General features: G+C 40.7%; 1 protein-coding gene across 2 annotated transcripts; it reads left to right on the top strand.

Moving 5' to 3' along the window:
- The first annotated feature begins 3,038 nt into the window (after positions 1 to 3,038).
- On the top strand, positions 3,039 to 54,012 carry Ido2 (indoleamine 2,3-dioxygenase 2). 2 transcript variants are annotated; one of them, XM_090353750.1, is made up of 11 exons: positions 3,039 to 3,178; positions 18,042 to 18,137; positions 24,631 to 24,750; positions 25,180 to 25,298; positions 27,499 to 27,513; positions 29,258 to 29,357; positions 30,888 to 31,005; positions 41,558 to 41,609; positions 49,263 to 49,411; positions 50,675 to 51,063; positions 53,931 to 54,012. In XM_090353750.1, exons 1-10 carry the CDS (start codon positions 3,080 to 3,082, stop codon positions 51,046 to 51,048), a joined length of 1,242 nt encoding a protein of 413 aa, XP_090209876.1. In that variant the 5' UTR covers positions 3,039 to 3,079; the 3' UTR covers positions 51,049 to 51,063; positions 53,931 to 54,012. The 2 variants fall into 2 exon arrangements, with proteins under 2 accessions (XP_090209876.1, XP_090209875.1); XM_090353749.1 differs by lacking the exon at positions 53,931 to 54,012 and having other exon boundaries at positions 50,675 to 51,081.
- Positions 54,013 to 60,029: the final 6,017 nt, after the last annotated feature.

Below are 60,029 nucleotides of genomic sequence, written 5' to 3'. Positions count from 1 at the left end.
ATAAGCAAAGCTTTCCTAAGGCTTTAGTATTTGCATTTCTCTGAAGCAGAGCCCTAGCTCACTTTGAGCCAGGGATTTTCATTTAAGGAATGGCCTTTCTCATCTCTAGGCTTTTTAGCACTGGGAGAATTCCCTCCACCAAGCAGCAGGCTGGATGGCTGCAAGAAGTTACTTAGACTCAGCCTCCTTACTACATTAATGGTTTCGTACTACAATGACATTATTTTGAATATGTTTGTAGACACAGACATTTGTTCACAATCATTTAAGGTTGTGCTTAGGTTTAGAAAATGACAAACTGGCCATGTAAGTTTTCTGGAATTCCAATGGCAAAATGATATTATTTTTCCAAATATGATAAGACCACATGGTCAATGTTGGAAAAATAGACAATACCAAATAAAATGTAAGGAAAAATTCTGACAATTTAACAGAATTCTCATCCTTAAGCAAACATTGATAACAAGAACATAAAACCTTTAAAATAATTTTGATAATGAGGCACATTAGTATATGACTTTGATCTTTTAACACCTAGAAGAGTGAAGAGGAGTAATCTTGGTGGAAGAGTGGTAAGGTTGCAGGAAATCCTGGCATATGCCCTTTGTCTTTTCCTAGATGTCAGTCCCCAAGGCCTGTAAAGATATTTGGGGAAGAGCATGGCCAAATTGGTTTCTAAAGAGAGAAAGCAATTGGATAGAGCTATCCTATAGAAAAGAGACTGGAGGGAGGGATTTTTATTCTGTAGCCTTCTAGAGGAGATTGTCCTAAGGGAGAAATTAAGAATCTATATTCTGAAATGAGTGGACTCAGGAAAGAGAAAAGGATTGGATTATGGCCTGAGTCCCAAAGATAAAAGGACTGGTTTGCTTTTAATATGGGACTTGGGGGTGAGAAAAGGAGAGAGCAGTGAAAGAGAGAAGCTGGCTCAGTGTGTTAGCCAGCAAGCCACTATCAGTGCTAGATCAATGAAAGAGCCAGAGCAGAGGACGGTTTATGTTAGAAGGGAAGATGTGGTAGCTAGAGAAGGGAGTTGAGAAATGTATATGCTTGAAGAGGCTTGTTTAAAGAGAGTTTGAGTAGGGCCATTAGCTTACTGTTTTACCTTTGAAGGTTTTCACCCACTGCCACCTTGAGCCAGTTACATAGGCAGGCTGGCAGTCACGGGGAGGAAGGTCATCAGAAGGAGTCTGCTTGGAGCAGACAGTGAGAAAAGAATTGGGCTTATGGAACCATCAACCAGGACAGCTAGCCTTTAACAGGGAACCTAGAGGGGATCCCTGAGAACCTGCCTGTGTCTCACTCTCAAAGGCACAAATGAAGTGCTGTCAGGGGGAATGGAGGCAATGTATGGTAAATGATCTCCAATATGGAGATCCATCAGAGAGAGAGAGACAGAGAGAGACAGAGACAGAGAAAGAGAGAAGGAAGGGTTGTAGCAGAGATAAGGAGGGGGAGGTGTTAAAGGGTAGGAGGGTGGGAGGCCAGGGGAAGGGGAGGAGCTGTGCCACTTTGGAGGTGAGGTTGAGGAAGCTCAGGGAGGGGCTGTAAGCTCACAGCTGTAGCTGTGTTAGGGGAGGGAAGCTAGGACAGTATGGCCTTGAAAGAGAACTCAAAGTGTAACTTTTCAAGGGTACCACGAGAGTGGAGGGGGGAGGGAGAAGGGCTGGGAGAGAGAGAGATGGAGAGGGAGAGGGGAAGGAGATGATTTTTAGTCTGGAGGTTGTTAAAGACAGAGATTGAAAATATGAGAAGTCCTGGATGTGTTCCACTCACAGTAGTTGCATACATCCCAAATAATGATGGGGTTAAAGGTGCCCTTAAGTGACCATTTAGATTGGCTCCCTAGGTTGTATACTCGCCATGTAAGGTGCATTGCTGTTAGGGGGAAGACAGTGGTGAGGTCGTCACCTGACCCCTGTGTCCAGAGCCTCAGGCTCTGGGTCCTAGGCCTGTGCCTCAGACCCTGGGCCTGTGGCTGGAGTCTCACAGCAGCCTGGTGCCAGGGCTTTTGTGTGGACTTAAAGAGAAGTTGACATTAAGAGCCTTATAGAAAAGAATATAATATAACCATAGGAATCCCAAAGCCACTTACTCCCAGGTAAGTAAGTGAAGACTGGTGAATTGGATGTGGAAAGAGCTCCGGGACAGAAGGAAGCTGCATGGTGGCTGGTTTGGTCTGGCAGAAGTCTGGGCACCTTGGGTTGAAACTCTCCTGGTGAACAGAGAGATGGATGGGAACCAGGCTATGGTGAGGAATATGAGCTGTCCCTGGAGCCTGGATTAGAGACATACACTTTGCAATAAACTTCTCTTTTGCTTAAGTTTTTTTTTAATTGCTGTTTTCGGCTTTATTTCTATACAGTCCAGAGACCAAGAGCTTATCACACTCATGCATACCTACCACCAATGTAACTTCTATATTTAAATTTTTACTTCTTTTGAGTTGTGTGTGTGTGGCACATGCATTTAATCCTAGACCTTAAGAGGCTGAAATAGGAGAGTTTCAGCCTGGATAGTTTTGTAAGTCCTGTCACTTTCATACTGCCATGTTATTTTTTCCCCATTCTCTCTGAATCCACTTAAAAATATTACTACAACACTGTCAAACCATAAAATTTAAAACTATTAAAAATAGTAAAGTATTTATGAGCAAGACTTATAGTTCCATCCCTGGTACTAAAAATATGTTTACTCTTTTGTAGTAATTTTGACCCAGTTATTAAAAGTTTATCACGGGCCAGATTTCTGCCATATGTGTTTGATTGGCTAGAAGCAAAAATCTAGTTCTCTTTTCCCTTTTCCAAAGCTGTACATGCTTGTCTCTAAGTTTAAAACCAAAGATTCAAACTAGCATGAATGAGAAAATAGAGTAGGTATTTTCTTGGAGTAGATTGTGTTTGCTTTAACCAGCTGTACTTAATTGTTTACTTGTCTCCAGCAAGTTTAGAGCAGTGTGGAATTCAACCACAGGGCAAGGGTCTCTTCTGCCTCTGAGATACCACACAGTCAAAATCAACCAAAAGGCACAGGTTTGAAGTTCCCATAACCAGGATTTCAGCTCCTGTGGAACCAAATTATGGAGCTTCAAAGACAGAATCTAAAGACCATACTACCATTGTCTTTAGGAAGATATCACATTTCTGAAGAATATGGCTTTCTTCTTCCAAATCCTCTGGTAAGGATAGAGACTTGGGCTAGATCAGAAATGGGGTGTTGAGGTTCTGGTTTGTGAGTTTGTTCTCCAGGTTTATGGGGTTAGTAAGAGAGATATAATACAAATAACCAGATGAAGGTTTTACTAAAAACAGTGAGATCACAAACAGGGAATGTTGGCTTCCTCAGAGAACGGTTCCAGGGGAAAAACCATCCTGCTGCTGTTATGCTAAGCATGTCTAAGTCTAAGAAATGCTAAGCAAGTCTGTAGTCAGCAAGAAAAAGGCCAAGGTAAGAGAACAAGAGGGACTTTAGGTGCTTTTGAGGCTGGTTAAGCGGATTCATTTGATGGCTTTGGGAATTTTTGAAAAGAGGAAGGGACTTTTGGAAACAAAGAGCATCTGTTTTGCAATTCCACTTAACAAGTAACCTACAATGCAGTTCTGTTTTTACCACTGAACTCAGCACTGTAGTTCTTATTAAATGTGGTCAGATTTAGAGAATATTAAATTTAATTCAGGGTCCTTGAAGCCACCCTACACTAAATCTAGGGATCCCTAGAAACTACCCAATTTCAACCTCTTTTTTTTCCCACTGTGCCTGGCTGAGGACTAGAGAAAGTGACAACAAAAGTCATATTAAGTGTCATACTAATGCCACTCTTGGCATTCTTTTGTTGTGACATCATAACACCAAAGCCACTCAGTTAAAGGTAGATGTCTGATATTGCAGCCATTATAATTTTTTTGTCAGTTGTTGGGGTTGAACTCAGGGCCTGGATGTTGGCTGTCTCTGAGCTATTTTTGCTGAAGGCTAGAACTCGAACTCTTTGAACCACAGTGGCACTTGTGGCTTTCTGGTGACTAATTGGAGATGACTCTCATAGACTTCCCTTCCCAGGCTGGGTTTGAACAGTGGTTCTCAGATCTCAGCCTTTTGAGTAGCTAGGATTGTAAGCATGGGCCACCATTGTCTAGCTTATTGTAATTATTGAGTAGAACAAACAGCCCACCTGAGTCTAATTTGCCATCTGTTTAAGAAATGGCCCAGACTTCATTTAATTGAATACCTGTTCTGCTTTCTATTTTGTTTTGGTTAGGTGGATCTCTTGCTATGTACCTCATGCTGACCCAGAATTCATTACTTAGCCCAGGCTAACATTGAATTCATAGTCTCCCTGCCTTAGCCTCCTTGAAAGCCAGAAGGACTTAATTGAAGATAAGAATTATCCTCTCTGTGAGAACTCAGCTGTGAGAACAGCTTACCAATCTGTCAATTGCTTTTCCATTGGCAATAGCGACGTAGGGAGGGTATAAGGTGGAGTGGGTATATGGACATGGACTGTGTCTTAGACTGTGTCTTCTGTCACTGGATGACCAATGTTGATTGTTAAGTACTGACCTGAGACCCAGCACTTTCAGTGCTGAGCCAGGAGAATCCTGGATAAATGAGAGGAGCCAGTCAGCCTCATGGCACTCACCTACTCCTATGACCTTGAGTGAGTCACCAACAGCCTTACCCTCAGTTTTCACATCAGTGGGTAAAGATTGGGTGCCTTGCCCATAGTTGCTGTGAAGACAGAGGTGAAGGCCATTTGAGAAGGCAAAACCAGTTCTCCAGACCCTTAATCTACTACCCAATTAAAAATCTATTCTGGGAAGAATAAACAATCAAGAACCCATGACTCACCCCTGTAATCCTACCTACTTAAGAGCAGAGATCTGAAGATCACTGTTTGAAGCCATTCTGGGCAGCAAAGTCCATGAGACCCTTATCGTCAGTTAATCTCCAAAAAAGCTGCAAGTGGAACTGAGGCTCAAGTGGTAGAACACCATAAAGCTCCGGGACAGAAGCCAGGCCCTGAGTTCAAGCTCCAGTACTGGCACAAAAGCAAACTATCCCCACTCCATTCTGGGTGCATAAATTGTCTCAGGAGTTTTCTATCCTCTCTAATTCACATGGAAGAAAGGATTAGGAAGCCATGTTCTTTTTGACATTTGACATGTACTCTGAGCAGAAGAAAAGCATATTATAAAGTAGAAAAATATTGGGCCGGGTTACAAGTATACCACATCCTTTGTTTCCTTTAAAAAAAAAAGGAGAAGCAGAAACAGGTGAGACATGGCAACATCAAATTCTGGTGACATTTCAGGCCAGATGGGTGGTTTGGTTGATGCATAGCCTGTAAAAAAAATTTCCAGTCCCAAGTTGATAAAAATCAAAACAAAACTCTGATTCATTTTATAGCCATATTTTCCAGACACCATAAGATGAAATTCTTTCAGTTCCTGTTTTCTTTCATGCATGTGAGGATTTTTACACATCTTTCTGGGAAATAGGAGAAAGAAAGAACCTGTCATCAGAATGGTCCTGAGGATTCAGGGAGACTTAGTTATCACTTCACAGACAACAGCACTGTAACTCATCACTGAGAGAGCTGTCAATAGCTCTGTGCATCAGTTCCCTAGGGCCACAGCCAGGCTTTACTCTCCTTCAGGTCAAATGCACATGTTAGGGGCTCTGCCCCTTACAACAGCTGGTCTCCAAGGAGGTCTGTCATCATCCCTTTCACATGGCCTTTGAGTTTCTTACTATAAACACTTCCATGTCTTCCTGAAGAAAATATGATCCAGATAATGAATAAGCAAATATTTCAGGATACAGGCTTGGATTTACACATGTTACTTGGGGTCAAAGAAAAGAACTGATATAAATAGCCATGACAGTGTTGGGGTTTTATTGTGCTTTAGCAACCGGTCAGTAAAAATAAACACGTAACGTATTCTCATGCAGAAAGGCAAGGCACTTGCTAGAAACATTGGCATCTAGTTGGCTAGACTAAATGGAAGAAAATTAATTGCCACAGTAAGCTACCATTTTTAGAAAGCAGACCCAGAGAGCAATACTTCAAGCCCTTCTGAAGTCTTCAGTGTGCTTGATGGTGTTTCTGATGGTGCTGGAACGGAAGGCAGATGATCATGGTACCACAGGAGAGGTCTGATCTGCACCGTAAGATCAAATCTCCCCGTGCCTTTGAAAAGAATGTAATGGATGAAGTGAAGTATGCCTTTGTGCCATTCTTAAGGAGCCAAAATGTGCAGAATGGGGGAAGAGGCAGAGGATAATACAGAAGTGGGATAGGGTTGGCTAATTCTCTGGAATTCTTAATGATGGAGAAACTTAAACTTTTCTTATCTAGGAAAATATCTAAGTTGGAGAGACTAGAGACCAACAAGAGGAAGGATGGGTTTGAAAGATACAAGGAATGGATGAAAATGTCAGTCATAGAACAACACAAATGCCAGACTTAGAGTGTATATTGGTTTCTAGGGCAACTGTTACCAATTATAACCACAACAACTTAAAAACACTAATTTTTTTGGTAGTCCTGGAACTTGGACTCAGGACTAAGCACTGTCCTCAAGATGAGAACTCTACCACTTGAACCACAGCACCACTTCCAGCTTTTTCTGTATATGGTATTGAGAAATCAAACCCAGGTCTTCGTGCTAGCACTCTACCACTAGGCCATGCTCCTGGCCCCAGAAACGTATTCTGGCGGAATCTGGAGATCAGATGTCACAAATTCAGCTGTCCCAGGAACATACTTCCTGCAAAGACTCTAGAGGAGGGTCTTGTCTGACCTTCTCTGAATCTAGACACTTGAGTGGCTTCTTGGTGATTGGCAGCAATTTTCTGTTCTGTCTCCACCTCTATAGGGGCTTTCTCCTCCTCTGCACTTCTTCACCATTTCCCCTAATCCATTCTGCCTCATTTACCCCTAAAATAACCTTAACCCCATTAATCTTAAGGGAAGTAGGAGGATAAACATTGCCTGTATGTCTTTGAAGCTTAAATTCATTATCTTTTACAATTCCTGGTGGCTGTTTATTGTACCTGATCTTCCCTAATCTATCCTGCTTCACATCCATTCCCTGTCACCTGGGGTGACACAGCCTGGGGACTCACACCTCTCCATGGGGTTGCTGACCGTCAAGGAGCAGGTGTTCCTTCCTTATGTGCTACTTATGATTGGTTAACGCTCAGTATTTGAGCTTACATGATTCATTAAGGCTCAGTAACTGAGCTTACATGTTAGAGTTTTTTGAACTGCAAATCCTTTCTGTTAAATAGGAATGATAATCCCTGTGCCGTGGCCCTTTCATCCATGGCGTGTGTATCCTGGGAAGTTTGTTCTCACATTCTCTTATAATCCACTGAATACTTGGCTTCAAGTGCGATTTGAACCAATGTGACCATGCTGCTGATTTCAGCATTAACGAGCTAAATATATTTTACCATACCTCCTGTACTTGTAGGAACCAAAGTGAAATTTAAAAGAATCAGGCATGATGTTTCAGAAGTGTACTCCCAGCATTTGGGGGGCTGAGGAAAGTGGATCATAAATTTGAAGCCACGTTGGGCTGCATAGTGAGTTCGAAGACCACCGGGCTACATGGTGAGTCCCTAGCTTGGAAAAAAAAAGATACGAAAACACAACTTTTCTGAAAAGATAAAATAGGAAAGTTTTTTGTTTTGTATTTTTTTATTTATAAAAAATAAAGGTGGTATTCAAAGGGGTTATAACTACATAAGTCAGGTAAAGGGTATGTTTCTTTTTAGACAATATTGCTCCTTCCCTCCTTCTTTCCCAGGTTTTCCCTTCCATCCCCACTGATGAGCTGTATAGTTCATTTTCTACACAGTTTCCACTGAGTATTGCCACTGCATTTTTTTGAAAGAAGATAAGCAACGTTAGGCTGTTGGTAGCAGCACACACTTTTAATCCTAGCAATGGGCAGGCACGACAGGAACACAAGTTCCAGACCAGCCTGGGCTACATAGAAAGATTGTTTCAGGAAATAAATGGTAGCAGGGGGTTGTTTAAAGCTTTCAGGACTTCATTCTGAACAACTGTTGTACAGGAAACTAAACAGAGTCATAAGAGGCTTGACCTGCCATGAACCAGAGTTATTTAACCTTGCTTGGCAAATTTATATATTTCAACATGAAAACAAAACAAAACAAAAACCCAGAATGCCCTAAGTTACAACATACAAAACACAAAGGCAGATGGATTAGATATTTAAACATCAACAGTAAAATGGGAAATACCTTAAAAGAAATGGTGTTGGCATGAGATGAACTTTGTAAGCATGATTTCAAACCCAGAAGAATGAATGAAATACTGGTTCATTTGACTATTCTATTATGAATGGCTATTTCAAACACATACATAAAAATACAATACTCAAGCACAGGATAAGATTTTAATTACTCATTACTAATCCCAGAAATATAAATTTAAAGAAACAGAAGAAACCTGAAAAATCATCCATGCTGGAAGGGAGAATGTGAGTTAGAATATCCTTCTTTCCTTTTCCTTTTCATTCTTTCTTCTTTTTCTCTATATATCTCACTTTCTTTTTCCATTTCTTTCCTTCCTTGTCTCATTCTTTTTCTTTCCTTGTCTCTTTCTCTTTCTTTTCTTTTCTTCTCTCTTTCTTTCCCTTCCCTTCCTTTCTCTTCCCTTCCCTTCCAGGTACTGGGCTTGAACTCAGGGCCTGGGCACAGTCCCTTAGATTTTTTTTCTCAAGACTGACAATCTATCACCACTTCTGGCTTTTTGGAGGTTAATTGGAGATAAGAGTATTAGGAACTTTCCTATACAGGCTCGCTTCAAATCTCAGTCCTCAGATCTTTGGGCAGCTAGAATTATATTAGCAAAGACTGCCAGAACCCCACAGGATACTTTATAGATTTCGTAATTTTTGAATATCTTACTACCAGTTTTGACACAAAACTGAGTCTTCTTGGAATTATGAAACCCATAACAAGACCAATTGCAAATTGGTCAGTGAAAAGATTTTTATTATTTGCTTAGTAGAGATGGGAGATGGCCTGTTAGGGGTCCAGTGTTTACCAAAATGGTAAAAGAAATAAGGGGACACAGATGTTACAGGGAGTGATGTTCATGTGTTTTCTGGGAATAGAGATTGTCCATGAGTTTGGGCAACGGATCACAACTCCCATTGGGATTCCTTCTTGTGGTCCTCATGTCCTTGTACTAGTTGTCAATGGTCATGGTGCAGGTTGAGGAGTTTCTGTCCTTAGGCTAGAGGTTGTATATAATGAAGTTGAAGGTTATTTGGTGCTCACTTGAAAGTCATCCTAGACCAATCACTTTCTGCTGGCTCACCTGAACAGGATTAAGGAAGGGTAGAAATTCAACCAGGTCACCTAAGCAGTGTAAGTCTAGAGCAGGGGATACTCCTGCTGTATGTGGTATTAGAATATTTTAGTCATCAGAATTTTGTATTTCTTGGAATGTTATCTTAGCAACATTAGTAAAACAACTATAGATATTTAATGCAAGTAACTGAATGCAGGTTCTATCTTAAAAACATAAAACCAATAGATTGCTATTACTTAATTCTTCCTAGAAGTAGGGATGAATTGATATACTCATTATGTATTGTATAATGTAGATGTGATTGTCAGTTGGTGTAACTTTTTTCCCCAGTTCTGGGACTTAAATTCTTGGGCTTTTCCTCAAGGCTAGTGCTCTACCTCTTGAGCCAGAGCATCACTTCCAGCTTTCTCTATACATGTGGTACTGAGGAATCAAACCTGGGTCTTCAGACTCCCGGCCCCTGATGTAATTTTTTTGTAAGAAATTCAATGATTTTTTCAGTCTTTTAAATACATAAAATTTTACCTGTTCCACTGGGGATAGACCCAGGGTCTCAGTCTGCTAGGCAAGTTTTCTACAACTGAGCTCCTGGCACTGGCCCCTTTTCTTTCACTTTATTTTGGACAGAATCTTACTAAATTGTCCATGTTGGCTTGGAATTTAGACCCTCCTATATCTAACCTCTAGAATAGCTGAGATAGTAGGAGTTAACCACCATATCTAATTTCAAATACTATTTAACCTGGAAAATCTACTTTCAGAAATTGGTTCTGAGGAAATAATGTGAAAAATGTGATAATGGTTGTCTAAGAACAATCGTTCCATATTGATAAAAGTTCAAAATTATAATTGGTAGTATTCACCAACAGACTATTGGAGTATCATGTAGGTTTGAAAACAGGTGTGGTAGGAATGAGTGAGTTGATACCAAAGAGGACGTTATTTAGTGATGAATTCATCTGCTGGTCCTATCTCTTACCTCATAACTTAAAACTGAATGCAGTGAACATAATTCAAAACTGACTGCAGTGAACATAATTGAAAACTTTCTTCCATCTCTAGAGGACAAGTTAACAGGCAGAATTCAGTCTGACAGATGGTAAAGTATGTTTGAAGATGCTTCTCCCGTAGAGAAGACTTACTAGGTATGATTGCCACATCAGTAATCAGTAGCTGAGAATTCCCGTGATGCAGCTGCAGGGACAGCTGTCCTCATGCTGCTGTTCTCTTCTCACTTACAAAGCTCAGTGTCCTGGTCGAGACCAGGAATGTGTGTGGCTGGCACATCCTCCTGAGGCACTGACCCTGCTGGATTGGGTACCACACCTGGGGAGGCCTTCGTTGTCTTTTGTGTTGTGGGTTAACATACGAGATCCCACATTAGGCTTTGGAAAGGGAGAGGGTGAAAAGGAGGAGGAAGGCCCACATTCCTTTAGATGATCATTTCTTTTTGGGGGGAGGGCAGGGTTTTGGTTTATGGCCTAAACTGGCTTTGAACTCAGGTTTGTCCAGCTTCGATCTGCTGAGTGCTGGAATTACTCTATCTGACTGCTTCTTTTCTTTTCTTTCTTTCTTTTTTTTTTTACCAGTAGAGGTTTTTTATTTACATTATATTTTTTCTGTATATTTTTATTGTAATTAATAGAAGGGTTACATTATATTCATGAGATAGAAGGTGCATTACTTCACAAACATTGATACCCTTTCTCATGTCTTGGTTCCCACTTCCCTCCCCCCACCCCCGCCCTTCATCTTGTTTTCCCCCCTTCCCTATCCTATTTCAAATAACCAAATACGCATATATACAATAGATCAGACAACAAGGTGAAATACTGTAAAAATTGGAGATAACCAAGGGACAGAAAAAGAGATGAGAGATAACATAGTACATTAAGGACAACAATCACTCATTATATGGCTTTTGTTTCCATGTCCTGGAGGTCCTTTCATTTACCATCCTATATGGCCTTATTTAGCTGGGTTTTGCTCTATTGCAAATTTCTGCTAGGAGAGCCCAAGGTTTCTACTGATTATGACAAATGAGGGATACTATTGAGCCTATGTTCCTTTGAGTCTGGCTTACATCACTTAATATGTTTTTTTCTTTTTTATTATGTTTTTCCATATATTTTTTATTGTAATTAATAGAAGGGTTACATTTTATTCACCACATAGAAGGTGTGTTACATCACAAACATTGATACCCTTTCTCATGTCATAGTTTAATTTGATTTTTTCTAAGTCTGTTGATTTCCTTACAAATGGGGTGTTATCGTTCTTTCTGACAGCAGCATAGAATTCCATTGTGTATTAATACCACATCTTGTTGATCCACTCATCAACTGAGGGGTATCTGGGCTGGGTCCATATCTTTGCTATGGTAAATAGTGCTGCAATGAGCATCATTGTGATAGTAGATTTAGTATGTCTTTGTTTCTGGACAAAAGACATTGGGTAAATGCCAAGTAGTGGAATTGCTGGGTCATAGGGGAGCTCTATGTTTAGTCTTTTGAGGAACTGTCATACTGCTTTCCATAGTGGTTGAATGAGTTTGCACTTCCACCAACAGTGTAGTAGTGATCCCTCCTGGCCACATCCCCTCTAGCATCTGTTGTTATAAGATTTTTTGATCCTGGCCATTCTAACTGGAATGAGGTGGGAATCTCAGAGTTCTTTTGATTTGCATTTCTTTTCTGGCCAGAGATGTTGAGCATTTCTTCATGTGTCTATAGGCCATTCTTATTTCTTCAGAGAAGACTCTCTTTAAGTCTTTGGCCCATCTTTTAATGGGATGGTTATTTCTTTGAAGATTAGTTTGGGAGAGATTCAGTTTTCTGAGCTGTTGATATATTTTAGATATGAGGCATTTGTCCATTGTATGGTTAGTGAAGATCTTCTCCCACTCTGTAGGCTTTCTAGTTAATTTGCTAGCTATGTCCTTTGCCACACAGAATCTCTGCAGTTTAATGCACTCCCACTTATCCAGCCTTTCTCTGATTTGTTGTATTTCTTGGTCCTTGTTAAGAAAATTTTGACCTGTGCCAAGGAGACCTAGTATATCTCCTATTCCTTCTTGTAGTTTTCAGTCTATCTGCTTTTACCTCGAGGTGTTTGATCCATTTGGAGTTAATCCTGGTGCAGGGTGACAAAGAAGGATCCAACTTCATTGTTTTGCAGGTGCTTAACCAGTTCTGCCAGCACCACTTGTTGAAGAGGCTGTTTTTCTTGGAATGGAAAATTTTTATTGTTTCCTTAGTTATGAATGAGAGCTTAGCTGAGTACAGTACTCTTGGTTGGTAGTTATTTGACTTCAGGGCATGACATATATCCTTCCAATCTCTTCTTGCTTGCATGGTCTCTGCTGAGAAATCTGGGGTTATTCTGATTGGTTTTCCTTTGTAGGTGATTGTTCTCTTCTCCCTGGCTGCCTTTAGGATCCTTTCTTTGGTCTCTATTGATCCTGTACAGAATATAATGTGGTGGTGGGATGTCCTTTTCTGGTCAGGTCTGTTAGAGATTCTAAAGCTTCTTGTGTCTGGATGAGCCTGCCTTTCTGGATATTTAGGACATTCTCTGAGATGATTCCCTGAAGTATATTTCCAATACCCTTGACCTCTTTCTCCAGGCCCTCCTCAATACCAATTAGCCTTAAATTAGGCTTCCTAATTGTACCTTGGACCTCCTGAAGCGTTCTCTCAAGTTTCCCAGATTTGGTTTGACTCATTTTCTGTTTTTTCTCTATAACAACTAGATTATCCTCAACCTCAGAGATTCTCTCTTCTGCATTGTCTAACCTGCTATCAATACTTTCTACTTTGTTCATCTCCATTCCTTCCAATTGGTCATTTTTGATGCCTTGTATCTCTTGCTTTAGATCATGTATGGACTTCTTTAACTCCTTGATTTTCATTTGAGTGGTCTCTTTGAAGTCCTGTAGCTCAGCAGCATTACTCAACTTGGACATTTGTTGGAGTTCGGTCAGCTTTTTGTTTGTGGATTCTATGAATTTGTCCATTTTTCTTTGTCTAGATTCCTCTTATTCATATAAATCCTTTATTATGGCCTCCTTTATGGTTTCCTCATGCTCAGGTATCTCCTTCTTTAGGGTTTCCTCTCGTTTAGATGTGGCTTCCTCTCATTTATGTAGCTCTTTCCGTGTGTTTTCAAACTTCATTAATCTTGTTTACCAATTGCATTTGTGTAGCATTTAGAGGATAGAGCACTCTCCTCTAGTTTTGCCATTAACTGCTCCATTGCTTGTTTATATTGGGTGGGAGATGCTATTCCTTGATTTGCCATTTTTCTTGAGTTTCTTGTTATGCCTATTTGAAAGTGGGAGCAAGGTTACAATTTTTAAGATTACAATTTAAGGTTACAATTTTTAAGATATAACCAATGTAGTGCTCTTTAGCTGGCTGGAGAATAGAAGTTCAGAATTTTAGACTGGTATTACCCCCCGCCCCGTGCACTTACAGACAAACCAAATACCACCACCGATCACATTTTATGATAAAAAATAATCCCCACAATCCAATCTCTATGATATTTAAGTCACTCTGGACCTACAGTGTAATTGAACACCTAGATATACAGTACTGCTCAATAACCATCAACTGTAGATCCATGCATTATAAAAGTTGAAGGATGAACAGAGGACCAGAGATAGAAAAATAGTATGAGAGACAAGGCAGGGGGTAAGAAAAGACTCATGTAGGAGGGTAAGATTAATATAGTAATGAAGGAAAGGGATGGCATAAGGATAACTGACCTAAGGTGATAGAAAGGTGAAATAGTTGAGTACAAAATTTAGAAAAAATAAATAAAACTTATAAAAAATAAGAAGATTAATAAGAAGAATATATAAAGAAGAAAGGAAGGTATTTATAGGAGAGATCCATGAAAAAAATTTTAAAAAAGTAAAAAGAAAGAAAAGAATAAAGGTCGGTGAAGGACCCACACGATTGTGAGTTCTTAAACAAGAAATACTAGGGTTAAGAACAAACAGCTTATAAAGCAGGTGACTGTATCAATAAAAATATAATTTGTATCTAGTCTGTACCCAGTGTTGTCACTATGTTTCTAGGAACAACCACAATGACAGAAGGAAAGCGAAGAAAAAAAATGGAAAGAAAAAACATAACATTAAAAAGAAGAAAAAACAGGATCTTGTGCTTGCTTGGTTTGCCTGCTCTGTGGGCTCTCTGCAAGTTGAGCCATGTCTCCAGCTCTCTCCTTAATTTTTAACTTAATGCCTGCCCCTCTTCCCATTCACACAACTAGATTTTCCTTTTGATGTGCTGAAAAATTGAATGCACAGAAAGTGAACTTCAGAGTACAGATTGTGCCCTTCTACTAGTCCAAATCCAGCATCTGACACATCTGACTTATGCTGTAGTTCTCCTTCCCTTCCTCTGTGACTTTCTGCCTTTACTATGACTCTATCTACTTTTTCTTTTTTCCTGTATGACTATAAACTGCCCACCTATCTAACCTCCTTCTATGAACCTCTCCCCCTCTCCCTCCCCCTTCCTCTCTCTCCCCATCCCTGTCTGTCTCCCTCTCTCTCTCTCTCTCTCTCTCTCTCTCTCTCCTTCTCTCCCTCTCTCCTTCTCTCCCTCTCTCTCCCCTTTCCTCTTCTTTGTCAATGGTAGAATGTTTGCCTAGCTTGCACAAAGCCCTGGGTTCAATTCCCCAGTACCACACACACAGAAAAAGCCGGAAGTGGTGACTCAAGTGGTAAAGTGCTAGCCTTGAACAAAAGTGCTCAAGGACAGTTACCTAACCCTGAGTTTAAACCGCAGGACTGGCAAAAAAAAAATGACCTCTTCCTCTCTCAAACACAGATTGCCAATGTCTCTTCTGAAAAAAAAAAAAGCAAGCTGTATTTTCTCTATTTCCGCATTTCATCAACACATTCACATTTGAACCCTGCTTCCCTGAACTTGACTCTTATTCCACATAATTGGAGATGCTCACAGCTACTTTCTTATTCTGTTTTAGTTTTTATAGAGCATCAATCTTATCTAAACTTTCTAAGAACCCCCTGGATCTGTGATTATTGTGTACTTCTATAAAATCTTCTAGCCTCTTGACTTTTTTTCATGGACGTCTAGAACATTCTTTCTGAATTGAATTACTGGCTTCAATTCCTCTTCCTGCCTTGTGAATATTCCCCAGTGTGTTAACTAGACCATCTTCTCCTTTCTATTTGCAAAATCTCCAGTATAACGTCATATGCCTTTGTGGTTATAACCACAATGTGAGGGGTTTAATGCAATCCAAATATCAATTTTCCCCTGAATTTCAAGCTTCTCAGAACAGTTCTGTCTTTAGATTCCACAGATATTCTAAATTTAATCAATTTAAATTAGCCTGGTACTATTTTAAACAATCCTAGCTATTTAAGAGGCTTGAGATCTGAGAATTACTATTCAAAGCCAGCATGGGCAGAAAAGTTTGTGAGACTCTTATCTGCAATTAACTACTCAAAAAAGCTGGAAGTGGTCAAGTGGTACAGTACCAGTCTTGGACAAAATAGTTAAGGGACAGTTCCATGTCCTAAGTTTATGTACCAGGATTGGCACAAAAATAAACATAAAATAAATTCTCTATTTTTTCTGCTCACTCTTTTCTCACCTGCATTTTAATCCCAATGTGTGTCTCCCTCCCCATTCATATGGCTGCCTGATTTACAAACACATAATTCACCTCCATTTCTTTTCTTCCTAACCTAGAGATATCACATTTGAATTTATAGGCTATTGATTGATGAGGTCAGGGGTTGGACACTTGCTTAAGGGCTAAATAATCCTTAAGCTTTACAAATCAGATGATTTTTTTTCTTGTAGTTCTTTAACTCTTCTCTACTCTTCTCAAAAGCAGCCATGAATATATGAACCAACCACAATAGTTGAGTTCCAATAAATATCGACTCAAAATGGAGAACTGATTGGTGGCTCACACCTATAATCCTACCTACTCAGGAGGCTGAGGTCAGGAGATCCCAATCTGAAGCCAGCCCATGGAAGGAAAGTCTAAGAGACTATCACCAGTTAGCCAGAAAAATGCTAGAAGTAGAGATGTAATTCAAGTGGTAGAGCCCCAGCCTTGATCAAAAAAGCTAAGGGAATGTGCCCAATCCCTGAGTTCAAGCCCTAGTACCAGAAAATGAAAAAGAAGAAAGATAAAAAGATGCAGTTAGTTTTCGGTTGGTTTAGAGTTGGAGTCATGACATCCAGGCTCTGGTCTGTTTGATTAAAGCATGGCCTAAGTGTCATGGTCATGATACATGGACATGGTTCCCTTGGGCTTCAAACTCCCCCCCTGAAGCCTCTACTCTCCTAATGTAATCATCACATCACTTTAATTTTACTTTCCAAATATATCTTGTAGACTTGGTCTTTGCTCTCTAGACATGGTCCTTTATTTCCACATCCGCTGTTATTGTTTGCACGTATATGTGTGGTTCTTGAAGAGTATTTCAAAGGCTTTCTAATCTGACTATGTATGATAGAATCCTACAAACAAAACTGTCTTTCTAAAATTTAAATCAAATCATGATATCCACATATAGAAAAGACACACTCTTGTATGATCTACACATAGCATATTGACCTAACTTTTTAGGTCATCTTCCATTAATTCCTTCTTTTAAATTTTGTACTTTAACATTATTAATTTGTGATCCCCAGAGCACTGATAATATCTGTTAATATGCTCTTCCCCTCTGCCTTTATTATTTCCCATTATTTAAATTTCTACTTAGACCTGCCACCTATGTACAGCCTCCAAAAACAGGCTCAACACTCAACGTTATTGTAAACAATTCTCTTTCTTTTCCCCCGAACAGCTGACAGAAGTAATTACATCTACTTCCTTATAAGTTCTTAGGCAGAACTAAACACAGCATGCTTCATTTGAAACTGAGTTTATAGACTCCCAGGCCCAGAATTCAGGCAAGCCAAGTTAGATTCAACTACTTACCACTATATTCTATATAAAATGACACAGTGAAAGACAGAGAATGATTTATTACATGATAGTCATGGGAAGACAGTGGGAAGACCACAGTACATCTTCTGCCCAGCCATCTTCAGGTATTGGCTTCAAGTTAAATAGGGGACAGAGGATAGGGGATGATACAGGGAATGATAAAGGATGAGATGTAAACCATCCCAAGTCCTAGGTATGGCCTGGTTGATGTCAGCTCAGTCTTTGTCCTTGGAATTTTGGAGAATTGTTATCCCTTTATCACTAGAACAGAGCAGGAATAAGATGATTCCCTGAGTTTGCCTTCCACACAAGATGGTTGCCAGTGAATCTTGTCTGTCTTGGGTTACCAAGGTGATTGCACAGGGACTGCAGCTGAGAATAATACTACAAAGGGCACAGATACAAAGTTAGCTAATAATTCACAGGGTTCAGCAAAAGCATTTTTGAAGTGTCTCTTACACACTTGGAGCAATTTGAGCATATTGTTTTCTTCCTTACTAGATCCTATGAGTACAAGAACTACATTCCTGTCACACGTATCAGCACTAATGAAAGGTCTAATGTACTTGATTTCATTTCTCAGTGTTGGGTGAAATGAAATTAATTGAACTCACTTGAAAACTGGAAAATAAAAGAAACCACTTCCTCAAGTGCTTCCCAGAGAGATCTAAAATACTGGATGTTTCTGTATTTAATGCAGAAAGAGCTTCCAGATCATTACAGGCCTTGGATGGATATCGCCAGTAACCTCCCTCATTTGATTCAGAGTCATCAGCTTCGCACTCAGGTGAACAAGGTATATCATTTCTGCTGTTTGGGCTCTTTAACACCATCTAGTTTTCATGCGTCAGTCCCCTCATAGCCACTGAGTTTGTCAAAACGTTTTTTCATCCTCCCTAAATGGAGGATCCTGGTCCTGAACCAGAGATTTCAGCTAGGTTTTGCTGGCTCCTGCCCATAAGACTAGCTTCTTAGGAGACTGAGATCTGAGAATCTGAGTTGGAAGATACCACAGACAGGAAAGACTGTGAGACTCTTATCTCCAATTAACCACTAAAAAGCTGGAGATAGAGCTGTGGCTCAAGTAGTAGAGCACTAGCCTTTAGCACAAAAGCTCAGGGAGAGCACTCAAGCCTTAGTTTAAGCCCCAGGACTGGCATACACATGTAAAAAGGAGGGCTTGCTTGGTTGAAATTGATTGCTATACTGCCTTCATATCAATCATTTATTTTCACATCAAACTTTAAAAAGTTGAACTAGGTTCTAAAGAGTCTTCCTGGAGTCTATGTCCATGTAGAATTTGTGAAATTTACTTTATTGGGAAACCAGTTGTTCGCAGATGTAATCAAGTTAAGATATCAGTACTCTTTAAATCTGATTTGATGGGTGTATTTATAAAATGGACATGGTATCATGTGTAACTAGGAGAAATGCTGTGTGAACATGGAAGTAGACACTGGAGTGGTGCATCTCCATTCTAAGACAACCACCATCTGAAAGAGATGCCTGGGATGGGAACTCCCTCTGTGCCAGAAGAATGATAGCCTGTGTTTGGACTATTTTCTGCAACTGAGAAAGTTGCTCATTAATAATACATGGCTTTCAGCATCAATTACTTAGGAAACACCCAGATAAATAGTACCACTTACCTTTTTTTGGTGCCAATACTGGCTTTAACTCAGAGCTGCTCCTCGAATTCAGTGCTATCTCTTAGCTATTTCTTGCACAAGGCTGGTGTTCTACTCCTTGAGCTACACCTTCACTTCCAGCTTTTGCTGACTAATTGGAGAGAAGAATTCACATTTTTGCTGGACTGGCTTTGAACTCCAATCCTCAGATCTCAACCTTCTGAGTATCTAGGATTATAGGCATGAGCCACCAGCACCAAGCTTAAATAAAACCACTTTTAAGATTTAACCAAAAAAGGCTGAGATTGAATCAGTGGCAAACATTTGTGGTCAGCTACTATGAATCAGTGGCAAACATTTGTAGGGAGCTACTATAATCGCTTTTAGAACCAAACAAGTTGTTATAGAAATTAACATCTTCTCTTTGGAGAAGGAGGATGAGATCTGAGGATCATGGTTTGAAACCAGCCCAGGCAGTGCAAAAAGTCCATGAGATTCTTGTCTACAATTAACCACTCACAACGGGAAAAGCCACTTAGGAAGACAGCTTGTCAAATTCTTGTGAAGTGAAACATAGACTTGGCACAGAAACTTACCACATATCTAACATTTAGTGTAAAATTCGTCTATGTAAGTATTGCCAGGAAAATTAAAACTTTATTCTCATAGAAAATCCCAAATATGAACTTTACAGCAGTTTCATTTAAAAACACACACACGCGCACAAGAACTGAAGCAACCAAGGTTTTTCTCAACAAAAGAATGAATAAATTGAGTTCAAGTTATTTTGTATAATAGAATGTATGATGGAATATTATTTAGTGGGAAGAATAGGTAAGTTATTTACTGAGTTATGCAACAATATGAATGAACATATATTTAGGGTTTAAAATATAATTATACCAGATCCCAAAGCCACATACTATGTGGTTCTATTCATCACATTTTGGAAAAGACAAAACTTCCAAGAAGCACAGAAAATAGATTAGCAGTTGGCAAAGATTGGTCAGAACATGGAATTTGCTACAAAGGGATTTAGAAGGGATCCATCAGGGCTGAGAACTCTGTGTGTATGTGTTCTCAGAGGGTAAGTATATGTGAAACACTATTGATATATTTCATAAATGTGAATTTTCATGTACATGATTTAAAAAAGTGAGAATTTAAGGAGATCCCTGGATGGAATGTGGATTAATGAGTCTAAGAGGATGGGAGATGTGTGGTATATTCTCAGTGAACACAGTGGTAGGAAATGGGAGCTGACCTAGGTCACTTTGGAAAATAGCATTTGACTGAAGAGCCAAAGGCAAAAGGAAAAATGAACTGCATGCCACCAGTATCCTCTAGTGGACAGATATTGCCTTCTGTGAGGTAACACTGGTAAATTTGCTTTTCCTGTGTACTTTGGGTGAATAGGTAAATGGATTGTGAATGGTATTTCAACCCAAGACAAGGAATTTACAGATAAACAAGGAAGGAAGGAGCGGGGGCTTAGCCTGTGGGACTGGATTAGAGTTAGTGGCCTGGGAATGAAGAATTGCCTGATAAACATATAACTGAGGTATTTAACGTAAACATGCTGTCACTAAAATAGAATCTCTGTTCATTAAAATGAAGCAAAAGAATATGAAAAACAAGCTGGAAATCCAAGATGTTACATATGCAAATGAAACAGTATTGTATCCTAGAAATCAATAAGAAAGACAAGGCTATTTAGCTCAGTGGTAGATACATGTCCATACTATATAAAATCTTGGGTTCTAGAAACACACACACACACACACACACACACACACACACACACACACACACGCATGCCCACACACATAGGGCTTATGATTTCTCTTGGCTTTCAGGGTTATAGTACAACTTGAGTCCTACCTCAGGTTCAGCTTTTCCCTAGTAAATTGAAAATGGATCCTGGAGGACATTTTGCCCACAGGCTGACTTGGTTTTAATTGTATTTTATTTTGGGGGTAAAGTGTGGAGGGGTTACAGTTACATTCATCAGGTAGTGGGGTGCATTACTTCTCACACATTGGTTCTTCTTCTCATGTTTTTTCCCCCTCCCTCTTCCCCCACTCCCCAATCATTTTCTCCCCTTCCCTTTCCCCTTTCAGATAAACAAATAACATATAAACAATATACCAGATAACAAAGTCAGATACAGTAACAATATGAGATAAACCATAAGGGGTAAAAAAGAGGAAAAAAATAACTTCACATAGTTCATTAAGAACAATCACAAAGATAAACTTCTTGTTTCCATAACCTAGGGTTCAGGGGCCTGGAGTTTGGCCTAGTGGTAGAGTGCTTACCTAGCATGCAGGAAAACCTGGGTTCAATTCCTCAGTACTACATACATAGAAAAAAAGCTGGAAGTGGTGCTGAGGTTCATGTGATAAAGCTCTAGCCTTGAGAAAGCTGAAGGAAAGTGCTTAGACCCTGAGTTCAAGCCCAGAACTGGCAAAAACAACAACAACAAAACATATCCTACAGTTATTATGATCCTCTGCTAGGACAATCTTAGATGTGTACTAATCTTAAATGTGTACTGATTATTATAAATGAGAGAAACCATGGAGTCTATGTTCCTTTAGGTCTTCACTTAATAGGATTTTTTTCCCAAGTCTTTCCATTCCCTTAGGAATGGTGCAATGTCATTCTTTCTGGTGGCAGCATAGAATTCCATTGTGTATAACTACCACATCTTGTTGATCCAATCATCTACTGAGGGGCATCTGGGTTGGTTCCATATCTTCACTATGGTAAATAGTGCTGTGATGAACATCGTTGTGCTAGTAGCTTTAGTATGTCTTTATTTCTGGACATTTGGGTGAATGCCCAGGATTGGGATTTCTGGGTCATAGGGGAGCTCTATGTTTAGTCTTTTGAGGACCCCACAGGCTGGCTTTTAACCTCCATCTTCCACATGTTAACCTCTCGAGCAGCTAGGATTACAAGTGTGAGGCACCCAATATAAGTCATTAAATTTTTCTATTAAGAAAAAAACTATGAGATTCCTTTCAAAATGATCAGTGAGCAAGTATGGTACAGTCATGTTTCTCTGAGTTAAGCTGTGGATTCTAAAGAAATCTTTTCATTGTTTCTATAAAGCTCCTCACACTGTGTTTTTGCTCTAACTGGGAAACCTACATGCGTTTCCTTCCCGACCTTGATCACGTAGAGATGCTGTCAGTTTACCTGAGCATTAATCAAGGAAAATACTCATTTGATTGGCAGAGGACCATTCAATGTTGATGGAAACCTATCAACCAGTATTTTGGTTTCTAATAGACTCTCATTTGCACTAATTCATCATTTTTTAGTGCACTGTTGCAGGGAAGCATTCATAAGTGCTTGTGTTCCCAGAGTTCTGAGAAATTCAGGACAAACTGGCTGAAGAGTAAATAAAATGGGACCAATATGTCTATTCATTGTGGAAAAATAAGTTTTAGTAATAACGCAGTAGCCAGCTACTGGTACATCATGCCTATAATCCAGCTGATCCCAGGAGGCTGAGATTTGAGAATCACAGTTTGAAGCTAGTCTAGACAGACAAAAAAGATTGTATTTCCAATTAACCAACAAAAAGCTGGAAGTGGAGGTGTGGCTTAAGTGGTAGTGCACATTTTGATCAAAAAGGACAGGTAGAACTTGAGACTCAGAGTTCAGTCCTTACTGGCATATACACACAAAAAAATACATTTTAAAGGCACCTTTCTGCAGAAGCTCAGTGTAAATGAAGTCAGATCTGCTAATGGAAAAGGCAAATAATAACCCTCCCTAAATACACTAAGGTTGGCATCCATAACAGCGCTGGTGAGTAAGAGAAGCAGTCAGGTGCTAGTGGTTCACACCTGTAATTTTACCTGTTCAGGAGCCTGAGATCTGAGAATCAAGAAGGTACTTAGAAGGGTAGAAATGTATATGGGACTTTTATCTGTAACCACCACACAAGCAGAACAGGGGTGTGGCTCATCTGATAGACAAAAGTTAAAGGTAGTGCCCAGGCCTTGAGTTCCATACTCAGTACTGGCATGCACATGTACGCACACACACACACACACACACACACAGCTGAATAAAGAAGCAACAATCCATAAGCAAATGCTGGCAGAGAGGAGGTGAAGCCTAGTTGTGGAAATGCAGGCTCTTCATCCAGCCTGTCTTTGTATCACCATGAAGAGAACACAGCAAACAAACACAATCGAAAACACCTCAGCTCACTCTTGTGAGAAGAAAAGAGTTATATAAAGACGGAAATTAAGCTAATCCATTTCTATGAAGCACATGGTTTTCATTTATAATGAAATAAAAATACAATTTGAGAAAAAAATTGAATTCTCATTCTCCCGCCAACCATTTTGCCTTGCTTTTGTATGAGGGAACAAGTCTTTGATGCTTTGTTCCAGACATCTCACTCCTCTCTCTCTGAGCTTCACCCTTTTGCCCCACTGCCTCTCTCTCTCCCTTTCTCTCCCTCCCCCCCCCTCTCTCTCTTATTTCTTTCTTTCCTTCTTTCCTTCCTTTCCATCTCTCTTCTCTCTTTCTCCCACCCCTTCTTCTCTCCTTTGGTCCACTCTCTTCCCTTCTGACCTCTCCCATTTCACCCCCTCCCTATCGCTAGCTGTTTGTGAATAATTGCATATTTGTTGGGGGGGCAGGGCAGGGCTCTGGAATGTGCCCTATTTCCTTCTAATAGCTAGAACAGTCTCACCTGGTACTTTATCTGTCACCCCAGGTCTGCTGGGGGCAGCTAACCCTTGGCTCCCTCCTCACTGGAAACCTGGCTAGGGCAAAGTCAAGTACATTACTAAAACAAATATCATGTCTTCTTCTCTCTTACTTTCTTTTCTTCCTTCTTTCCTTTCTTTCTTTGAAAATAAGACTGATGGAAAGTTTCAAAACACAGAATTCCTGACACAGAGCCCAACAAGACTCCCTGCTTCCCCAGCCCCAAAAGAAACTCAAACCACCCCAGCCCCCATCCGTAGCCAAGGGGCTTGGGACAAGGGAGATGAGATCAGGCAGTCCTGGCTGGAGCCTGAGAAGGAAGGTGGGGGAGCCATGAGGCAGGCACAATGAGGGATGGTGACATTTGTTTTGGCAGAGCTGTCACCAATGCCTAACTTCAGGACAGGATGCTGCTTTCAAAGATGACACTCCATGTCAGTGTCACAGTGACACTATTGAGGAAATAGGGGTAGGATTCAGCTAGAGTACCTGGGAGTTTTCAAACTGGGACTGAAAACCCATTTGGCAGAGGAATGCAGCTGCGTCTCTGTGGTGAGTGCAATCAGAATTCTAACTCCACTGGAGCTCATTGCATTCAAGGCTGATTTAGGGTTGGCTGATACTAAGCAAGCAGAAGGCTTTGATAAGATAGGAAGTGACCGTGAGCCACTCTACAAAAGGAATTGTTACCCTGAGAGCTAATTGTTTCTCAACACTCTAACCCAACAGTAGCTTCCATGTTAGGGACAAGTACTTGACAGGATTGTACTATGTCACACAGTGCTCCCAGGACCTGGGGTATGTGATACACGCAGACTTCATTGAGTCATAACCAGCTTCTAACACCCCAAAGACCCTTGAAATCCCAGACCCCTGATCCCGTCGCACCCTTTGAGATGTTAATGCTGAAGTCCTCTTCCACAGATGCCCCTCCTGGATGCTCAGTTACTAAAGGGCTACAAGGAACAACGCTTGGCCCACTTGGTTCTCAGTGCCATCACCATGGGGTTTGTCTGGCAGGAAGGAGAGACACAGCCCGAAGAGGTAAGAGGCCCTCCAGACTGTCCTGTGATTTCCCCAGTTTGCTGTTTCTGCTCAGTGCTAGACTGTTAAATGGGTTCTTCCTTATTTTCCTCACCAGCTATTAGTTGAAGGGGAAGTGAAAGACTCATTTAAATGAAGGGATTTTTTTCTCTCTCACCAATTTCACCATTTCACTCCTTGATGAGTTTTGAAACTCTTATATGTGCACACATCTGTGTTCCAACTATGTAATGTTCATGTACATTGCTGTGTATGTATATGGACATGGACTGTTCACAGAAATCTGTGTGAAGTGTGTGGATGTGAGTGAGTCACACTTATTCCCCAGGTCAGGTCTCTATCACAGGAAGCTGAAGTAAGACTCTACTGTGATTTCCTGGGTCCTGCTCAATCTAGAAAATGCTAACCATCTGGATTCCTATGTTAAAGGTACTGCCAAGAAATCTTGCCCTTCCATTTGTGGAAGTCTCCAGAACCTTGGGGTTGCCACCTATCCTGGTCCACGCTGACTTAGTACTGACAAACTGGACGAAAAGGAACCCGGAAGGGTAAAAAAGGGGGGAAATGCTTCAAGTTTCAACAGATTGGAAGTCAGCATGACAGTCTTGTGATCTTGGCTCGTTCAGCCAGAGAAACCCAGGCATTGAAAAGTTCCTGTGGTTTAGAAGCAGGGAGGGTGAAGCAGATCATGTATCCAGCATTCCGGGTCTCAGGGTACCTTCTCCATCCACACTGCTTTCATTGGCTTGGATCACAACTGCTTGCTGCTTTGCCCATCCCATAGGATTCATTCACTGGACCATCACCCTCCACTGTAGACATATGTCATTCATTCTTTCTTGGCTATTCAAGTCTAGCTAGGATCTGGTGGATGAGTATTTATGATTTGTGAGTAGGAGTGGGTTGAGAATTTGATTAGCAATATGATTGTTTCCACTTAGCTTCCAGTACTTTTTGATAGTGGCGCTGATTGTAGAAGCATTGTCTGATGAAATTGTGTGAGATTGTTTGGTTTTCTTGGGTTTTGTTTTTATCTTCTATTGTAGAAAGGTGGCTTGAACTCAGGGCCTTGCAACTGCTTGGCTGGTGCTCTAACACTGGAACCCAACTTTCTGCTGGTTATTTTGGAGATAGAGTTTCATGGACTTTTGCGTGAGAACTGGCTTTGAACCTTGATTATCCAGATCTTAGCTTCTTAGGAGCTAGGGTTACAGGTGTGAGCCACTGACACCTGGCTTAGCATGAGTTATTTTTATAAATTCAAATGTTTAGTTTTACTTTTTATTTTATCAAGCACTCTACCACTAGGCCTTGCTCCTGGCCCTTACGTTGGTTTGTCTGTTTTTTCTGAAGTTCAAATTCACAGTTAAGGTTCAAGATATAGCATTGTTTCTTTTAGTGATTAAAACAATGATGAGACATTGAAGTTTGATGTGAAGGAAAACTTTTTCTGAGGCTGGCTGTGGGTAGCCAGAGATTGCTGAGGATATTATTGGAAACCATTAGAAAGGAATTTCAAACAAGTAGTGATTAGCTTAGGTTCTTGGGCTACCGCTATGCTTCTAGGAGGATTTTGGGTGTTCTATAGTTACTAATTACGCACTTAGACCAATTAGGCTTTAACAAAAATGTCAAACGTTAGCCAGGCACCAGTGTTTCATGAGTGTAATCCTGGCTACTCAGGAGGCTGAGATCTAAGGATCGTGGTTCAAATTCATCCCAGGCACAAAAGTCCGTGAGACACTTACTTCCAATTAACCACTGGAAAACCAGAAGTGGCAGTGTGGCTCAAGTGGTAGAGTGTTAGCCTAGAGCTGAAAAGCTCAGGGACAGAGCTCTGGCCCAGAGTTCAAATACTGGCAGCTATCAAATGTGTCTTAGCATTTGGGTGGGATAAAATAATAAACATGTGCATGAGATTTTGTGGTCAGTGCATTGAATGTTGAATTTCTAACTCACAGGAATAGAAAGAATGTGGAAAAGTTGGAGGGAAAGTGGCTGGAATGGGAAAGGAAAAGTTGGAAAATGCAACTGCAATCAGTGTCTCAGGATGAGAGTTCATAGCCTCAGGCACAGATTCAGTCCTGAGGACAAGTTCTTCTGCATAATGAATTTTTGGAGTCTGAATTTGTTGAGCACTTAGAATAAGTGCTGTGAAAAACAAAAGACCCTCACCAATCATGAGGCTGAGATGTCAGGATCATTTTTCAAAACCAGCCTGTTCAGGAAAGTCCATGAGACTCTTATTTCCAATTAATCATCAGAAAGGCTAGAAACGGAGCTGTGGCTCAAATGGTAGAGCACTAGCCTTGAGCACAAAAGCTCAGGGACAGCACCTATGCCTAAGTTGAACTCCCAGGACTGGCATAAAAAAGAAAAAGAAAAGAAATAGAAACAAGGCCTTCCACAATGGTAAAATACTCATGCAAACATCAAATAGTAGAGCAAACAGATGGGCTTGGTAAATATTGAAGAATGAGAGGAACAAAATCACTTATGAGAGAGACCTGGGCTACATGCTCTGGGCTGAGCTGTGAGTGGCATTTGTTCTTTTTTTTTTTAATCTCCCAGTAGCTTGTGGCTCAGTCATACCCTGAGACCACTAAGATTTATATGCATACACATGTCTTTATACACACACACAGTAGTGTGTATACCTATTTGTGACCCCAGAAGGTATATTTGTTTTATAAACTGTTCTTCTCATCTTCTTCTCTTTGTGGTTGCCAATAACTGAACTTCGAGAAGACCCCTGGAAATCAGGTAAGTTGTCAGAAACAAAATATTTACTCCCGTTTAAAACTCATGCTAACTTTAAAACCAAAAGGAAAGCATTCTAACTGACAGGGATAGTATGGTATCGCCTACACAAATAACATGACAAAAGACAAGAAGGAAATCTGTTCCGCATTAACAGGCTAATAGTTATCCTCCCTTGGGGAGTAAGGGTCTATTTCATTTTCTTTATTGCATTTTCCAATCTGCACATAATGAAGCACAGTGTAATACAAGGACCCTACATGTTCACTTACTCTCTGGGCTCTTTGAAGCCTGGTGCTATGGAAAAGATTTCTCATTTTCCTGTAACAGGCATGAAAGGGCAGGTTATTTTTCAGACCCACAGAAGAATCCCTCTGCAGCATGTTCTGCTGAGGTGGAAGGTATCCGGTGTGGTGTAGCAATGGTTTAGGCCTTCTTAAGGCTCCACTTTAACCATTGCTTCTCCTGACACCAAATCTTAGGCTCCACGGCAGAAGCCTAGTGTAAAAGCCAAGGCTCGAAAGTTGGGCACATGGAAGAGGAAAAATATCACTTCCCAAGCTCAATTACTTGGGTGGGAGGCAATGAAATTCATGACTATTTTTTCCCTTTTGTTCTCTTGGAGTTTGTTTCTCATCTTCTCTCATGCTTAAGATGTTAGAAGAAAAGTGACTTCTGGGTTAACTTTTTACATTTGGTAGAATGGATCTGTAGCTGAGATATTCACAACCACTCAAGGAGCAACAGGGCATTAAAAAAGATGTTGCCTTTATAATAATCTTCCACTTGGATTTCACTAGACCTTATTTAATCTCAGAATGAAGGAGGCAGCCTCAGATGGTAACACCTGTTGCTTGGGAAGCTGAAATATGGAGGGTGGTAGGTTGAGGCTAATCCGAGCAGAAAAGTCTGTGAAATTCCTTCCCCAGAATAACCAGCAGAAAATCCAGGCTGGACTCCTGGCTTAAGTGGTAGTGCACTCAATGAACATATGAGCTGAGTATGAAGACTTGAATTTAAACCTCAGTAGCAGAACAACAGCCAAAAGAAATGGAGGGGGGAGGAAGGGGGAGGAAGAGATGGGGGGGAAGGAAGAAGAAAGAAAAGGACAGGAAAGGAAACTAAAGAAAGACAAGTGAAGAAAAGTATTGGCTAGGTGTGTCAGTTCATATGTTATACCAGCACTCAGATGGCTGAGGAAGAAGATAGAGAGTTCCAGGCAAGGCAGGGCTACATAGCCAGACCTTGTCGCTAAACAAAGCAAAAGTGAAACAAAATGTACAAAGTGGTATTGGCTGGAGTTAGGTCATTCCTCCTGGGCTGGCCCTGTGACAAGTAGCTACGTGACCTCAGACAGGCTGTTCAGTGGCTCTGAGCTATACTTCTGATTCTTTGAGAAGGAAACACTACTTAGCTTTCATTGCTGTAGCTTCGTGACTTCTGACTTGGGACAAGCACGAAGGGACCCTGAAGAATCCACACTGCCTTTTTCTAACCACTACTCATGTTTTGGCTGTTCCTCCCCTGAGATGCTGGTGCAGGGCCTTCAGGGCTGATCTAGACTCTAGTCCTCAGCTCAGGTGAACTTGGACTTGAATCTGCTCCTGAGTGCTGCCGGAAGCCAGCTTCTGGGCATCTCCTGAAAAGGAAGTTACTCTTGACTGGGCTTGCACTTGTCTAACCCAGTGGGGACCTGTGGACCCTGAATGCTCCCAGTCTCTAACCATGTGACCCCTTCCTTCCCAAGTAACCTGGAGACCATCATCTCGTTTCCGGGGGGCCAGAGCCTGAAGGGCTTCGTTCTGGTGACGGTTTTGGTGGAGAAGGCAGCAGCACCTGGGATTCAGGTCTCTCCTCACTCCCTGACCTTCTTTTTCTCTTCAATAAAACCTCTTTATGATCCTTCCCCTCCCCTTTCCTTCTTCTCTCCCTTCTCCTCCCCTCTGCTTCCTACTTCAGCACAGGTGAATGTAGGTCTGGTGCTACTTTGTTCAAATCTGAGTGGAAAAAAAATCTGAATTCCAGCCCATAGTATTAGCTCCATTTTTCTCCACTCGCTGTAAAACTAGGGCTGAGCCAGGTCTCCATCAGAGACAGTGACACTGTTCTAGAAATAGAAATCAAAGTGCACAAGGCAGAAACAATCCCAGCCTTAATGGCACATGACCAAATGCAGGAAGACAGATAATGACAAGGAGAAAAGGAGGAACATCCAGGGGTTCATGGAAAGATAGACTTGACGGGCCAGTCAAAATGGGCCAGGGAAATGACAACTCAGTGTAGACCGGAGTGATGTACAAGGAGGCAGGAAAGGACAAGTCTTTAACACTAGGAGAAGCATTAAGATAACCTGATCCTGCAGGTGAGGTGGCAAACCACCAGATACAGAAAAGACTCCATATAATGCACCGGAAAAAAAATGTTTCTGCTGCATCTGGATGTCAAATTGAGTTCTATTCCTTCCCTTCTTTCAAACCTTCCCTGGTGAGTGAACAGGCGATGGCTGCTAAATCCTCAGCAAGAGAGAATCTTGGCCTCACTACTTCAGTCCCTTGGTACCCATTTACAAATGCTGCCCAGGCCACATGCTGGCTGATGCCCACCCCCATCTTGTAATTTTAGCTATCCAGGAGGCTATGATCTGATGGTTGTAGTTCAAAGCCAATCTGCACAGGAAAGTTCATGATATTCCATCTCCAATTAACCAGAAAGAAAGCTGGACAGGAGGTGTGGCTCCAGTGAGAATACCATCTGTGAGCCAAACATGCAAAGGGAAAACATGAGGTTTTGAATATAAGCCCCAATACTGGAACACACGCAAATACAACAGGAAGTGTAGCTCAGCAATAGAGCATGTGCTCAGCACATGTAAGATTATGGGTCAATTCTGAAACTAAGAACAAGACACAAAAAATGGTTAGCCATATTGCCGCCTTAGTTCTCCTTTATTGGAAAACACAGAATTTTATCCTCCCTTTACACATAGTCTCATTGATTCCTAAGGAACTTATGTAAGACAAAGAACTTATGTTGTGTAGAGGACTTGGGCATGGCTCAGATGTAGAGTAAGAGTGAAGTCCTTAATTCTCATCACAGTTCCAAAAAAAAGGAGTTTTGGAACAAGTGAGGATGCCATAGTTGAAGCTGCAGAAATAGAAGTTATAATATACAATAACCCAGGAAAAGATGGGATGAAAATGAGAGTTCAGGCCCTTGAGAACAAGAATCAATAGCTCTCAGAGGAAAGATCCAGAAAATCTGGGCAGTATGCTCTCTAGGTAACGCCAGGAAAATGCAGGCCCTCAGACAGCCCTAAGTTTCAGTTTGCTTGACAGCCTCAGAGCAGCTCTCAAATGAGACAATGATTCTTGTCCCAGGCCCTTGCTCGGGCAGTGAATGCCCTTCTACAATCCAACCAAGATGCCCTGCTCCATGGCCTGCAGCAACTGAGACTATCCATTCAGGACATCACCCGAGTTTTGGGACAAATGCATGGTAAGAGGGAGGATGGCGGGAGTGAAGGTCAAAGGCACTGCCTGGAGAAAAGGACCTGGGGTTTGGGGACATCATAAATGGACTATTATGCACTTCTATATGTATCCACAAGATGGCGCCAATGTATTTCCTTGTAAAATTTGCTGTTTGCACCTTCAGAGAATATTTTTTTTGTTTGTAAAGACTATATATAATATTATATGTAATCCAACAACATTTCATATATGTAATCTATTTTATGTAGTATTTTTGTAGGAATTATATATTATATACATTATGTATACACATATATACATATTTCTGGTTTATTTTTTTCTTGTGATTGAGCCAGTGTTCTTTTTTTCATGAGTCAAATGTGTCTTTGATATCCTGAGGTGTATAATGTGATAATGGTCTCCATGCTTCTGGGTAAGGCTTCTGCCAGCTAGGTTATGGTGGTGCGGTTTTCCTCTTCTTCCCTTCTTCTTCCCTAGTGTTCGGAGAACACAGGCTTTCCTGGTGCTTTCAGAGTCACTCAATAAGTTTGGGACACCCCTCTTCACTGTCTTCATTTGATGACCTAGAAGGTCCAGGAACCCTCCCTTGCTTCCTCCAGGGACAGACTTCCCCATACAATTAGACTTGGTATAATAGGCTGTACTACTCAGCCCAACTATTCTATTGTCCCTGCTTGGGTTAGGCTGGCAACCAATAGAATGTGAGGACTTCCAAAGTGAAGCTAGAAAAGTTGAGGAGGCCACCAACCGTGAGTGACGAAGGCTATCCAGACAGGTTGGTGTTCAACTTGGCACCTGGAAAAGACCTCAGATCTCTCTGGCCTTCAGTCTTCAGTTGTCTTCCGTTTTGGGGTTCTTCCACCTGAGGCCCAGACACAGGGAGGAGAGTATGGATTCCCTACCACTGAAATATAATGGCTTACTTTGCTTAATATGATTTTTTCCAAGTAAGTGAAGTAATCCAGGCCCAGAGAAACATAGGTTGCATAGTTTTCCTCATTTGTGGTAGCTAGAATGTGCCTATAAATCTACAAATAAATACGCTGACGGTTAAAAAAATACTACAATAGGACATGATAAATTATATAGTCTCTAAAAATTTACACAGAGTGAGACCAGAGGAGCATATTCTTAGGAAAGGATCACAAAGGCACAATGCCTAGGTGCCTTTGATCCTATGAAATGATATTTATCGAATTAAACTGCAGGAAGTGGAAACAAGAAGGTTTTTTCTTTGTTGCTGTTTTGGTTTTCTTTTCCTTTTGTGTTGTTTCTCTGTCTTTGGGAAGGTCAGGGGGCACAGAAATGTTGGGACAGAGTATGAACAAATGCAGCAGCGATATCCACTAGATACCACGGTGAAAATGAACTCTGTAACTTGTGGGTGGGGACAGGAAGGAAAAGCTGGGAGAGAGTGTGGAAAGAGGTGACATTGTTTAAAAAGAAATGTACTCTTGAATCAGACTTATAGAACTGTAACCCTTTTGTACATCATTTTTATAATAATAAAAATGCATGAAGAAACAAAAACATTAAAAAAGAAATTAATGGCACTTGGTGCTTTGGTGGCTCACACCTGTAATCTTAACTACTTAGAGCTGAGGATCTGGGTTTGAAGACAGCCCAGACAGAAAAAGTCTGTGAGACTTTATCTTCAATTGGCTACTGGAAATAAAATTGTGGCTCAAGTGGTAGAGTGCTGGTCTTGAGGACAAAAGCTCAAGGATAGCACCCAGACTTGAATTCAAGCTCCATGAGAGGCACCACAAACAACAAGAACAACAAGAACAACAACAAAACAGAAAAGAAAAGAAAGAAATATATTGGCACCAAGAGAGAGTAGCTGATTATGCCACAACAGGAAGCACAAAACTGAAGTCCTAATAGTAAAAATCAATACTAGAAGAAGCTTCAAGTTTAAGGAATCACAGGGAATTTTTAAGCATTGTCTCTAGATTATAGTTGCTAACTGTTTTTTCCTACTTGATAAATGGAGCTTGGAAATTCCCAAAATAGATTTCAGCATACAATTGCATCTTGCAGAGTCTGCCCTTACAAACATGTGCCTTTCTACTTGCCTTCTCAAATCCTTTCTTCTCTGGCTCAAAGCTCTGCTCACCTTCAGAGCAGAGGAGAAATACCTTTGTGGACTACAGTTGGCATGGCAGAGAATCTCCCAGCTGCCTTTGCCACTCTGCCCAGTTTTTCACAATTGTACACAGTGCTCACAGGCTGGAGAAGAAGCCCAGACAACTTTGTTTTCATAATCTGACTACCATAAATCTATTTTTAGTCTATCATTGTACTAAAAATATCAAACACATCCATCTCTGAATGCCATTGGCAATGGAGTGTTAACATGGCAGTTCTATCTTCAAAGTTTTCAGCTCACTTTCCCCTTCCCCCGAGTTGTTGATTTACTTCATCCTCCATCAGGTATGAGCCTTGTGATTCATTGCAAAGCTAAAATACTTTCATATTTCTAGAGACCTAATTTTAGCATGTTTATTGACATAAGAGTTCATTTTCTCCTTAAGAAGATTAAGGACTATTTGTCTCTTTCAAACAGCCAGGCAGAGTTCTGACTTTCTGAGTCAACAGAATTTCTGGCTTCTACTTGATCCTTGGGCAACTTTAGTAAAGTTTTTCTTTTAATACTGCAGAGGAGTGAAAATGGTTCCTTCTAATAATTTGATGTATTTGTTTAAATTAGATTTTCTATAGAGAGTAGATTGGGGCTAGCCTGTACTGTGAACTGCTAATGTCATTCTCTGACCCATTCACTTAATAATGTCAGAGGAATTTTCCATTTTAGCTTGTGACCTTATTCTGTCTAAAATCAATGGGAAGATAATTAACACTGGAATTTTTCTCTGTTAAATTCCATACAATAATAAAGCCATATTCATATTTCTAGTCTTCACCGTGAGTTAGCTACTATGTTGCAGCAGTCTGAAGTGATCTAAGCCACTTGGGCCACCACATTAAATCTAATAACCACCTATGATAAACCCAATGTTGTCATGTCAATCAAATCTAAAAACATTTACCCAAATACACACACAAAGCTAAGTCTCTCAGTACTGAAGCTTTCTTTTTTTTTGGTAAATCTTCACAAAGTCCTCTTAGGGATACAAGATGGAATTTAAATTATAACTCATTCAACAGCACTACCTAAAAATCATCATTCTAATTTTATGTGGTTAAGGGTAACTGATTGGCTTATACATTTACAACTTTCTTAGTTCTTCACTCTTTTGTACAACTTTCTTTTGCCTGGAGTACATTAGGGTTTCCAGTAGTGAATATCTGTGGATAACAATATCTGTCATCTAAAACTAATCATATTCTCCAGGCACCAGGACTCATGCCTGTAATCTTAGCTGCTCAGAAGGCTGAGATTACCCCAGCCCAAATCTAATCCAGACAGTTAAGTTCTCAAGACTCCATTTCCAATTAACCAACCAAAGCCAGGTTGGAAGCATGGCTCAAGGGAGAGAGTACCAACAGAAGAGGCAAGCTGAATGAGTATAAGGTTCTGAGATTAAGCCCTGGTAGCAACGAATGAATGGAGAACAAATGAATAAATGAAATAACTGACTAAGTACCAAAACAAAAAAAGTCTGCCTCAGAAGGCTGTGTGCTTGACTAGCAAGTGCAATACCTGGAGTTGAAACCTTAGCGCTGCCAATAAAAAAAGGAAATGCACTTGAGAATCACACCATATTTCTACAGAATAGTATGAGTGGACCCAATTGTTTCCATCTTAATTTAGCTTTACTTGCCACTCTGTTTCTCTTCTATCTTTTTGACTCTAGCTTTCAGCCCCTGAAAAGAACCTTATTTCTTCCACTGCCAGGCCCATAGACTTGCCATTGCTTCTGAGCTGACCTTTTATCTTATTCTAGTTCTTCCCACTGTGCATTATCCCCAGTGTTCTCGCTCCTGGAAGAGCCCTGGTCTTATGCTGGGACTGGGAGCTGCTTCACCTCTGCTAGCAAACTGGGTACCAGGGAAAGAAATGAGGCAGTGAGAAAGCAAAGAAAAAAGAGCAGACATCTAGAAGAGAATAGAGAATGTCCAGGATTCAGGTACATGAGACAGGGGAGGAGACAGCAAAGGCAAAGCAGGATAATGAACTCTGCGCCTGGTGCTGTCCCTGAGCTTTTTTTGTATGCAAGGCTAGTGTTCTACCACATGAGCCATAGAGCCATTTCTGGCTTTTTCTGAACAGTTTGTTGGAGATAAGAGTCTCATGGATTTTTCTGCCTGGGCTGGCTTTGAACCACGATCCTCAGATCTCAGCCTCCTGACTAGCTAGGATTACAGGCACGAGCCACTGGTGCCCTGCTGGTTGGATGGGTTTTAAACAAAACAAAAAGGAAATATAGGTAAAATGAATCTAAATTCACTTGGAGACGTCTTGTCTTTCACAAATGTCACATTTAAGATGCTAATTGCTGCTAGTAGGATAGGGATATTCATACTTTTAGCACCAAGTAAAACAGTAAAACAAGGAGTCAAAAATGTCAAACCCTGTCAGATATGTGAGAGTGGATTGAAGATTTAGAAGCCAAAGATGTTTTTTTTTTTGTACCTCACAAGGTTGACCAGAGGCAAGGCGAATGGTAGCTCTGGAAATTTTGTCTGGTGGAAATTACATACCAGATGGTCTGCAGGAGAAGCTAGGCAAGCAGAAGAACGGAACAGGTGTTTAAGAGCAGGAGTAGAAGAGAAACATACCTTTCCTTCAATTTTGTATAAAACGTACATAGGGCAATCTGAGTAAATAAATAATTTAATTCAGTTATTTAAATATTTTATAATGATGTTTAGGTAGTTGTTCAAAAGAGTTCAATTCCCCGTCAGACTGTGAGTGCCATGCGCCTTCATCAAGGCCATCCCTTTCATTGCTCTCTCAATTTCTGGGTTCCATTTTCACATGTGTGCACTGAAGATTATGCTTCTATTCTATCCTGCCTCTCTTGATTAATCTCTCCCTGCCCCAGCTTGGTCTCCCCTAACTCCTGGTCTTCATTTTTGTTCAATCGTGGGGGAGTTCTTTGAAGGGTTTACATCAGTACAATCTTCCGCTGTGTATCTTACTTTAGTCAGTGTTTGTGTACTGTGCATATGTTCACATATGTTGATAATTTAGGTTGAACGTCCATATATGAGAGAAAACAGATTATCCTTTGTCTCTCTGAATTGGACTTCCTTCACTTAATATAATTTTTCCAGGTCTTTCCATTTCCTTGCAAATGACATGACATTATTCTTCCTGATAGATGACTAAAGATTTCACTCTGACTGCCTGTCTGTCTGCGTGCCTGCCTGCTTGACTGTCTGTCTGTCACATACATTATCTTGATTCACTCATCCATTGTAGTACATCTGAGCTATTCCTGTAACTTGGCTACAGTAAGTAGTGTCACAATGCACATAGGTATACAAAATACCTTTCCTGTATCCTGACTTGCAGTCTGGTATTGCTTGATTATTTGGTAGTTCTGTTTAGATTTTTGAGCAATTTCCAAGGTGCCTTCCACTAGTTTACATTCCTGCCAACAGAGGGTTTGCTGAGCCCCTGGAACAATATTCCGGACATTTCTGCTTATGCCTATACATTCTAATATTTCTCCTATTCCTTCCTGTAGTAATTGTCAGGCTTTCAGGGCTTATCTTAAGGTCTTTGATTTATTTTAAATTGCTATTAGTAGAAAGTGACAAGTGGGGATCCAGTTTTACTTGTCTGCAGGTGGAAATACAATTTTGCAATACTATTTGTTGAAGAGGTTATGTTTTGTTCCAACATATAGTTTTGGTTTCCTCACCAAATGTCAAATGGCTCTAAGTACGTGGGTTTATTTCTGGGCCTTCCAGAATGGGTGTTCCATTCATCTTCAGGCCTATTTATTGTGGCAGTATGAAAGCAAAGGTCCCTATGTAGTTCTTAGCCTTAACTAGCAGTGAGTTGGCAAAGAAATTATCTACTTGCTGTTTCTGGGTCAGTGATCTGAGGAGCTTCCAAATGAATTCTCTTTACTTTGCTTAAATTTCACCCAGGCAAATCAATTGGAGATAATGGAAGGAAAATCAGATTTAGAATTAGCTCTGGACCTATAATATCCATAAACCATATACAATGGAATCTAGATTCTCATCTTAATAAATAAATTATTTAGGGCTGGAGATGTAATTCAATATAGTATAACAAAATATACTAGGTTTCATTTATAGAACCATAAAAATGAAATAATATAAAGACATATTTAATGTGTAAACAATATAATATAGCACTAGAACAAATACCCTCAGACCAGCTTCTAATTAGGGAAGAGATCACTACTAAAAATGGTGAAGGCTCTTTTTCTGATAGATGAACAGCTGCCTGTATTGACTAAGTGATTTACAACAGTGTCAGTCTTTTTTTTTACTTTACAAGTGGCTGTACAAGGCAGTTACAATCTAACATGTCTGTTCCTGTGTCTAATGCTTCTTAATGAGAGGCAATCCTTCCTCTCCTTTGTCCCCATTTCTTCTGTTCCTTTCCCCTGAATCATATCAGATTTTCCACTTCCTTTATCACATATGTACATTGAGTGTTATGACTGTATTTGTCCCAGTCCCCTGTTCTATTCATCTACCAATTCCTGCTGGATCCTTTTCTATGGTTCTTTTCATTTTGTTTTGGCCAAAATATTTTTTCTAATTGTTACCATTGTTATAAGTCCTTTCTTTAACTTAGGTAAAGTTTTACTATTTAGCAAACTATTTTTTAACTAGGTTTTATTTTGTTCTATCTATCTATCTATCTATCTATCTATCTATCTATCTATCTATCTATCTATCTATCTGGAATGTGAATCTTGTTCTACCCTAGAGTGGTGTGCCTGTCCTGGGGCTTGGTTGGGGCCTGGGAGATACCCTTGAGCTTTTGTGCTTAAGGCTAGCACTCTATCATTTGAGTCATAGCTATATTAACTTTTTGCTTGTTAATTGGAAATAAATGTCTCACAAATTTTCCTACCCAGGCTGGCTTAACCATGATCCTCAAATCCCATCCTTCTGAGTAGCTAGTATTACAAGTATAAACCATTAGCACATGGCTTATTTTATAAAATTTTGAACCTTACACAAAAAGAATAAAAAGGTTTCTTGGCCTGCAAGCTGTCCATTTTACCAAGGATCTCTGTCCAGGTTTATAGCTATAGCCAGTTTTTATGGCAAGTAGTGTTCATATTAATAGACTCTTTATTTTCTTAATATTTTTCATTTTCTTTGATCTTGATTCCACTTTTCTGCAATGTCAGTATTAGTATTTATGTTCATAATTCCCAGTGTCTATGCTTAAGATTTTCTCTAGGATAGATGTTAAATAATTGAGTTGCTCGATGAAAAGGTGGGTTCATCTTCAGCCTTATTGTCTAGTATGAAATCAGACCCCAAATGCACAGATGGAATCCCACCTCACCAATCTTTAGTATCAACTTTACTCATTTACTAGTTTACTTATCTCTTTATTCAAGTATATACTTATATGCTAATTGCCAATTCTGTAAGTGTAAAATGCTGTTTCATCCTGGTTTTACTTGTCATTTTCCCCATGTCTGGTAAGTTTCCTAGGTCTGGTAAGTGAAGCTAGGTCTGATCTGTTAACATGCCTATGTGGAAGTGGGCACGTGTGTGAGTGTATATTTACACACATTCCTATCACTCATGTCTGCTGCTGTTTGATGTATACTGGGAAACAGAGAGACACTCCAACACTCAAGTAAAGTAGTTAGGAGTCTTTAATCAACTGCTCAGTGACTAGAACCCACTAGTTGGCTACTAGAGCACAATGCCAGCCTTCCATCCAGTAGAGCTTTTAAAGGCATAAACCACACACAGGTGGTGTGTACCTGTAAGAAAGCTATCAAGCAAAGTTATAGAAACAGAAATTTGCAGTTAGTGATAGCAATTACAATTCAGGTATATGTCATAAATCATTATGCATTACTATTATCGATCATCAAACAGAACAAGGTTCACATCCCAGAATGTTCCATTTTTTTTGTTCTGGGTGTAACATATTTCCTGAATACCCATTTACCTTAAAGCTCTGTATTTCTGGAATTTCCCCTGTGACAAGCTAAAAAGTATACAAGCTAAGTGTAAAGGTAATAATAAAGTAGTTATGTTTCATTTTCTTCATCCTCTCTTTTATTGCTTTTGGTTCCTGCTATTCTCAGTTTCTGCCTAGGCTGTAATTTCCCCATGTTGGAACTTTCACAGGGTTTTCTATGGGGGGATTCTACATTTCTGCTCCTGCCTGAAATATTCTGGAGTCAAGTAGTCAACAGAGGCATGGCACAGTTAAAGATGAAAAAGGAGTTTATTGCCAGCCAGTGACCAACTTGTCCTAGACTCCCAAAGAAGCCTCAGAACAAAGGGCAGCCCAAAGGCAGAAACTACATGCAGGTAGCAAGGCAGTTTTGCAAGCAAGGAAGCTGATTTACAGTAGCAAAATTTGCAGTTGGCTTTATCATAAGCAATTTCACAGGCAATTTTCATGAGGAATTTTCATAAACAATTTCATGAGTTCATCTATTGGAGCCATTGGGTTGGTAGTAGGGGGTTCTTCTGCAGCCATTGGTGAACGTCAGAGATACCACTTAGCCCAAGGAGGTCAATAATTGTGATCAGACCGGGGGGAAAGCATTCTGCTGATGTGGCTGGGGGCTAGAGGTATGTGCAGTTTCAGAAGCAGGGGCGAGGGTAACACAGGCTAATTTGGGGTAGGGGCTGAGGGTCTAAGGTTTTTATTTTAACTATATCTAAAACTGGGTTCTTACACTGTTGTTTTTTTTTTAATCTAATTTGGGAAAAAGGCTGAGGGTCTAAATTTTTATTTCACTATATCTAAAAATGGATTCTTATACTGTTGTTTTTTTGTTCTACAGTAGTCTAGACTGAATTCAGTTTCTTGCAGGTAGGCATTCTACCAGTTGACCCACTCCTCAAGTCCTATAATTTTAGCTTGTTTTTATTTCATTGGGTATGACAGTAATTTTTCCAAGCTGGCCCCAAACTGTGATCCTACTACTTACTATCTCTATGAGTATCTGGAACTACAAGTGTGCAATTACCATGCCCAATTGTCCTCATTTTTATATTTAGCATCTACTTTATTTATTTCATTGTGTCTGGAGTGCTGAGATTACAGGTGTACTATCTCACATCTCACACCTGCATCCATAGATACAAACCTCTGCCTTTGTTTATACATAGATTATATCTATGTCTGTCTGTCTGTCTGTCTGTCTGTCTGTCTGTCTGTCTATTTATTTGGGTGGTATTTTAATGCATGACAACATTTCCAATTTCATTGGTGAAAAAAGAAATGTGAAAACATTTAAACAAGTTTGCCCAATTTCGTTCAATGAAAGGGACTTCATGGTCACTTGATACTTTTGTTTTTAATAAATATCCTATCTTTGTATTTAACTGTTCATTTCTTATTAATAGAATGAAATTGGTATTTGAATATTAACCTTGCAGCAGAAAGTTACATATAGTACTTAGAAGTTTTGTTGGAAATGGACCCCAAATGGGAAAGAACCAGAAGTAAGGACCAGAGAAAAATAGAGCAGAGTGAGGAGAGGAGATAGCAGCGCTGAAGAGCACTGGAATTATGGATGCTGACAGAATATGGGAGCTACATGGCACAGAGCTTCAGAAGAACTAGAGACAGGAACAAGGGGTAAAACCCCAGACCCTAGTAAGAAAGGGACAAAGACTACAGGGAATTGTTATTAATTAGGCTTCATTTGACAGATGTGTCTTTTTCCCCTAGAGAAGAATATGATAAGCATAGAAACCTAGACAAGAATCTGAATAAGTTAAACATATGCCAGGTCACAGAATTCAGAGGGTTTCCATTATGTGAAGAGGAGGTAGCCTTGAATAGTTGATGAAAAGAAATTCAGTACAAATAACCTTACATCCTCCTTATTGTGTGGTGGAAGCAGTTTTCTGTAGGCATAGAGTTTCAGAAATGGCAGCACATGGTAATGAATACAGATTAGAGCAAACAGGAACTGTTGTGGCAGAGCCAGACAGGGAGCATCTGCTCCTGGTCCTTGCTGCCTACAGGTTTTGCTCTTGAGCTTTCATGGACTTGATTTTCCTCTCCAGGAAGAACTGTGGGGAGGGTGATTCTCTCTGCTTCTCTTCTTTCATTTTCCCACATTCTTTCACATATTGTGTCTGTTTAAAATATTATTTTTTTGAAAATGGCCTTGATCTCTTCTTTGTTGTTGCGATTAAGTACAGAGAAAGGAAGTATCCTAAATAGAAAAGGCCAGCATATGGAACAGTTTAGGAGTTCTGTAAGGGCCAATGAGAAAGCTACAGAAGGGAACATTCCAGCTGCCTCTTGCTGCAGCTTCTATTCTCATCTCCCAGTAGATCTGATAGAGGAGGCAGCCCCAGGACAGCAGCAAGGGCTGGCCATATGCAACCACTTGCTTTTTCTTGCCTGTAGTAAAGTTCACATTTGATTGCTTTTCCAGATTATGTAGATCCAGACATATTTTATGCAGTCATCCGGATCTTTCTCTCTGGGTAAGTATAGTTCACTTGTTTTCCTCCTTCTGTACTATTTCCCAGATGTAGGAGAAAGACAAACAGAACCTTCCTGAATAAGAAGCATGCAAAGTAAACCTTGCTGGGAGAACTCTTACCAGAACACACTCTTGGATAAAGGAAGGGCTACCATCTGTATGACAAATGACATTAAGAGCTGGATATTTAAGTTCAGAGGCACTGTCATCAAACCATTAAATTAGATCCATCTGCATTCTTTCTTAGGTAGAATACCACCTTGCCAGCTAGAGATAAGGCCAGTCTGCCGCCCACATAGCTCTATCTGGGTAGATGGAGGGGGAGGCAGCAGCTTAAATATGCTTCTAAAGTTTTCAGAGAAGCTGCATGCTATGGTTTAAAAGTTGCATCTTTCTCAAAATCCTTATGTCAAAATTTTACCAACCAAGGCCATGTTCACTGGATGACAGGGCCCCTCCCTTGTGATGGGTGTTCCTATAAAAGGATGGGAAAAGGCTAAGAAAGTGGCTCAGCGATAGAAAATGAGGCTCTGGGTTGAGAAAAGCCCAAAGCTAGCTGGAGATGGGGGTGAGGCCAGGGAGGCCAGATGAATAGAAGGCAGAAGGGTGGGAAAATATAATCCTACTCAAGGTACACTATGTGAAAGGGGAACTTAAGAGTATGGATGGGATTGGAAAAGATGGAGATTGATCAAGATTTGTTTTGTGGCGGATTATTAAAGAGAGAATCCAGAGAAGCAAGGAAAATGCCAAGTCCCGAGAGTCTGCTACTATCTACCTCATTGGTATGAAAATGAGGCAGGAAATAATTTCTCCAGAGTATGTGGGATAATAGGCAGTTTGAGGGAGTCCAGTTTGGAGGATAAACTTTACTGTAGGAACAGGGAGTACCTTGAGAATGATGGGTACATGGCATGGAGGAAGAGAGGGGAGGTTAGAGTTTAGACCCAAGGCTATGTGTTGAAGGCCTGGCTGCCAGACTGAGACTGTTGGGAAGTGGTGCAACTTTTAGGAGACGGGGCCTAAAGCAGAGAAGTTAGGAGATATTGGCACCTGAGTTCCTCTCTTCTTTGCTTCCTAGCCACCAGGAGATGAGCAGCTCTATTTCATCATGCTCTCACCATGAGAGTGATATTCTGCCTCACCATAGGTTCAAAGTGATTGGTGACTTGATCAGTTGATCATGGACTGAAAGTTTTAAAACCATAATCCAAAATAAATCTCTCCTCCTTATAATTTGATTATCTTAGATATTTTGCCACAAAGATGGAAAGCTAACATGCGGAGAAATGTGTATAAACGGAATCAGGAGTATGTCCAGTTACTGTGCATAACATTTTATAGGATTATGTATGAGAAAAATGTATTTAAGTTTATGTAACTGTATAGCAAGCTTCCATTACACATAAAAACAAACTGGTATTTAGAAGCAAGTGATCTTAGAAGTCACTTTGTGCTTCACTTGTGCTGTAAATTTATGTTAGCTTTCCATGACTACATAAGCAGCTAATACAGTCTTAACCATCCTTAACCAATGTATTTATTATCTTTTGGTTCTGTAGAGTTGAGGCAAGTTCATCTGGGTTCTCTGCTCAGGGCTTCAAAATGCTGAAGTTAGTGTGTTTGCAGACCTGAGTTTGTATTTGTGTGTGTGTGTGTGTGTGTGTGTGTGTGTGTGTGTGTGTGTGTGTGGTCTCTGTGTGTGGTCTGTGTGAGAGATATGTGTCTTACCAGCAGTCTAGATATGCATTATCCAAAATTATCTGACACTTAAGCATCATATATAGTTTAAAATACTGTTTAAGAATAATTTTAGTTTGCAAGGAGAAATATTTCTGAAGTTTAACTAGTGATAAGATTAGGACTGTACATGGTGGCTCACACCTATAATTCTAGCTCCTCAGAAGGCTGAGACCTAGAATATTATACTTTGAATCCAACCTGGGAGGTGGGGAATCCATCCTGCAAGACTTCATCTCCAACTAAGCAGCCAAAAGGAAGTTATCAGGTGTGTCACAAATGGCAGAGTACCAGATGCTTGTGAAAAAAAAAACTGACCAAGAGTAGGAGACTTGAACCCAAGCCTTGATTTGCCCAGATTTTTGCTAAAACATTGTTTTGAGATGTATCTGAGGATGTTCTTGCATTAAAAACAAAATGGACATTGGCTTAGGAAGTTGAAATTTTAAAAATGAAATAAAAATCAACTTATATAGCAAAAAGAAGTGAAACCAGCAAGAAAAACTCAAGAAATATCTATACAATGCACACGCACACACATACACACACGCACGCACACACACGACAAAAGAAGTCACAGAAAACTTAGAGTGGTATGGTCACTAAAAGGAGGGGATGGTGACAGAGATAAAGGGCTCAGTTACTGAGTTTGGCATTCATATCTCACCACACAGGAACTCCTACTGCTACCCTTTCCAATGCACTTTTCCTCTGTGTCCACTGCAGCCCTGCATATTCCCTGGACACTGAACTCTGCTCATCCAAATCCCCCCTTTAACTGTACACTCCTTCTTCTATAGCCCTTCAAAGTTTAAGTTAATGTCATTTCTCATGAAGTACTTTTTCAGATCTTTAAATATCCCTTCATCAAAGACCAAATCAAAGGTACAGAAAATAAATTTGTGGTTCAGTGACCAAGAGAAGCATAGGACACTTTCAAAGACATGAAATAAGTGCTTTGGGATTTTTTTTCTTCTTTAAAAACTTATCTTTAAGTAGTTGTGCAAACGAGTTGCTATTTAACAAAGCAGTTTATGAATATAATATCTTGATCAATATCACTCCTTCCAAATTCTACCCTTCTCTTTCCTCCCCTCCCCACTCCTTCTTAATTTTGTAGGCTACATCGAGGATTCTTATTGCATCTCCTCCTCTTCTCATTTGTCTCCCCATTTCCCCTTGATCTCACTCCAACACTTTTGAGTACCCACTTCCCAGTGTTTTATTTTGTTGAACTTTTGACTTTGCCTTTCTATGAATTATCCCTTGAATCTATTCTAGTTTGGTTAATACATTTGTATACATTTGCATACCACCCAATGTATTTGTCAGTGTATAAACTACCTTTAGCTTCTGCATATAAGGGAAAACATGCATCTTTTGTCTCCCTGGGACTGACTTCACTGATCATCATTTTTATTTAATGAAAAGGAAGGTGAGACAGGGTCTTGCTATATGTCTTGAGCTGTCATGTTGCTTGAAGTTCTGCTGCCTCAGTATCCTGAGCCAGGTATTATAGGAATCACATTATATATTAGGCTGGTCTGATAACTGGAGAGATGGGGGATGCTTTGCTTACAAACTCATTTAGAATGCTACCAGCACCAGCTTGTGTGTGTGTTTCTAGAAATGAGATCTTTATAAGAGCAGCTTCTAGACAGGAGCTGCGCTTAGCTTGTAGTGACCTCTGTACCACTTACATGGCTCTGTAATTCCTCAGGAATTGCACTTCTAACCTTTCTAGTATGATACTACAAATCTCCATGATTTCCTTCACCACTAGCCAGAGCAAGCTATTAGCCTTGAAAGGTCTCGGGTAATTAGACTTGGCTCACCTGGATAACTCAGGGAGATTCCTTGCATGAAGGTCACGTGATCAGCAACCTTAATCACAAAAAACTATCCCTTCGCCTCAACGTATGACATGTTGTACCAACAGGAATATCTCATAATACTAACACAGGAATTAGAATGGGAATCTTGAGGAATCCTGTTTTAGAATTCTTCCTACCACAGTGTTTTGCAAATGAATAAACAAATTCTACTTCTTTATGTCAGAGGCATCTGATAAGGGTGAATGACATTTGGTATAATCTCTGTGATTAGATAGATACCACAGGACGACTTTGTTCTCATTTAAATAAGTGCAGGGTCAGTGAAGAATGTTATCTGTGTTCAGCACAAATGCCTGCCCTGTGTTCTTAATCATCAAGGCTTGTCATCTGTGATCTATACAGATGCCTGCCCTCTGTTCCTGATCTTAAAGGCTTGTCTTCTGTAATCTACACAAAATGCCTGCCCTGTGTTTCTAATCTTCAAAGTCCTCCCTGTGAGGCTAGAGGTACAGTGCCATATCCTAAACATGAGAATAAGAATAACTAGGTGTTGGGGCCGGGAGTTCCGCCTAGTGGTTGAGTGCTTGCCTAGCATGCACGATTCCTCGGTGCCACATACATAGAAAAAAGCCAGAAGTGGTGCTGAGGCTCAAGTGGTAGAGCTCTAGCCTTGAGAAAGTTCAAGGACAGTGCTCAGGTCCTGAGCACTGCCAGGACTGGCAAAAAAAAAAAAGAATAACTAGGTGGCCAACACATGGGGAATTTTGAGAATTCCCAGAATTACCTCGAAAAATTTTCTCAAGGACTTTTTTCCCCCTTCTGTCTTTGACTTGCCCTGTGCTTGGTCTATTATTTATTACTTTGTTATTATTATTAATTAGTATTAGTATTGTCAGTCCTGGGGTTTGCGCTCAAGGCTTGGGTGCTGTCCCTGAGCTTTTCTGCTCAAGGATAGGGCTCTACCATTTTGAGTCACAGTGCCACTTCTGGATTTCTGGTGGTTAATTGGAGGTAAGAGTCTCATGGACCTTCCTGCCAAGGCTGGCTTCAAATTAAGATCCTCAAATCTCAGACTCCTGACTAGCTAGAATAACTGACAGAAGACACCACCCCGATTTTATTTATGCCTTTAAAAACATTTTCATAGAAGCAAGCCAGGAGATTTTTTTTCCTGTGGCTGAAATACATTCTATTTAGTTCCCAACGCATGTTAAATTTCTCAGGGAATTATCAGCCCTTGAGGTAAACAAATGCCATCTCATTATTTTTCTGGTTAAATGTCTCCACTCTGTGGGGTTGCTAGAAATATGCCACGAGAAAGGCAAAAAATAATATCACAAAAGAACTCCTGGAGCCTGGTAGAGCCTGCTCTGAAAAAGCCATCTTTTCTTTCTCTGCATAATCATATCCGAGTGGCTGTATGGCTTGTGCCTTTTGGACTTTCATACTGGTGATTCCTCCATTGCCTCCAATGAGGCTCTAGCACTTTCTCTCCAGGTTGGATACAGCAGGAGTCTGACTGGTTCAAGTCTCTTGCCCATCTGACATATCTGACGATAGTTAAGAAAAATCCCTCAAGCAGATCAGATCCCTTTAAGAAATGCATGTGGGTTTCCATATTCTGGAGACCAAATATCTATTTCCAAAATACTATTTTTGACATCAGCTATTTAATGAATACTTACTTCCTGCCAGGCACTGTTAGATCTGGGAAGAGAGCTCTAAAGCCCAACAGTGGAACATGTATTTTAAAGATGGATGATGGATGATGAATATATAAATAAGTGACCTTCATAAAAATAAGCTTGTACAATATGCATTGCAATAACAGGTGATTGTGGGAAATGTAAAGTAGAACACAGGGTACTTGGGCAGAGCATTGGGCACCATAGCCAAAGGATCTTGTGTATTCGTTGTGATCTAGAACAACTATATTGTAAGTGCCATCTGGAAAGGTGCCTGAGGGTAGCAAGCCACTGAGGTTCCTCTTGTTCTAAGCAAAAGGAACATGTGTTGCAATTAGCCAGTGGGTGTGTCATGATAGAAGCACATCCAGTTTGGGGGATGGGGAAGAAGAAGAAAAGTCTCCATGGAGATTGGTTTCTACAGGGATCTGCTGGCTCATTTCTCAGCATGGATAAGTTTGACAGGAATGATGATATGGTCTGTCTTCAGTTCCAAGTCATCATTGTATCTTCACAGTGGAAAAGAGATGGATTAAGAGCAAGGGTGCAAAGAGGAAAGTATTTGAGAAGCCATCATTTATTTCAGAGCCTAGACATGCAGATTTCTATTTGCACATGTAGATTTCTATTTTCACGGATGAAAAGAATCTCTGCTTTTATGGCTGGGAACAAGTTACTTTCTGTATGGCTATATGTAAGTTATATTTCGCTTTCCTCATGTACTGCTAGAAGTTACAAAGTAATGAAAGAAGAGGCAGGAATTCCAACACAGAATAATATAAAAGTAATTTATTACAAAAATATTATTCCTATGATTTATCGACTGCTTAACATGTTTCAGGCACTGAACAAGGGTTATTTTGATTTATCCATTCTTACATAATCTACTGAGGTAGATACTAACATTGCTTCATGGAAAAAGTGAGGCTCAGACAGATTATTAGCTAAGCCAAAGGTTGCAGTGTATGAATAGTAGCCCTTTGGTTATGTTCATTCCATATCTGCTTGGCATAGAGTCCTTTCTCATAATAGATACAATCTGTTGTGCTCTTCCAGTGAAAATTTCTCCTTCACTCTCTCCACACAACCCCTCTCCTTCTGGGCTTCATTTGTTTCCAAAGGGATGTGCCCTTGTTGTAAAGGCCAAGATGCTGTTTCTTCAGGAAAAATCCTGAAGCAGCCAACCTCAGACAGAGCCCCAAGAGAACAAAGCACTCCTTAGAGCATTTCCAAATGCAGGCATCTTGGAGAAAGGTCATGAATGCAGCCAGAATAGTGTGTGTGTGTGTGTGTGTGTGTGTGTGTGTGTGTGTGTGTGTGTGTGTGTGTGTTGTAATCCTTCTCTGGAGAAAAAAAAATGACTTTTAGAATTACAGGAAGATTACCATGAAGTATCAGCACTCGGATGATAGTTTGTTTCTAATCATAAAGGAATCGAGTTCAGGTTCTGGTTCCAGGATTCTTTCGTTATCTATAAATCGAGGCACCAAATAGCTCATCTGATCTGCAAAGAGCTTGAATGAGAAAGTACATGTACAGCTGCTCTATGGCAAAAGCCATAGAATGAGCTCCCATCATTACTACACTGTCATCCCTACACTTGTGACCCTTCTAGACTAGAAGTCAGTCACTGGGGGACAAGCAAGCTAGATGAAGTCAGGATAATCAGAAAACAGTGAGTATATAGAATGATAAAAGCAGAGGAAGAGAGAGGAGACAAGAAAAGAGCTGGGGAGGGAAGAAAAAGAGAGGAGAGGAGAGGGAGAAGAGGGGGAGGACAAGAGGAAAGGAGGAGAGCTATAGAAGGACAGGAGAGAGAAAGAGCAGAGGAGAAGAAAGTTAACAGAGGAGAAAAGAGCTGGAATTTCATCACTCTTAGCTCCAGCCCTCCAGGCTCCTGTCTGTGCCTATAAGAAGCCAAAGCCGGTTGTGTATGTCTCACCCACTCTCATCTACACTACCTGATGTCAACAGAGCATTTGATGAAGGAGTTTTTCACAAAGGCAGTATCTAAGACTGCTATCATTACTGGGGGAAGACCAAATATAAGCACATATGTGTATTTGTGTATCCATGTTTGTGTATGTGTGCATGTGCATGTTTGTGTGTGTACATGTATACATTTACAAGCCATACTTTTGCAGAGACAGGGCCCTTATATTGTCTTGTTGATCAGAATGGATGGTGTATTTATCACTGAGCATTTCCAATGAGTATTTTATAGGCTAGATACCAGATTCCTTCCTAAATAGCCCTAGAGAAGAAGTATGACCACGTGGTGGCACTTTGGGAATTGAAGGGCAAGGTGACATTTCAGTTCACACCCTTTGGAGATTCCCAAACCATTGGCTCAAACCCACTGCTGACACCATGGTCATTTTTTTTGTCTGGTAGGTGGCAAGATAACCCAGCCATGCCCTCGGGACTCATATACGAAGGAATATCCACCAAGCCTCTGATGTACTCTGGAGGGAGCGCAGCTCAGAGCTCGGTGCTCCATGCCTTGGATGAGTTCTTGGGCATTCGTCATAGCAAGGAAAGTGGTAATTCAGATGTTCTCTGTTTTTCCCTTTCATGCCTTTCTCAAGAAGACAGGAAGTAAGAATAGGGGAAGGTTTTGGGGGTTTAAAATTTGTTTTTTAATCAATGGATCACTCCAAGCACCAAGTCAATTATCAGAAAGTATTGTGCACTCCCTTAAATGAACCAGGGAATCAACGTGTGTCTGTCTCATGTTATTGTGTCAAGTCAATTTATAGCAGAAAGATAATATCAGAAAGATTACGTCTCAGCAGAATCTGGGGGGCTACATTTCCCCATCGGAAAGCACTGCCAGGATTCCAGCTGTTCCTTGTCATTTTGGTTTGGATCCTTAGGCTGTAGCTTTCTGTTTTTACAACAGGAGAGAGATGGGGAATTTGAAGGTTATGACATTCTGTGTCTGAGACCAGAGCCAGCAGGCAGTAGATCTGAGATCCCTGCTAGAGCTCTTCCTCATAAGATGCTACAACTTTGATCAAATCTGTTAACACCCCTGCTCCCGACCCCACAGTCAGGAGTGTATTATTTGGAAACTTGAAATTGCTCTATTACCTATCAGCATCAGTAATGTGCTTCACTGGTGCAAAAAGGCACTTGGTACTGTAAAGGTTTCCATTTGGAAAGAAGAAAAACAATTAGAACTTTGTGTCTTGGAATCCAAATTCACTCACAAAGGTGGTCTGCTAGACCTATAATGAAGTTCATAGATTTTTGCATTTGGCCTTGTTAACCATTGATTTACTACACATTGTATTAAACACATAATGAATTTCCTATAAACATTTATCGATTTTATTTTAAACAACTTGGCTTTAGGAGCCTCTTTGTAAGAGTGGGTCATTCTTCATGGTCCTATTTTGGTATATACTATAACTTTTATCTTTTCCTGTACTCCCTTTAAAAATAAGAAGATAGGAAACAAAATTCCTTGTCAGTGTAAGGGTATGTGTCCCATATTTGTTCATATCTCTCACAAAGTAGCTTCAGTTAGCAGCTAAATGTTATGTGGGACATGATATTTATACATTGACCATGAGATCCAGTTCCACCTCAGTTATCTGGGATGCATTGGCTTCTTTTCTCTCCCATTTCCTGGCGATAGTCAGAAACACACATGTTATCTGGCACGTACAAGCAATACAGCCAGCAAGTTGGCTAAGTTAGGATACCATCTACTGTTTCTGTACCTTGGTGTGTGGAACAACAAGAACATGGTTCTGCATGTCCAAATAGAACTGAGATGTCACTTTGGTTATTTCTTTCAGCTGCCTTTTTATACAGGATGAGGGACTACATGCCTCCCTCCCACAAGGCCTTCATAGAAGAAATCCATTCTGTCCATTCTCTGAGGGAGCATGTCATGTCCTCTGGCCCTGGTCCATGTCTGACATCGTACAACCAGTGTTTGGAGGCCCTGGCAGAGCTGCGGAACTACCACATTGCCATCGTGACCAAGTATCTCATCATAGCTGCAAGCAAAGCAAGGAGCAAGAGACCAACTCACCTCCCAGGGCCTCCTCAGGCCTTAGAAGACCGGGGAACTGGCGGCACTGCTGTCCTCAGCTTCCTGAAGAATGTCAGGGATAAGACCTTAGAGGCAATCCTTCATCCCAGTGGTACAATGCAGAGCCCACACTAGAGTCTGGAAGAGGAGGTAGAGAACGAGGGTCAGGGCTCTGCCTAGAATAGTCCAAAAGAAACCTCAACTCTCTTTGTATTTTTTGTTCTAAAGAACACTGAATTCTTTACTGTTCACAAGCTGAGCTCTGGTGCTGCCGTAGTGGCTCACTCATTATCTAGCAGCAAACCACACTGGATACTTCCTTCTTCAGAGCCCCAAAGAAAAGATACTGTTCTTCCATTGTGCTTTCCAAGTAATAGTAAGCAATGTACATTTCAAAATCCAAATGAAATACCATTGCAATGGACAGATTATCTTATTCTTTTTTTTCTTCTTTTTATAATCACTAAAGGGACTTGAATTCAGGGGTTTGGGGTTCTTCCTTAGCCTTGTCAGTCAAGGTAAGTAATTTATCACGAGTCACAGCTCTGCTTTCCAGTTCTTTGCCGGTAAACCGGAAGTCACAGTCTCTTGAATTGATCTGTCCAGGCTTAGCGTCCTAAGTAGATAGAATTACAGGTGTAAACCACTTCTTTCCTTCCTTCCTTCCTTCCTTCCTTCCTTCCTTCCTTCCTTCCTTCCTTCCTTCCTTCTTTCCTTCCTTCCTTTCCTGCCTGCTTTCCTTCGTTCCTTCATTCTCTTTCTCTCTCTCTTTCTCTCCCTCCTTCCCTTTCTCCACTCTCATTTTCTTTCTTTCTTTCTTTCTTTCTTTCTTTCTTTCTTTCTTTCTTTCTTTCTTTCTTTCTTAATTTCTTTCTTCCTTCCTTCCTTCCTTCCTGCCTTCCTTCCTTCCTTCCTTTCTTTCGAGACTAGTTCTCACTGCAATGTAGTGGCTGAAGCTAATTTTGAACTTGTGAGCCTCCTGTGTGGTGATATTTCACAGCAGCCTGTTCAATCCTTTAAAAAACTGAATTGACTGATTTCATCAAATTTCTATTCAGCTCTTGCTCGGGGATTAGACTTCAACTGGTCTCTTTCCCATGCATGTATTGAATCTGGTAGCTGGAGCTTGGCTGCCCCAGTGGGATCCATAAGCAAGAGGATGTTGATAAAAACCCCGCAGTCACTAGTGTGAAAACGAGTAGTTAATGACATGGGAACTGGTGTTCCATGTCCGTTCCACATGGTACATAGATTTGCAAATTCTGTTTTGATTATCTTCTTTATTTTTAGAAGAATTTTTTCCTCCTGACACTGGAAGGCTTTACTCACAAAATGAATTAATTGACCCTTTGAATATAAAAAAAGCCCAAGAGGAATAAATAGGAAGCCCAGATGTTGAGTGTTGAAATAAGTGTAGCTGTTTATATGCTCTTAGGTTCTGTCTCAAAGAAGTTATTCCGCTAGAAAGGAGAAAACCAGAAAGCTTTGAATTTGGCTATTTAGAGTAACTTTCCTTCATTTAAGGTTGCTTCTACTTTGTAGACATGTATGTATACATGCACACACACATGCACACATCCCTGATATAGAATCTATCATAGCTCTAAAGCAGCTATTCCAGATGTTATCTGGAGTTAGGAGATTAGGAGTGGCATGGTTTCTCCTCTCTATCATTTAAACATGGATCTCATCACAATTTGGATTCTGATGCTCCCATTAAAAATATAAGGTTTTTACTCAGATTCTAAGCATCATACATTCTTAGTTTTCTATTTCTTGTTAAATCAGGACAACCTGAAATCCCGGTGGGTATGAATCACAGAAGAGGTAGGCTGGCATAAAGGAAATATATCTGTAAAAGATTCCTGGGAGGGGAATGGGAACAAAAACCTGAGAAGGGGTTTCAGTATGTGGGAAATAATGTACCTACTACCTGACAAATGTAACTGTCACCCCTCTAAACATTATCCCAACAATAAAAACAGATTCCTTGCTGTAGAGTTGGGCTCATATTGCGGTGAAGATATCAGTCTGAGAGAAAACACTGTATTCCTGTAAGGTCTGGGATCTACAGCAGAATGTCTCTGCATTGTGTAGCGGTGCTAGAAAGCTGAAAGTGACAAAGCATAGGCTGAAAGGCTGAAAAGCCAGCTCTGCCACCAAATGTGACTTACTGACACACTATTTAACAGTTCAGAGGCAATTTATGTCATCCATTTCAAATGCCATGGATTAGGCTGTCAATGGCACCCAGAGGAGTTCCCTCGTTGCTGTGTGGAGCTGAGAATGGTTTCCTGGGCCTAGGGTAAGGTTATGTCTCTAGACTTATGGTAAGCTGAAATATGCTGGACATATCTAGCCAACTACACAGCCATCTTAGACACAGGGCACGGTAGCTTTGTTGTTGAGGACTGATGTGAATACACAGCTCACCAGAGCTGAGTGGAATGGGAGAGAAGACTTCACTGCACATTGTTAGGGGAGGAGAAGAGCAAGATTTGAAGTTTTGTTTTCTGCTGAAATCTTACTGTTTTCTACAACATTATAAAAGCATACAAATAAACAGAAAAAAACACAAAAACTCCACTGGGCATGGTGGTGGCTTATACTTGTAATCCTAGCCAATAAGGAGACTAACATTCAGAGGACTGTAGTTTGAGTCAAACTAGGCAGAAAAGTTCTGGTGATGCCATCTCCAAGATGACCAGCAAAAAGCCAGCTGTGGACGTGACTCAAGTGTAGAGCATCAGTGAAGTGAACAAGCATGCTGAATTCAAGTCCAAGTACTCAGATGAAAGAAAAAAACATACCTAGAGTTCAAGGCCCTGTGTTCAAGTCCAAGTTCTAGTAGTAAAACAAACAGCAAATAATTCTAAGTTGGGGTCCATCACAGATGATGGAAATAGCTAAGAGGTGATTGTGAAGATATTGCTTGTGTCTGTGAGCTGGACAGAACTTTGCCTGGGTTTCTTAGGAGCCAAAGGTAAGTAGGAACCGAGTCATGTCTTCTCTTACAGAATGAAGAAAAGGAGTAACAAGATCTCAAACAAGAAACAAAATGGGCCAGAATCAGAAAGCTTCTGGAAATCATGTATGGTGAGCAGTGACCGGGACCTTGGACTGAGAAGGAATGTGAACGGTCATAGACACTTCAGGTTCTCAGGCTAGGCCTGTCCTGCTCCACATGGTGACAATATAAAGAAAAAACATCTTAGACAGGTTTCTGATGGTGCATCCAACTCCTCTCTGAAAGACCCCAGGCCCGACACACATGCTTTCCATAAATGCTGAATCCCTGAAAACTTGAACGGAGGAAATGGTGGGAAAAGGTCATGCCAAATAGGGTCTCCCAAAGCTCTCAGAATGTGTTTTGGGTTTTGCTGCCATTAACACTCAGGAATGAGACCAATACAAGCACAAGTCCTTATTTTTTTTGCTAATGAGCTGCCCTAGATTGTGGATGGGTCCCACGTCAGGCAATGATGTCTTGGGAGAAGAGTACCATTTTCAGCTTCATGGTATACTAGTGCAAGACAAGTTTCTAGACCAGAAGTAAACACACAGTGTTCAAGATTTCTAGAAAGAAAAGGCAAACACTGATGGTGGAAATGATGAAGGTGGGGCTGATAATGTGGATGGAGATGATGGTGGCCATGAGCAGACAGGAGCTTCTGCAGGAAGGAGGGAATGAGCATGTATGGATGAAGCCCTGGTGTGGCTGGTATAGATACTTTCTAACAGTGCAATCTGCTTACCTTGCCTAACATTGAGAGGGGCAAAGGGACAACGTTTGGGAAGATAGGAAGAGATAGTGATGACATGGAGATAGTATGCCCTCCTCATCCTTGAGACTCTGGGACAGAGACCATGGAGATCTGTCGTGGAGCTAACAGCTCCTGAAACCCCTGGAAAACAGAGATAAGTCCTGGCAGAAGCACCACCCCTGACAACACGGGAGGAGGCCTGCTCAGGGGACGGGTGCCATTTCCCTTGGGGAGAGGTGGGAAGAACCTAGCCAGATTTCAGGAGAACTTAAACTCATCCCAAAGGGTTAAGAGAGCCTACATTGGTCTACCAATTTCTGGGTCTCACTTCTTACTCTCTTTCACCTAGAAATTTGTATTCAACCTTTTCCCTTTTTCTTTTCCAGGAAGCAGGGGGTAAGAACTCTTAAGACGCAAGATAGTCCTGTCAGCTGGGGACCAGAGGCTTTCCTCAGCTTTCCTGGTTCCTTAGTCTCACTTTCATATAAACTTTTCCTATACTCCCACTTTTCTTGCTTCAAAATTCTTTATTTGTAGCAAGAAAGGACCTCAGACTCCTAGATGGCATCAATATTTTTTTTTTACCAGTTCTGGGACTTGAGTTCAGGGCCTGTGCACTGTCCTTGGGCTTTCTCAAGGCTAGCACTCTACCACTTGAGCCTCTGCACCACTTCCCAGTTTTTCTAGGCGTGTGGTACTGAGGAATTGAACCTGGGTCTTCATGCATGCTGGGCAAGCACTCTACCACTAGGCCAAACTTCTGGCCCGGAACCAATATTTCTAAGTCATAGTAATTACATATGCGAATGAAGGTAAGGGCTAACATAAAGTTAAGGGGTTTGTGAGTTAGATGGCACCGAGTAAATGGGTGCTTCCATAATAATGATAATGTATGTTCTTGAATCCTCTGTTGATCTGGACAAGAAACCAGTCTAAGGAAAGAAACAGCGAAAAGAATGTGAGGGCTCTGCTGTCCCCTTCCTTGATGACAGGTCCAGGGGACCAGGTCCAGGGACCTGCCATCAAGAAATATTGCAGAAATCTTTTTTTTTAGATTTTACGTATTTATTTTTATATTGTCGGGATAATGTATAGAGGGGCTACAGTTACATTCATCAGGTAGTAGGTGAATTACTTCTCACACATTGATACCCCTTCTCATGCTTTTGTCCCCATTTCCCTTTCCCCACCCCTCCCAATCATCTTAATTTATCCCTTTCCCTTTCCTATTTTAAATAAACAAATAAATGTATATACAATATACTAGGTAACAAAGTCAGATACAGTAACAATATGATATTAACTATAAGGGCAAAAAAGAGAAATAACATAGTACATTAAGAACAGCAATCACACACTATTAAGCTCTTGTTTCCATATCCTATTTTTCTTATAGTCCTGTGTGTCTAAAGTTTGAGCAAACTCAGCCGATTCCCTGCTTAGCATCTCAAAAGGCTGATGTTGGAGTATTTGTAGGTTTGAGTTCTTATATATTTGTGCATGTGCATGCACTCATGCATGTGTGTGTGTGTGTGTGTGTGTGTGTGTGTGTGTGTGTGTGTATGTGTATGTGCAGGTATAAGAAGTAGAGAGAATTATAGGACTGGGAATGTGGCTTAGTGGTATAGTGGTAAAGTGCTTGCCTAGCATGCATGAAACCCTGGGTTTGATTCCTTAGTACCATATAAACAGAAAAAGCTGGACCTGTGGTGAGGCTCAAGTGGTAAAGTGCTATCCTTGAGCAAAAGAAGCTCAGGGATAGTACCCAGGCCTCGAATGAATGAATAAATAAAGTAGAACTATAGGTGGGTGCTGATGGCTCATGCCTAGTTACACAGATGGCTGATATCTGAGGATCTCAGTTTAAAGCTGGCCTAGGCAGACAAATCTGGAGGACTTTTATCTCCAGTTAACTAGCAAAAAGCCAAAAAATGGAGATGTGGCTCAAGTAGTGGAATACCAACCTTGAAAGAGAAAAGCCAAGTGCGAGTGTGAAGAGCTGAGCTTAAGTCCCAGTATGTGCTCACATACGAACACACACACAATCACACAAAACATACACATATGTAAATACACACACACAAGAAAAAACAGAATTACAACTGAGAACAATGTAATGGCCGCATCCAGTGCCAGTTCAAACCCTAGGACAGACACGCTGTTGGGAAATATGCAAGGGCAAGAAGGATGTCCTCATGAGATTCTACTTTTATATCTTTACAGAGCTAATCAAAAGCAATTGCCATGTCTAATACTGCACAGTTTCTCCATAACTGCAGAATCAATCAAAACCAAGGCTAAGTGAAGGCAGGGGAGGTCTACAAATTCTTTCCTTCAGAAAATGTTGTCATCACAATACCTGGCCTTATTTTCTGGGACTCAGTGCAGAAGAAAAGAAACATTTTTTTTCTTGTTGTTTTAGGGAACTTGTATCTTGGGTTACTTTAGACAGTTAGTATGCAGCTAGCTGGAATAGAAATTCCAGCTATGTGATTTGAAGGTTCACAACCATAGGCTCAGATACAGATCTCATTTGCAGTGGTCACTGAGAGTTCTTAAATGGTCAGGCACACATAGGAACAATAGGACAGAGGAGGGGGGGGAGTGAAAGAGAGAATAAATCACTGTCAGTAAGGTAGCCTGGAGAGCTGGGAACTGAGAGAAGAGCTGGTGTTTGGCCTGAAGGCCTTCTGCTGGAAGAATTTCTAGTTCTTTCTTGCTCCCAGGAGGTCAGCCTTTATTCTATTAAGTTCTTCAACCAATAGGATGAGAGACCCTTCTACATTATTGAGGGCAATTTGCTTTATCTCAAGACCATCCATTTAAATGTCAGTCTCATAAAAACAATAATCCACAAGCACAGACAATTGCAGAGTAAAATTTGACCAAACATCTGACTGCTGTGGCCTAGCAAAACAAGCACAAAACCAAGAAGAATTGGAATAATGATGAGTTGATATTCTGGTGTTTGCTCTCCTTTACAGTTCCTGTTAGAGTTCTCCTTACATGGTGAGAGGCTGTATGCCCTGTAGAAGGAGGTGGCTATTCCCAAGAAACCCCAGGTTAGGGCCACGGATTGGTTGTAAAATGTTGGAGGAAGAGTGGAACACATCTATGCAAAATGTGATTTCATTTACCACCAAAGGCATGCTAGACCAGGGGACTCATGGGAAGAAAGGATCATCTCTTAATTTACTTTTTCCCTTATTTTGGTGGGGTTCCAGAACAAACACAAGTATTCAAGCACGTGGAATAAAGAGTTTCTGAAGATATGCTTAGTAAAAATAAAATCTCTGGGGCCGGGAGTTTGTCCTAGTGGTAAGAGTGCTTGCCTAGCATGCACCAAGACCAGGGTTCGATTCTTTGGTACCACATACATAGATAAAGCCAGAAAGTGTTGTTGTGGCTCAAGTGATAGAGCACTAGGCCTTAATAAAGCCCAGGGACTGACAAAAAATAAATAAATAAATATAAAAATATAAATAAAACCTCTGCCTTACTCTTGAGATTCATTCTCACCAGTAGGCCCCACTTAGCCCTGCTGTACTCTTCTGTGTATATACCTTCCTCTAAAGGCAGGTCTAAGTCCAACTAGAATTAATGTGGAAATTTTAAGACATTAGTAAAACTCAGGATGACTTAAAGAGCAAGCAAAGAAGTTAAGCACTGGTGGCTCATTCCTGTAATCCTAATTATTCAGGAGTCTGAGGATCACAATTTGAAACCAGCCTAGGGAGATAAATCAGAGAGATTTATTAACTCTACTCAATCAGCTAAAAGCTAGAAGTGGTGGTGAGATCCACGTGGTAGCGAATTAGCCTATATCAAAAAGGCCAAGTGACAGTTACAGGTCCTGAAGTCAAGCACCAGTACTGACAAAACAAATCAATACACCAATGAGTCAAAAAGAAAAAGAAAGAAAAATAGAAACACGAAAAATACACAGGAATAGTGAGGAGGGAGAGAGAGAAGGAATGAAGAAAGGAAGAAAGAAGGAAAAAGAAGGGAGGAGGGAGGAAGGGAGAAAAGGAAAGAAGAAAGTATAGAAAGGAAGAACGGAAGGAAGGAAAGAAGAGAAAAAGAAGGAAAGAAAGAAACAAGGAAGGAAGGAAGGAAGGAAGAAAAACAAGCCAAGATAACTTCTTTTTCGTTTCTTTTTGTGACAGTTCTGGGGTGTGAACTCAGGACTCAAGGCTTGAGTGCTGTCCCTGACCTTTTTGTCTTCAAGGTTAGTGCTCTACCATTTGAGCCATATCTCCAGTTTTGGCTTTTTGGTGGTTAATTGGATGTAAGAGTTTCACAGACTTTCCTGTACAGGCAAGCTCTGAAAGGCTCTCCTCAGATCTTAGCCTATTGAGTAGATTGGATTATAGACTTTAGCCATCTGTGTCTAGCTATGCTAATTTCTTAAATGTCACATGACCCTACCTCATTCAAAATTTGGAATATAAAACTACCTCTGACTTTAAATCAATCATTCCTACTATGACAGTGACTTTCACTCATCAAATTTTGCCTTGAATTTCCTCCTGCACAGATGTTCTATTTGCTTTGCTAATGGAAGAAATCCTTTTCTTTGTTCACTTAACACCAAACTTAATAGAGAAGTTGGATAATATTGCTTTTGGGGAGGCAATTGCTAGTTAATTTTTTGCAGTTTAGCATCTGCTTCCCAACAACATTAAAAATAGTGCTTGAATATAAACATCATCAAAAAATAAATGGATTTTCTTTTGAAAGGCATTTTCTTTATAAACTCACATGCTCTAGCGGCAGCTCTACCAAATCTAACTCTAGTGTGTATTGTCCTCTAATTTTCCATCAAGAACTTTGTTCTCTATCTCCCTCCCTCCCTCTCCCCCTCCCTCTTCCCTTCTCCCTCCCTCTTCCTACCTTCATTTCTTTCCCTCCCTCCTTCTCCTTCTCCTCCCCCCCCTCTCTCTCTCTCTCATGCACTGACCTCTAATTTTCCAGCAAGAGCTTTGTTCTCTCTCCCTCCTTCCTCCTCACTCCCCTTCCCTTCCCTCCGCCCCACCCCCGCTGTGGGTCATGGGGCTTGAACTCAGCCTGGGCACTGTCCTGAGTTCTTCAGCTCAAAGCTACCACCCTTGAGTCAAGCCCCACTTCCTGTTTTCTAGAGGTTAATTGGAGAGAAGAGTCTCAGGTTCTTTTGTGCCTCGGTTGGCTTTGAACCTTGATCCCCAGATCTCAGCCTCTTGAGTAGCTAAGCTTACAGGCATCAGCCACCACGAAGGGCTCTTTGTTCTCTTTTAAAGGAACCATGCAGAGATATTGCCTGCACTGTGTGGGAAACCATTTGCAGCAGTCCCTGAGAAGCAATGGGCTCTGTGC

Source organism: Megascapheus bottae, chromosome 20 (genome assembly GCF_031878675.1).
Source record: "Megascapheus bottae isolate mThoBot1 chromosome 20, mThoBot2.hap1, whole genome shotgun sequence".
In the NCBI taxonomy this organism is placed as follows: domain Eukaryota; kingdom Metazoa; phylum Chordata; class Mammalia; order Rodentia; family Geomyidae; genus Megascapheus; species Megascapheus bottae.
This window is presented reverse-complemented; position numbering and strand designations above follow the sequence as displayed.

Excerpts from the sequence above, each read along its gene's own strand:
- Ido2 (XM_090353750.1), top strand. The coding sequence starts at position 3,080 with ATGGAGCTTCAAAGACAGAATCTAAAGACCATACTACCATTGTCTTTA. Across the intron at positions 31,006-41,557 it reads AGTTTTGGGACAAATGCATG|ATTATGTAGATCCAGACATA; the intron begins GTAAGAGGGAGG and ends TTGCTTTTCCAG. Across the intron at positions 41,610-49,262 it reads ATCCGGATCTTTCTCTCTGG|GTGGCAAGATAACCCAGCCA; the intron begins GTAAGTATAGTT and ends TTTGTCTGGTAG.